The sequence below is a fragment of the Myotis lucifugus genome, unplaced genomic scaffold (genome assembly GCF_000147115.1).
Source record: "Myotis lucifugus unplaced genomic scaffold, Myoluc2.0 scaffold_213, whole genome shotgun sequence".
NCBI lineage: Eukaryota > Metazoa > Chordata > Mammalia > Chiroptera > Vespertilionidae > Myotis > Myotis lucifugus.
The window spans coordinates 1,440,203-1,512,291 of record NW_005871261.1 but is presented as its reverse complement, the minus strand read 5'-3'; the positions used below and the strand labels follow the sequence as shown (position 1 = coordinate 1,512,291).

The following is a 72,089-nucleotide window of genomic DNA, read 5'->3' as shown; positions in this document are numbered from 1 at the left end:
TGAGGGCTTCTCCACCTCCCCCTGCTCCTGAGTGGTGATCAGGGCAGCAGCCACCACTTGCACCCACTGCTGGCAAACTCACTATGACAGGGGGAACAGTAGGAAGAGAACAGCCCCAGTCGCTCCGCACCATCAGTGAGTTCAAGCAGGGCCAGTGCAGTCAGCACGTGGGAGCAGCAGCAGCGGGAGTGGGAATGCTGGAAGACTGGACTGGGGACCAGGCATGGGTGGGGAGGATGGGCCAAGACCCACCCCTGTGCCCACCTCAGCCTCACAGCCCACAGTTTCTTTCAAGGTGCATGAATTCATGCACTGGGCCCCTAGTGAGGATATAATATACAGCATAGGGAATATAGTCAATAATATTATAATGCTTTTGTACACTGACAGATGGTTACTAGACTTACCGTGGTGATCCCATCATAAGTTATATAAATATTGAATCACTATGTTGCACATCTAAAACTAAAATAATATTATGTGTCAACTATACTTAATGAAAAATAAATGTATACAAACAAGATACCTATCTTGAAAGTGAAAATTAGCTATTGTTAACAGTTGTATTTTTCTAACTTTCTGCTTCCTACGTTGCCTGATTTAATTTTAAGAATAAGCTTCAAATAAACTGTAATTTAGAAGCATCTGAATTACTTCCCCTGATCAAACTTAGTGCTAAAGTTCTCTTTCCCAACTCCCTCTTCTCATGAACTTGTCCTCTTCCAAGATAAGAGTGGCCCAGCCCATTAACAAAACACTGGCATAGCTCAGCTCTCTATATGCTTGTCTTCTCCACTCCCTGCCAGTCCAACATAACAGGAAAGCACAACCTGTTTATATCAAAACAGACTCATTCACTCACCACCCCAGTCATGAGCCAAAACCCTTGAAATGGAAGCGTTTCCTAGCTCTGAATAAGGGTTGTTCTATTAGTCATTTCAGTGTTTCAAGAGCAAGAGTCAGAAAAAGCAAGAGAGATTCAGAAATAATGTGACCTGGAGATAGTAGAGTCAGAGAGGAAAAGAGAAACTTCACCAAAGAAAAAATATTGCTAGCAAGTATACAAATAATTCCTTAAACACAGAGCGGCCCGGTAAATGTGTACATGGTGAATTAAAAGCTTTGGCTTGCACCAATCTGACCTGGTATAGCACTGGCACATTCTAGTTATATGACTTGAGACAAGATATTTCATTTTTCTGAGCCTTAGTATCTTCATTTGTAAAATATAGATAATAGTTACTATACAGAGCTTTTATGAAAAGTCCTTAACACACTGTTTGACACACAATAGAAGTTCAGTTAAAGGTATTCTTTAGCCAAAGCACTAGGCTTGCAACTTCCATGTTTCCTAAGATGCCCCAACTTTATATTTTGCATTTTCATAAATCTAAATCTTAAATGTTTATTAAATAACTAGAAATATATGAAAACAGTGCTGGCAAAAAGTGACAAAAGATTACGTTTTTCCAGAATAGTCCTAAGGAGAAGAGGATGAAGAATAGATGATACAAGAAAATGTATATTTTACTAAAATATGTAGAAGCCCGAAGAATCTAGAGGAGCTCTCTCTGTAGGATATTCCCCAATACAAACAAGAGGATCTATTATTCAGGTAGAAATGCTCAGCACATAGTTGGATAGATTGATCCAACACACAGAAAAGGTCTTAGTGCTTAGCTACACATAGCATTTTGGAGCCATTTACCAATATCTATCCAAAGAGAGGTCATCCAAGAAAGGTACATAAAATTAGACAAAAAGTCACAGGATAAGACACTGTAAATGCCAATGCTCAAAGGCAGGGCAAAAAGAATAAACAATGAAAGAGACAGAAAGAAAATGCTTCAGTGAAAAGGATTAAAGACTATTTGGTATTCATTGGCTATGATATTAGATCATTCATTCATTTGTTTATTCAGCTTAGATTTATATTGTGTTTACTATGTTGGGCATAATGCTAGGTAGGGATATGGTGAAGAACAAGACAACACAGACTCTACCAGCATGTAGCTTACTTGTCTAGGAAATACTTCAGATATAAACAAATAATAGAACAAATTCACTAAGAGACCTTTCAAATAATCAGTGGGGACAAAAACCAGACTGAATGGTATAAAAGACAATGAAGACAGTGGAAATGAACTCTTTCAACAAGCTTAGCCGTAAGGTAAGAAGAGAGGGGCTACAGGGTCAGTGTTGTGGAAAGATTTCAAGCATTACATGAAGGTAGGTGACTCCTAAAGATGATATTCAATTATTTTCTCATCGATTCCTAGGATTTTCAAAATCTAAATAATAGTAAGAGTCATGGTCTATTGGCTATGATGGAAGCAGCTGCCTGAGCAGATTGACTGTCCTTTTGTGTCTTCAGAGACTGTGGGCCTGGGCTCTGTCCCCATGGTCCCCTCCCAGCATATGTTCTCTTCAGCATTAGCCTCAGAACATACAGCAAGATCTTTAATTAATGCTCAATACACTCTACACGTTAGCAAATATCACTGTGTCCCCTACGAAACTCAAAGCATCTGGTAGACTTATGTCTCCCTCACAATCCTGCTTGTTTCCTTTATAGTCAAAAGGCACAAATCACATTCTCTTAACTTTGCCCAAAAATCATGGTAAGCCCTGTCTTCAAACACTCCTTGGCATTCAATCTCTTTATTAAGAACCATACAATTTATGAGAACCATAAAATTCATGGTTCTCAGCCTTAGTGTCTTTCATGACAAAAAATATATATATATGGGAATTTTTGTGCCATGCACAGAGGGATTAAAAAGTAAATGCTAGCTTTTAATATATATAAAAATCACAAATCAAATAAAAATGTATTATCACTATTCCATTAAGTTGGTTATCCCTTCAGCTTTACATTGTAATTTGAATTAAACATTTTTACACAAATCAAGTTCATGTATCTACCCTCCTAAGGCAAGATCCTTTCATGTGTCAATATGCATGCAGTTTGGCTTTGCCTGGCATTAAGCTACACTTCTTACATCTTACTTGACAAAATGTACTCTATGATCCTTCATCTCAGGAATCCATCTTCCAGATACCATTGTAACACTACGGGCAATCGACCTGTGGAAGTTTGCTGGAACTCTAGTCTACCATGATACACAGGTTAAATGTGCAATTTAAGCTCTGTTGTAAGCAAAAGATACTTGAGAGTTCAAAATAAGGAAAGAATTTTCCAAATCATAAATATAATTGCTTGTATATATTTTGCTTGAAAAGCAGAGACAAATAACTGAGGAAAATTTCTTAGCTTCCCACAGAACACAAGGGCCTGTAGCTGCCTGTACAACCCCTAAAGCATCTGGAGGTACTTAGCATAGTAGTTGATATTTTAGTTTTCCTAGGACAATGTCACTTTATGCCTATTGTCCAAGTATCTCAGTGTTCCAATGATAGCATCTCCTTTCTCTCTCAAACATGTCCTAATTTGAACAAAAAATTGTTTGATCATCTCAGGCAAAGAGCATCCCAAACCTTCTAACCAGCGAAAAGGCCTAAATTATTTTTCCAAATTTTTAGCCAGCTTGAAAAATCACATAACTATTGTTACAAAGACACCTTTCTCTAAAACATGAGTTAATGGAAGCCATCACCTTTGAGGGGAAAAAATGCACCTTTTTTCTATTGATTTTAATATTTTAGAAAAGTCCTGCGATTACCAAAGGCACTAAATCAGATATTGTGAGGTGAAACAAATGTGTCTGGCTTTAACCATCTTGTGGGTTCTGACCTGCCTGTACTAGACTCTAGCATTCATACTTATACCCCTCATTGGACAGATATTCCATTAAATCACATGCTAACCTGAGTGGAAAGTATGAATCCTGTCATTTGGTAAAATCTTGAGGCCATCTGATTTGTCATTTTGTGCATTAAATTTAGGGCTATCGACTTTAATTACATCTTATTAGCATCCTTTCTATTCCACTTCAGTCTTTCTTCATGCTTGCAGCCCTGAACCTTTAAAGAGCAGTTATTCCATGCAGTTACTTGCTTTTTACTTCATTCGTACAAATATTCAGAACTGTGAATAGCACTTTTTCTATCTTTTCTCAGACCCTACCCAGTGGTTTCTGGATACTGCCCTAATCTAGAATGCCTGCTATTTCTCATCACCCTTTGTTAACAGCCTTCTAAGTGATTTTTTTGAGACAATGAGATTCTGTTTTTAGCCAAGCTAATTTCACTAAAATTTGCAAGTAAAATTTCATGAGAGCTATATCAAATGTTTTATTAATTACCAGATATACATTCCACACTCTCCAGTAATTTCATGCCCTTTTTAATGTACTAGAGAACTTACTTTATTCAAGCCTTTCTTTAATATATATGTAAAATATTTCCTCTTCCCCTTTAACCTCCCTGCTGTTTTCTGATGGTAATAGATCATGCCATTTGATATGACCATAGAGCTGTGTTCTGCTTTTCTCTTTAAAGAATTCAAATGAAAGTGACCAGAATGGCCTAAAAATCATCTTGAGGTCAACTGAAGGAAATAGAAATACTTGGCCTGTCCAAAAATGATTAAGTACAAACATAAGATCTGCCTACAGGTATCTGAAATATTGTCAACCTGAAGCATTGAGAAGCATAACCAGGACCAAGAGATAAGATTTATAGTGGCAGAATGTACCTCAACATAATTTGTTCATTATTTCAGCAAACAGTTCATTGAGAGCCTTCTAAATATAAAGTGTTATTTTGGACCTGCGGAGGATGCAAAGAAGGATTAATTAAATGTCCTGCTCTCAGTCTTTTACAACCTAGTATTGGCACATTATGCATGAGAATAAATACAGCTGTGCAGCTCTGAAATGGACTGAGCCTCGGAGCGAGGAACAATTAGCTGGTCACTAGAGAGATACAGGTAAAAGCTGAAGGACCAGCTGTCAGATATATTGTAGGAAGGATTCCTGTATTGCGTAGATATTTACTTATTTATTCTCTGCCTTTTTTCAGAAAGGCCTCCTGATCTAGATTTTTCCTACTCCTAAGCTATTTCATAAGTGAGAGATATTAGCTTAGGGTCTTCCTTTATCAGTAAGCCAGCATTTCCCCCAGAATCACTTGGCCATTGAGGAACTAAGCAAAGAAATGAAACACTAGACACATAGGGCAGATTTTGGCAATATATATATATGATATACTTGTGGTTTTCTGCAGAAGTCCGAGACTATAGAACCCTGTTCCATGTACATTAGCTTGATGTTACTCAGATACCATATGGAATTATTGCCTACAAAGGAATGTTACTCAACATTAATGTAGGTACATATACTACTCAACATATATCGTAGCCTCATGTATTTGTCCAAGCAGGTACTTTAGAACAAACCATCAAATCTCAATATCTGGAATAAATAAAAGCATACAAAAGATTGTTACCAAAATCTGCCCTATGTGTCTAGTGTTTCATTTCCCAAGAAAGAGAAAAAATCAGCTAGACTCTCTCAGTTTATCATTTGGTATTTCAAGTGATTAAGACAGGGGGAATGTTAACAGAGCCATTAGAAAGCATGACTATCACATCCACAAGGGCTGAAGAGATGGGTAAAGTATTGATGTGGCTAAATAAGGCCTAGACCAAGAACCCTGGACTCATGGAGGGATGAAATTAAAGCACTAAGGTGGTCGCTCCTTCTGAACTTACCACACTGATATTCAGTTCCTCTGGATTTTCTCAGCTTTCTCCAAATACCAAATCTCACAAAAAGATGTGACAATGGTCCCGATGGGCTGTAAAAAAAAATTTGTCCCCCTTCATCTTTAATAGGGTAGGAAGCTTATATATACCCGGCCTAGCTGGGTTTTCAACACGAGATCATGGTATTTTTATTCTGAAGGGTTAGAATGATAAGCCAGGCAGGAGTGCCTTTGAGTCCAGTCAGCACACACACACACACACAGTCAATCCTGGACATGTTCTTTTCCTTACACTACTTACTACAAAGCTGTTAAGTCTCTGAAAAACTATATCAAATACCAAACAAAACCCTAAAAGATGGCACAATTGAAAAGGAATGCTGAAAGCAGCCAGTCAATGCCTGAAGCCCAAAATCTTTGTCAGCACAGTTGCTTTTTTCATCATCTCCTAGATCATAAGTTCTTTACGGGCTGTGAAAGGTGTCAGAAAGACAGCCTACTTCAAAAGTTAGGCAAAGTCTGTGATATCAGATTGCTTACTCTTCCCCAAGCCCCTTTAGGGGAGCCAACACACACACACACACACACACACACACACACACACACACACACACCCTTGAAGACCTAATACACAATCATTTACAGAGATTTAAAACAATGTCTAAAAGATATCTTCTCTCTAGGTAAAAAAAAACAACGAAAATATAATTTTAGGGAAAAAAACACCTCATTTTTTCTTCTGCTTTCTCCAATCTGCCATGGCATGGAAGAATCACCCTGAGGTCCTTATTTTTGACTGTTGAATCTTCACTTAAAGAAGACAATAAACATAATACTTGCTTTTCCCTTATCAGAGAAAAGAAAAGGGATGGTAGGAATAATTTTAAATTTCAGAAAACACTACAGTCATTATTATTTGGTTTGGGAATATATTATTTTGTTAGATCACAGCTAACCAGGACTTATTTTTCTGGTGTGATAAGTCTGGTTCCTAGGAGTCAATGAGAAACAAAATAAAATAGGAATCTCTTTGTCAAATGTTAAGAGAATTTGTTGATTTCCTGGTATCCTCTACTAATCCATGGGAGTTAACACTCCGGTGTGGGGTGAATTTCCCGCCAAAATATAAGATGGCTCTGTCTTTTGGTTTTGTTCCATCCACCAAAAGGGTGGATTACAAACAAATATTTGGTAATACGCAGTTACAATCGGCCCGAGTTTACACGTTTCCCGCACTCCACCGCAAATCTATATGAACCGAGTTAAAGACGGCTCCCGCGGAGTACGCGCAATTCACGCGAGCCGACTTAACTCGTTTCCCCCACTCCAAGTGTTAACTAATATATTGAACCAAGAGTGACTTAGAGAGAAAAGAAAAACTTTAAAAAAGATTTTATGAGTGGCATAACTTCTAAGGTACCTCATCACTGTTCCCTCCTCCCGATTTAAGGGCACTGCTCTATCTATATCCATAATGGAGATGGGCACACTGTAGTCTGCGAAAAATCTTATTGAAATAGATAGCAATCTTCACTCTTGACCCTAGAAAGTTGTTTCACTATCCTCCAATTTCTCAGTAGATCATAACAAGAACCCTTGTTATCCCCAGAATCTTCAAAAATCTTCAATTTGCATACCAACTAGGAGGAAGAATAAATTTTATTCAAAGGCAATATTTTTAATTCAATTACCTGATATGGAAAAACAAAACTAGAGATTAAGAGAAAGTTATCAGATCTGAAAGTTTTCAAATCCCTGGTTTTGTGGGAAAAGTATAGCTTTGAAGTTAAACAAAACAGGATTCTAATCTTACCCTTGCTAATTGTGTCTCTGAGCTCCAGTCCATCTTTTTTAAAGGGATAATATTATACACCTTGTAAGGAGTTGAAGGAGAAGATAATTAATTTAGCATTAATTTTAACATTTTTCTCCTTTCTACTATAAGCATTTAGAGCTATAAATCTCTCCTAGGAATTATGTCAGTTGCAACCCATAAATTTTGATATGCTGTGTGTTAATTTTCTTTCAGTTAAAAACATTTTCCAATTTTCCTTGTGATTGTTTCTTTGACCTATGATTTATTTAGAAGTGCGATTTTTATTTCCAAATATTTGGAGACTTTCCAGTTATTTTCTCATCAATTTTCAAGTTCAGTTGGTTGTGATTATCTAACATACTCTCAATTATTTTTAATTAATTTAAACTTGTTCTATGACTCAGAATTTGATCTTTCTTGGAGAATGTTCCATGTGAGCTTGAAACTAATGTGTATTCTTCAGTTGTCAGATACAGTGTTCTATAAATACCAATTAGGTTGAATGAGTTTACAGTGTTGTTCAAACCCTCTCTACCCTTCCTGCATGCACCACTTACTAAAAGGGGAATATTGAAATCTATAACCACAATTGTGAAATTATCTACTAATATTTCTCCTTTCCTTTCCATCAGTTTTGCTTCCTGTATTTTGAAACACTGTTATTAGGCTCATACATATTTTGAATTATTGTATCTTAATAAATTAACCATTTTATCATTACAGAATATTTCTGTGTCTCTTTCAATAATCTTTATCTGGTATTTGCATAGCATAACTTTCTTTCATCCTTTTAATTTTAACCTATTTATATCTTCATGTTTAATGTGGCCTTCTTGTATCGAGCATATACTTAGGTTTGATTTTGGGTCTTTTGGTGATTTTTTTAGATTTTTATTGATTTCAGAGAGGAAGGGAAAGGGAGAGAGAGAGAGACAGAAACATCAATGATGAGAGCGAATCAATGACTGGCTGCCTCCTGCATGCCCAGCACCTGGGACTGAGCAGGCAATCCAGGCATGTGCCCTGACCGGGAATCAAACCATGACCTCCTAGTTCCTAGGCTGATGCTCAACCACTGAGCCATACTGGCTAGACAGGTTTTGTTTGTTTTTTTTATCCAGTCTGAGACTATTTTTTAGATGAAATGATTTATTTCAATTTAAAATGATTTTTTATGATTGATTTTAAGTCTAATATCATAGAAATTTTTGGCTCTGCTTGTTGCTTATTCCTTAATTCTTTCATTTCCTGTTTATTTTAATTAATTAAGACTATTTAGCAATATACCTTAACTTGGAATGCTTTATCAGCCATAACCTGCTGTTGTTTAGAGATCTCTCTAAGATTTAAAATATATTTTAATGTATCAGATTCTATATTCAAATGGTATATCACTTCTGTTAACATCATAGCACTTCATCCTATATAATAAAAGGCTAATATGCAAATTGTCCCCTCCAGCGGGAGTTCGACCCACCAGGAGTTCAACCGCCCGCTATGATGTGCGCCAACCACCAAGGGGCAGTGTGAAACAATGCAGCCATTGGAAGGAAGGCCTGGCCAGCAGCCGGAAGGCCCCGATCGGCCGATTGCCGGCCAGGCCTGGGGACCCTCCCGTGCATGAATTTCATGTACTGGGCCTCTAGTTTATAATAAGTTATAAAGTATACTTCTATTTTCAACCCCACCCATTCTTCTATTATTTTTATGTTTTATTTTTGTGCATATTACAAGCATGTATAAGTATATTAAGTACATTTTTATCATTTTTATAGACAAATATAATTAAAATACTTTTAAAATAAGCAAAAAACATTAATTTACCTACTGACCCTTCCCATTGCACTTCTTTCCTTTATATAAACCCCAGTTTCTATTTTGTATCATTTCCCTTCAACCTGAAGATCGTCCTTTATCACTCCATGTAGTGCAGATCTACTGTTGGCAAATTCTTCTTTTTTTTCCTAAAAATGCCTTTTATATTAGCTTTCATTAGCCTTCATATTTGAAGAATATATTCCTCTACATAAAATTCTAGGTTATAATTTTTTTCAGTCCTTTAAGTGTGTCTTCTGGCTTGCACTTTTTCCTAATGAGTAGATGGAATCATTCTTATTACTATTGCTCTGTATGTAATATGCTATTTTGTCTGGTTGCTTTTAATATTTTCTCCATCAATTTTTAGCAGTTTGATCACAATGTTCATGTCTATGACTTATTTGAGTTCATCTTTCTTGCTTTTTCAATCTTCATAATTATGTGCTCTATACTTTTTTCAAATTCAAATTTTTCAACCCTGATATCTTCAAAGTTATTTTTTCTGCCCCCAAATCTCTTTCTCTCCTATTGTGACTCCAAATTATACAGACATAAGAGCACTTATATATGGTCAGGCATAGTCTGACAAATCACCGAAGCTCTGTGCATTTATTTCAGCATTTCTTCTTCGAACTTCAGTTTGTATATTTTGTCATTTTCTACTAATTTGCAGTTAAAAATCTGCTATTTATCCTATCTGGTATTTTTTTTCAAATTTTAAGAGAGGTTGTTTATTAGATAATATTGAATTGGTAATGTTCTTTCATGTGATAATAATGGTATTTTAGAAATATAGGGGAATGGCTTTATTCTGAGGTGATACAGGCCAAAGTATTACAGAGTGAAGTGCCATGTCTACAACGTTTTGTGAACAATGAATTAATTTTTAAAAAGAAAAGGAGACAAAATATTGAGACAGAGAGCATTCATTATACTCTTCTTTCAACTTTTTGTACACTTGAAATTTTTCAAAAATGAGGGGGTTGGAGAAAAGTAAGCTACCTGAGCTCTGATGTGAGCCAAACGTGAGGCCCATAGACAAGACAGCCTTGCGGTCTCGTGTGGCCTGGGAGCCTGCAGCGATGTGAGGCTGGCTGGTGGCTTGCAGAGCTTGAGGCTGTGTTGGGGCGGAGTCCACAGTGAGGCTCTGGTCTGGAGTCCCTGGGTGTGATATAGGCCACAGTGCCCCATACAGGTGCTGTGCACTCAGGGGCCAACCATCCCCTGGGCCATATTGGCAAGCTCAGGAACTCACACAAGACGCCATCCACATCTCCCTGCCCAATCACATAGGGCCATGTCATGGCGCGGATCATCCCGCTCTGCCCTCTCTAACTTCTGGGTGGGTCCCTGGAGGTGGGGCTGGACTGGAACAAACAGCGTTGGATCCCATGATGATCTCCATGAGGACAGCCAGAAAAGCAGGCCAGACCGAGGCTGGGCATGGAGGCAGGGGGGAGCAGAAGGTCCGTGTTTTTTGTGAGGCCTCCCCTGACCAGCTCCACTGAAATGAATTATATCAAGTTACATAGGAGTAGCTCATTTCCCTCACATCCCTGTAATCACGTTACATGTATATAATGATGCCACAGTCTCAATCCAGAGACTGAAATAAAAATGTCACTAGGGCCCTGACCGGTTTGGCTCAGTGGATAGAGCGTCGGCCTGCGGACTGAAGGGTCCCAGGTTCGATTTCTGTCAAGGGCATGTACCTTGGTTGCGGGCACATCCCCAGTGGGGGGTGTGCAGGAGGCAGCTGATCGATGCTTCTCTCTCATCGATGTTTCTGGCTCTCTGTTCCTCTCCCTTCCTCTCTGTAAAAAAATCAATCCAGAGACTGAAATAAAAATGTCACTAGAGATAGATAGTGATTAAGGAGTGAGCCCCTCACCCACAGAGAGGCTTCCAGCAGCAGAGCCCACCAGACTGGCCTGGCTCTTCCCCGCTGCAGCCTCCCCTCAGACCAACAGAATCCTGGGTGTAAATGGAGCAGAAAGCAGGGTCCCAGGCTCAGCCTGAGAATTCAGCAGGACCCAGAAAGGGACGACTGGATGGTGATGTGTTCGGGTTCCATGTGAGGCGCTCCTTTGATCAGATGGACACATGTCATGCTGCGGAGAGGCCCAGGGGGTCTGTGCATCTGAGGCTACAATGCTATGGAGAGGCCTATCTGGTATTTATTTCAAATATTATGTTCTGCATCTATATATCCTATTAGGATCCTTTTTAAAATCTTCATTTCTCTATTATAATTATTTTCCTAATTATTGATATACATATTTCCTTTATGTACTTAAATAAAATTTTAATAACCATTTAAAAGTCCTCATCTGATAATTCTATCAGACCTATAATTTGGGACAGGTTTCTATTAAAGGATTATTCTTCTGGCTATAGGAATATATTTTTCTGCTTTGCATCTCATATATTTTGCTTATATTACAAATATAATAGATGCTATATTCTTGTACATCTGGATTTTGTTGAATGCCTGAATAGAAATATTGGGTTTTATTCCAGAAGGCAGCGCATTTAATAGTAGTCTGCTTAATCCTTTTAAACCATTACTTTGTCAGAGTGATTCTAGAATATCATTTACTCTAAGGCTAAAGTAATCCTACTTCTGGAGCATGACCTTTCTAGGTTCTCTACTGAATGCCCGGGTATTCAACAGATCTATCTACTCTGGATAGACCATGAATATCTCCCAGCATGCACCAGCTCAGGTCACCTCACAACTCCCCTATAGTTGTTCTTTCTTCAGTAGTTGTTCTTTGCTGGGCCATGTGGAATATATAACGTTTGTCTCTCCAGTTCCCCTTACACTCCATAAATTACAATTTCCTCATTTGCCCCAAACTCTGCACTCTACTCAGCTCAATGATAACACTAGGTTCTATTTGGATTCTTCTGCATTGAGTCTAGAGAGTGGTTCCAGACAAAAATTTCCTGCCTTGCAGTAGTGGTACAGATGTCTCCTTGATGGCATTTAGAGTGGTCCTAGAATATCCTTTACTCCAGGGCTGAATTTATCCTACTTCTAGAGCATGATCTTTGTAGGTTCTCTACTGAATGGCATGGCTATCACATTCTCTATCATTCTATTCTAGATAAAATTTCCAAAGCCAGCTTAATACAACTCATTTACCTTCCACTGTGCTTTGTAAAAGCTCTAGCCAGATGTTCTTTACCAAATTTGGTCTTGTAAGCACTTTATATTGTAGAAAAGCCATTTTATCCTTTGTACATTGATAATTCTCATTATATTCTTCAGAAGACTGCAGTTGGTTTTGGGATAAGAAGATGAGCTGGAGACAAGCCTTCCAGTAGGTAATTAATCATTGTAATCAGCGCTTATAGCCATTCACAGAAGGTGAGAGAGTCAAGTAGAGAAAGAAGTGACTGTACCATCTTTTCAGGGTTATTACAAATCCTGCTAAGGTTATACTCATTAAAATTGCTATTAACTTTTCTTCCCCCATCAGGACAGTTAATTAATTCTTCCTCATATTTTAACATTAAGGCAATTAAGGGAGAGAATAAGAGTTAACATGGCCAAACATGGATTTCCTTAGGAAGTTGTTAGAAGAGCTTCCTAAAAGGCATATAAAAATGGAACTTGAGTACATTATAATGAGCTCCAGCTTAAAAGGCAAAAGCCAGTGGCCAATAAATATTTTATACCAGTGTCCTGGTGCACGGATTCATGCACACTGAAAGGAAATTAATTAGAAGAAACATTTTAATGTCGCTATTTGCGTCTTGCTAATGAAAAGAAAATAGGATTCTACCGAGTCTCCTATCTACCTACTCCAGGACTTCTGTGAGGATCAAATGAGATGAGGCATGGGAAAATGCTTCATAAACATTTGGTTAAACTGTAAAATGTTTGCACCTGGCTATAAAGCAAGTCGGGTTCCTGGGCTGAAGAAACTCCAAGGATGCTAGTCACTAGGAAGAGGAATCCGGGCATTGCTATGTGATGTCATTACCCGGAACCCACAGCCACCATTTCTGGGCTGGGCTGGGCTGGGCTGCGGACTGCATTTTGTGCCATGGGGTCTTGGTAGCATTGGCTGCGATTTGGTGGGGTGTCGCTCTGTGGTGGTGGCGGGGCCTGTGTCCCAGTTGGGGGAAGCCAAGTATTGGTTTGTCAGAGCCAGGTACATAGTGCCATTTATTTTTAAATGGTCAGTGAGCATCATGGCAGCTCCTGCGTTGAGTGTCTGCCCCCTGGTGGTCAGTGCACATCATAGCTATCAGTCAGATGGATGGACACTTAGCCTTTTATATATATAGATGTTTTTGTTGATTTCAGAGAGGAATGGAGAGGGAGAGAGAGATCAAAACATCAATGATGAGAGAGAAGCATTTATTGGCTGCCTTCTGCATGCCCCACACTGAGGATCGATCCCACAACCTGGGCATATGCTCAACCACTGAGACACTGGGAAGAACCTAAGCTCTTCAACACTATCTGCTTCTCTACGATTTATGAGCAATGAGTGTTAGAGGACACACGTGATTTTAAGCAGTATCCTAGGCACTGAGGTATCAGGAGTGTCTGGGTCTAAGAACACATAGTCAAATGTTGATCGTCAGATACTGCATGACATCATGGGAGAGCCCATGAGACCAAGAATGAGACTCCAGAAAACAAAAGTGAATATATTATGCCTTTCCCTGTCCAGGTCATGCCTCATCCTACTGCTATGATCAGATATGCGTTGGTATGGTGATGGAAGTGGCTGATCTAGAATGGACAGTGAATGATGTTGCAATGAGACCTCTTTGCATAACCTATTGCGAATATTTATTTTTTGGGCCTCATTTGAGATGTCCTGTTATCTAGTGCCAGAATCCAGAAACCATAAATTATGATGTTAAAAAAATTCTTAAATTAAACAAGCCAAATTGATCCATCTTTATTACATTGTTCTGGTGACTCCAATAAGCCCAGAACTACTGATGAGGATGAATAAAAGGTCTTCAGTACCAGTAAAACAAACAGCTGTGGGTAACTGGAGCTCCTCTTCTTCATGCATTTAATCGTATTAGTATTAGTTGCAAGTATGAAGGGTACTGTATACAAAAGTAAATACCTAGATAAAATCCTGAAGATTCAGATGCAATAGATGAAGCCCAGATATTTATATTTTTTAAGCTTCATTGTGATTTTGATATCCAGCTAAGGTAGAGAATTGCTTTAGATGAGTGAGGGGAATGCATTGGTGTGGGAAGTAGAGGGCTGTGGGTCACATGAAGAATTATCCAACCTGGTTTGGGAGTTGCAATGCAGGTGACTTTCTGGTAGATGTGGAATTCAAGCTGAGACTTGACGAAGGGGGAGAGTTAAGTAGCTAAGAGAAAACACAGGAAAGAGTGAAAACCTATAGGGCCCAAATAAGTATACCTGGCAGGAGCTAATTATGACTAGAGTTTTGAGTGAGGCATGAGCAGAGCTGAAATCATTAGCTAAAGGAGGTCCCCAGTGGGAAAGTTGAATAAAAGAAATCCCCAAACTTGTGCCTTGGCACACTTACAAGAACTCAGTTGACTTTTATTGATTCCAACCATAAGAATGAATAAGTTACGTACAAACTCCTGCTCTCCCTTACACTACTACCTATAGCCAGACACATACCTCAGAAAAATGAGGTCTGCCCAGCTGCTGTGTCTCATGGACTTGTTAATGAGAGCAGTCTGACTTTCTTTAAGAGACCAGAAGGTATGAAAAAACAACGTCTCTCACTTAACAAAATGTTGTTCTAAATAATTTCTATAAACTCATCCCACTTCCTCATTTACTTATTTAAATCCCTTCCATAATAATCATGTCTGTATGGGAAGCCATTTGTGGCAGAGATATGCATTTTAAAATTAAATCTTAATTATACAATACATGAATATATTTTCTGTATAAATAATTAAAACACTAGACATAAATTTTCTTTAACCTCTCAGCCTATCTTGATTTCTTCCTCAGGTGTAACCACTGTTAACAATTTACTGTGTGTTTTTTCAGACTCTTTGTATATGTAGTCAGAGAAAACATGAAGCATTCTTTTGTGGGTTTTTCTTTAAAAATATACAGAAATAGCAGCATATTGGACTGCTGATTTTTTTCACACAGTAATTTTTCTTGGAGATTGAGCAATACTTTGTGCAAAATAACTGCTGAATAAACAAATAAATCATGAATAAATGAATAAATAAATGATAATTTCAAAGATTAATGATTTCAGGCCCCTCGAGTAAAGCAGACTTAAGTGTGAATCTTGCCTTTACTACTTACAAAAACTTTAACGTTGGGTAAATCATAACATCTCTTAAGCCATTTCTTTACCGTTGAAGTGGAGTTATTACTTATCTCATAGGATTATTGTAGCAAAGTACCTAGAACAGTGTCTTTCCTAAGGGGAAAAAAATGTTGATTTTATTTCTGCCTCATCTTCATTCTCTCATAATGTATTTTTCTTTAATGTATTTTTTATTTCAGAGAGGAAGGGAGAGGGGAGAAAGAGATATAAACATCAATGATGAAAGAGAATCATTGATTGGCTGCCCCCTGCAAGCCCTCTACTGGGGATCAAGCCTGAAACCCCAGCATGAGCCCTTACCCATAATCGAACCCGGGCCGACGCTCTATCCACTGAGCCAAACCAGCTATCACCTCTCATAATGCTTGATAGAGCATTCTTCTCCTTCCAATTGGATAGGTGATTCATGATCTACCAGGAAAATCTTTCAAATGCCTCCTGGAAATGTCCACCTTGGTCTCCCAATCAGCGTGTCCAAACTCATAATGTTCTATCACAAATAGGTCTCTTCTGATGGAACCTGTGTCTACTCGCTAGGTCACATGGCCTCATTTTTGCACCTCAGCCGTTCATAACACATCCTGGCCTCCTCCAGCCAGCTCTGCAGTGCAGATCCTCATTAGATTTTTGAAAGTAGAGCCTTAACCTTGTAACTGACCAATCATTCTCCAGCATCTTATCTACTTACCCCAACTCTTGGTTAGCACTAATTGCCAATAACTGAAGAGAAGAGTCAGCATCATCAGCTTGGCGCTCAGGGCTTTTCACCATTTGGCCCCAGTGGTGCTTCCAAATTCCTTTTCCATTTCCCATATACCAATAGCTCCAACAAAACAACTGTTCTCTGTTGACTGTTTTCCTGTGATTTCCTGTCTCTTTCTTTGCTCATGATCTCCTACTGTCTCAAACGCTTTCTTCCACTCATCTCTGCGCATTTAATTCCACCAAGACAAAATAGAATATAGTGAATTTAAACACAGAGTTTAAAGCCAAACATATCTGAGTTCAAGGCCTAGTTCCATCCTCAATTACATATATGACATACCTTTTTAATGTCTCTTTTGCTCACATTACCAGAGATAGTAAGAAAAACTACTTCACAAGATTTGAATAAGAAATGGATACATACACACAGAGAGAGAATTAGACAACTGGTGCTAGGTAATCCTCAAGTGCCACTATCAATATTATTTAACATTGACTTCAGGTGCCATTGCTTCCATAGGGCCTTCCTGATCCTGCAAGATGTTATTTCAGAAAAGTAATCACATTTCCTCTGTGCCTCTTGTAAGGTATTTACAACTTTATATCTTACTGTGTAGTGACAGTTCCCCTGATTACAGTTTTTTAACTCAAAACACAATAGGATTTCCAAAGGATTTTCAAATCTATCTCATTTGTACAAGAAATCTCAGAGAAAGTAGTTTCAATGCAGAAAGCAGATGTTACTAAAACATTCTGATCTTTTATGGGGAAGACATATTTGAAATCAGAAGTGTATTAAAAACTCAAAACACAAGGCCACTGCACAGATATGATCTCCAGCCTTTTTGCAGATAAGAACTGGGTTCCTTTTTAAGCTCACCTATGACACTGAACACAAGACAGTCACAAAATTTATATGAATGAAGCCCTATTTACAGTAAAGATTGAAGTAAACAGCAATACCCTAACATTGAATGTTCAATCAGATGTTCTTTCCAATATTAACTGTATCTCTTTAAATCCTCTAACTGATCAGAAAATAACATTATGTGAGACAAAGTTCATAAATGGGGCAAAGGTTTATCTGACTGGGTAGACGGATAAATTTATCTTCACAAAGCTTCTCTAGCTATGTGTCTATGCAAACTGTGATAGGGTCCCAATGACACTTGAAATTCATGCTAACTTCACATTTAGCCCCAAAGCCATAACTATGTGGAGTAGTATTTTAAAGGAATGATTGGTAATGCCATTCATCATCAAAATAATCAGACTTTCCTTATGTGTCTAGGTAAGATTTAACTTTTGTACACTGAGGTTTTTTGGTTTAATTTTTTTAAAGAAAATTAGTCAAAGATCATAACAGCATTTTAAATATTACCTTGACTCTCTTCATTCTTTGTGCTTCCTGTTCATAAGCACTAAATGGGAAACAGTGCTCAGAATGTTCTACTGCAGAGAGAGATGTCCTGCAAGATTTCAGAACCTGGAACCACAGAGCAAGTCTGTCTCCTGGAACAGAGGAAAGAAAGCAGCAGTGAACATTTGTGGGGTAATAGGAACATTCTGGATCAGTTTGTGCCATGAGTTTATTAGAAAATAAGAATCATTAGTACTCAATGTTCATAGTAAATTACATATAATTTATAATTTATTTACAGCATGTAATTTATACATATATATATACACATGCATATAATCTATGTGTGCATGTATGATTTCCTTGGCTCCCCTACACTACTGTGTAATATGCTCTATTTTATATTATATTATACTACTATATTAATTCATATCTTTTCATATTCATAATATATTACAGTAATGCTACAATATATGTATTTATTAGTAGTACATGATTCATAATATCACATTTAACATTATGAGAGCAACGCCTATAAACTACTTTATATTGTTCTGAATAAATGCTTTAAAATCTAAATCCTGGGAAAAGGGATGGCCACCTTTAAAAACTAAGAACTAGATTTCAACAGAGCCTATAGAGGCTAATGAAAAAGTGTTAGTAAGTACCCTTATTTTGTCGAGTCCTTCCTCCCATGGGGAGGAAGCTTGGCAGAAACAGCAGGTCAGGTATTAAAAACAATTTCGCTGACTACAAAAACAATACAGCTATGCTAGGAAGTGCACTGTGTAAGTACACAATCATTTCATTCCATTTCTGACCCACAGAACAGAGTGATGGCAGTAGAGGACAAAACCAGTAGGACCTCTCTTGAGACTCAAATTTTTAAAAGACAACAATAATTCTGGGACGGTCCCTTCACTAGGACAATTAGAAATGGCAAAAGAATCACTAAAGGTACTTTTAAATTCCAGGAATGGCTGACCTGCAGATAAGCCCAAAGGCTAGATATCCACACTATAGCAAAAGAAATAATAACAGTTCAATATTTAAAGCAGAAAATGTATATATTGCGTGTTGAGAAAATGAAAGATGAGTGGAAAAGGTGCCAAACTGTACTGAAGCTTTTATATTTCCCTGGAATATTGCTCTAAATTGTGTATAAATGCATTGCCTGTTGGAGATTAGTTCATTGCTATGCTTCTTTAAAGATAATTGCATTTTCATACAAAAAGCATCATTTTTTGAGGTAAAAAGAACTAGAAAATTACCTAACCTTACACTCTCAGTTTGCAAATAAATAAAAGTAGACTTCCTGCATATTTCTGTTTTTTCCAATGTCACCCTGCTAGAGATGAGTTTGGAAGCACACGCTTTAGGTTACACACTATTTATCTTTGAGTGGCTTTCTGTACAGACCTAGGTCCCCAATCATCAGCTATGTGATCTTGAGCAGGTCCTCAGTTTCCTCACCAAAGGATGATAAGTGTATTTGCCTCGTAAGATTAAAGGAATCTTCATAAAATTTACATATATGCTCTACACAAAGATACCTAAAATATCTGGTATGTAATGTGTCCAACAAGGACTACTATAATTATTATTGTACTGAGTTCCAAAACTCCATCAAACCCAAAGGGGATGCCTACCACTTATATCAATGTTTCTCAGCCCAACTTCATATAAAAATATCCTAAAGAGCTCTTTTGAAATATCCTAAAGAACCCTTATCCCAAACATAATTTATAAAAAATTCTAGGGTAAGCATCCTGGGATTATATACTTTTTAAATAAATTATCTCAGAGAATTTTGGTGTGGTATAGTTAGTACTGGCTCACAGATCAGCATTTGGGAACTACTGGTCAGACTACATCCAGGAACATCTTTCTATTCAAAGATATCTAAATGCACACCCACATGGAAAGCCTAGCAGTCTAGAAAGAAATGAGAGTCATAAAAAATAGCCACACGAAGCAAAGGAAATAGTACATGTCATAGTTACCATCAAAACAACATAGGGAAATATCCAGAAATTCTGAATCATAAACTTTGCACCTGCAAACATCACTATTATTTTTTTAAATATATATATTTTATTGATTTCAGAGAGGAAGGAAAAGGGAGAGAGAGATAGAAACATCAATGATGAGAGAGAATCATTGATTGGCTGCTTCCTGCACGCCCCCTACTGGGATTCGAGCCTGCAAGCCAGGCATGTGCCCTTGGCCGGAATCAAACCTGGGACCCTACAGGTCCGCAGGCCAATGCTCTATCCATTGAGAAAAACCAGCTAGGGCCACTATTATTTTTATATAGCTCTAAATTTGCTCCCTAAAATCCTGCAAACATCAATGAGACATTCATCTCAGGGTTCTGGAATGGAACCTAGAATTAACCAGTATTTGGTTCTTGTCCTGATCATACAAACCAATATTCTCAGGAAATAAAGAAGAAATCTTGAATAATTTGTTAAGCAAACATAGATCAAGAGAGACTATAATGAATTCAATGACAAAATGCAGATTTTTATGAAAAACAACTAAAAAATTTTAGATGGCCATGTATTAAGTGACAAAGCAAGTCCAAGCTGTTACCAAAAAAAAAAAAAAATGGACACAACATAAACTAAATTTTATGAGATAATTTTAATTAAATGAAAAGTTAATGCCAAATGATAAATGTATAAAATAGTAAAGTAAAATTATTAAATATAAAACAATATACTTTAGAAATACCTCACATGCCAGAAATAAAAGTTGGAAAATATTAACATTGAATGGTAATGAAAATAATCTATATCAGAATCTGAAGAATACTGTTAGAATATTTAGAAAGCTCTTCATAGCTTTAAATCCTTGTATTTAAAAAAAGACATTAAACTTAATGAGTTTAAGATAGAAAAAGGAACTCAGTAACTGAAAAAATGAAATAATAAAGAAGAGTATAAGCTAACTAAATAAAAAATAAATACATAAAAGAAAAAATCAAGATCAAGAAAAAAAGGCACAAGTGAAATATATTAGGAATCTTTAAAAAAGATATTATTCTCTAACTGGCTTATTTCACTTCCAGTCAGAGAAAGATAAATATCACATGATCTCACTCATTTGTGGAATATAATGAACAATATATGCTGATGAACAAAAACCGATCCAGAGACAGAGAAGCATCGATCAGACCGTCAAACCTCAGAGGAAAGGTAGGGGAGGGTGGGGGTAAGGGGGAGAGATCAACCAAAGGACTTGTATGCATGCATATAAGCCTAACCAATGGACACAGACACCAGGGTGGGTGAGGACATGAGTGGGGGGGATTAGGGGGGCAATGGGGGAATAAGGACACATATGTAATACCTTAATCAATAAAGAAAAAACGAAAAAAGATATTATTGCAATCATGATATGACTAAAAAAATTTTAAAGAAACTATTGTGGCCCTAGCTGGTTTGGCTCAGTGGATAGAGTGTGGACTAAAGAGTCCCAGGTTTGATTCAGGTCAAAGGCACATACCCAGGTTGCTGGCTGAATCCCAGTAGAGGGTGTGCAGGATACAGCTGGTCAATGATTCTTTCTCATTATTGATGTTTCTATCTCTCCCTTCCTCTCTGAAATCAATAAAAATATATTTTTCAAAAAAAGAAGAAAAGAAACTATTGTGAAAAGTATTATGCCAGCAATTTTAAAAAATGTAGAGAAATGGTCTAAAACTGATTCAAAAAGCAATTAAAAACATGTATTTAATGACTGCATTAAAGATATGAAATCAATACCTACATGAATACACATACACACATTTTACCTACATGCATTTAGAGGTAAATTCTATCAAAATTCAAAGAATAGATCATTTTGAGGTAAATTCTATCAAAATTCAAAGAATAGATCAAATTTTTCCAGAGAGTAGAGGAAAAGGGGGAACTCCTTTCCCCCCTTTTATGAACAACTCATTTTATGAACTTAGTGTATAAAATACTGGTACCAAAATCTGGTAAGGTAAACATGAAAAAAAACATATTAGTGAGAAAAAAATTTACTTATGATACAATCTTAAACACTATTAGCAAACCAAATCAGCAATTTTTAAAAATCATGTGTAAGGTGAATTTAACCCAGGATGCTAAGCAATAGAAAATCTACTAACATATTTCTGTAGATTATAAACATTAAAGATGAAAACCCTTATAATACTCTAATAGACACATCACAAGAGCATTTGTCAAAAATTCAACCCTCACTCACAATTACACAAAGAAGTAAGTAAATAAAATATCTTCTCAAATTTGGAAGAGAAGGAAGTTCCCCTCTCATATAAAGGAGACCTTCCAAAAATGTCATAATGGTAAAACTTTAGTAGGAGATTTCTTTTTAACATCAAGAAACAAGATGGTACCCAATGTCACTGCTTCTATTTTGTTATTGTTGTTGTTAATCCTCACTGAGGATATTTTTTCCATTGATTTTTAGATGGCCATGATTAGAAGGGAGGAAGGGAGAGAGAGAGAGAGAGAGAGAGAGAGAGAGAGAGAGAGAAAGAGAGAGAGAGAGAGAGAGAGAGAGAGAGAAAGAGAGAGAGAGAGAGAGAGAGAGAGAGAGAGAGAGAGAGAGAGAGAGAGAGAGGTTTGGTTGCTTTCCACATGCACCCTGATCAGAGCTGAGATGGCACCTGCAACCCAGGTGCCCTTGACCCAGAGTCAAACTGGGGACCTTTCAGTGTGCAGCTGATGCTCTAATCCCTGAGAAACACTGGCCAGGGCTATCACTGCTTCTTTTAATCATTCTACTTGATGTTTCTGCTAGTACAATATAAAAAGAAATGTATCTCACTTCAGTTAACAACTCATTTTCCTGCTCAGCTCTATAGCAAAACTCTTTCAAAGAATTGTCTATAGTCTCAATTTCCAATTCCTCTTCTCACATTTTTTTCTATGTGGAAATAAATAAAAACCACCCAAAAGAGAACAAGCAAAGGCTATTTATTCAGAACTTGCTATAAGGAAGGAGTGAGCCACCATCATTTGTGTTTAGTAGAGATTCAAAGGCAGCCAGAGGAGCATGAAAGCTTTATAGAGAAAAGGGAATGTCTCAGGTATGTCATGATTGGAGGCTGTTATGTGGAAGCTATAGGCAGGCTAACTAGAAGCAAGGTATCCTGTATGATTAGTTAGGGTATATTTTTGGCTTTTTCTCTTTGGTCCTAAGTTGGAAGGTGGGGACAAATGTTAGGGAAGTTGTTAAGTCCCATTGGGGTTAACTGTTATAGGGGTTATTGTCTAGTTTCCTGGACTAGAGACAGTGGTCTGACTTTCTACAACTCTGGCTTGTAGAAAGTAGGCTGATGTCCTGGGCTGGTCAGTGTAGATAATGGGTTGGACTGGTTGTTGCAGATTGCAGGTCAGAATTCTATTTCTATATATGTCTGTTCATTGTCTAGTCTCTCACCTGAGAGCTCACCAATCATGCCTTCATTCCCACTACTCCCCTGAATTTTTGCTAAAACCCAGTAGTCAATTCTTACACTCATTTCATAATCTACCAACTACATTTGTCAATTGATCTGTCCCTATTCCTAGAAATGTTTTCTTCACTTGGCTTCCAGAACATCACACTTTCTTGATATCCCTCCTACTTACTATCTATTTTATTCACTTCTGTGTCTCCACTTCCTGAAAGACTTAAGGTTATGAGATGCTCAATACATGTTTGTTTGATTTTTTTTTAATTTACTGAGAATCTGAGAGAGCCCTCCAGCTAGTCCCCAACTCAATGTTTGAAAATGATGGCTATAAATCCTAAAGAGGTGTAATGTCTTGCTTTAATTTATGTAATAGGGAGAAACCAAGATGGCGGCATAGGTTAATGCTGGAGTTTGCTGCCTCGAACAACCACTTCAAAAATACAACTAAAAGACGAAATGGACATCATCCAGAACCACAGGAAGGCTGGCTGAGTGGAAGTTCTACAACTAGGAAGAAAGAGAAAAGCATACCGAGACTCAGAGGAGGCGCAGTGCTGAAGTAAAATACTGAGGTGCGGAGTGCATGCGGAGCGGGCTGGCGGCTGAGGGCGCGGTTGTCTGTTTCAATAGGGAGGGAGCCTCAGACTCTGAGCTCCAGATCCGGGCGAGTCTCTAGGGACCCAGACTCAAACGGGAGAAGCGAGACTATCTGGCTTCAGTCAGAACTCGAAGGCAGCTTTCTCTCCGAGGTTTGCAGCGGTTGCTGGGACAGAGAGGCAGAGCCTCTGGGGACTGGACTGAGAGCAGCCATAACTGCTCGCTCCGCCCGCCCTGTAGATCCCGTGGGATCTGTCCCGCCCAAGCCCTGCACAGAGGCATTTGCCGGATAGCCTCAGGCAAAGGCTAGATTAGCACCTCCCTAGAGGACAGTAGTTCTCCCACTGCAGACACAGCTGATTCGCACAGCCAGTTGGCCTGGAGGTCAAATCTCCCCTAGTATTACCTACAACAATCAAGGCTTAACTACAACAAGACTGCGCACAAAGACCACTAGGGGGCGCACCAAGAAAGCATAAAAAATGCGGAGACAAAGAAACAGGACACAGATGTCAGAATTGGAGGATATGGAGCTCAAAACCACACTTTTAAGGTCTTTCAATAATTTTCTAGAAACTGCCGATAAACTTAATGAGATCTACAAGAAATCTAATGAGACCCTCGATGTTATGATAAAGAACCAACTAGAAATTAAGCATACGCTGACTGAAATAAAGAATATTATACAGACACCCAACAGCAGACCAGAGGAGCGCAAGAATCAAGTCAAAGATTTGAAATGCGAAGAAGCAAAAAACACCCAACCGGAAAAGCAAAATGAAAAAAGAATCCGAAAATACGAAGATAGTGTAAGGAGCCTCTGGGACAGCTTCAAGCGTACCAACATCAGAATTATAGGGGTGCCAGAAGATGAGAGACAGCAAGATATTGAAAACCTATTTGAAGAAATAATGACAGAAAACTTCCCCCACTTGGTGAAAGAAATAGACTTACAGGTCCAGGAAGCGCAGAGAACCCCAAACAAAAGGAATCCAAAGAGGACCACACCAAGACACATGATAATTAAAATGCCAAGAGCAAAAAGAGAGAATCTTAAAAGCAGCAAGAGAAAGAAACTCAGTTACCTACAAGGGAATACCCATACGACTGTCAGCTTATTTCTCAACAGAAACCATGCAGGCCAGAAGGGAGTGGCCAGAAATATTCAAAGTGATGAATACCAAGAACCTACAACCAAGATTACTTTATCCAGCAAAGCTATCATTCAGAATTAAAGGTCAGATAAAGAGCTTCACAGATAAGGAAAAGCTAAAGGAGTTCATCACCACCAAACCAGTATTATATGAAATGCTGAAAGGTATCCTTTAAGAAGAGGAAGAAGAAGAAAAAGGTAAAGATACAAATTATGAACAACAAATATGCATCTATCAACAAGTGAATCTAAGAATCAAGTGAATAAATAATCTGATGAACAGAAGGAACTGGTGATTATAATAGAATCAGGGACATAGAAAGGGAATGGACTGACTATTCTTGGGGGGAAAGGGGTGTGGGAGATGTGGGAAGAGACTGGACAAAAATCGTGCACCTATGGATGAGGACAGTGGGTGGGGAGTGAGGGCAGAGGGTTGTGTGGGAACTGGGAAGAGGGGAGTTATGGGGGGGGGAAGAGGAACAAATGTAATAATCTGAACAATAAAGATTTAATTTTAAAAAAATTTATGTAATAGATTAAGAGAGAGAGAGAGAGAATATAACCCAGGTATCCTGACTCCCAATTCAATGCTCTTTCCAGCTATAACAGACTAACTCTGATGTTTTAACTTTAATTTTTCTCATCTTAAGGTCTGTTGAAATATATCTTATTGATGTGGTAACTTTAAGAATTGCATGAGTAACCATGCAAATCACCCTTCATTATAGGGGGAAAAAATACATTATCAACAACAAAAGATAACATCTAGATCTCTGAGTCTAAGCATTTTATTAATCATTATGACAGTGGGAAAATACATATCTTAGTTTATCATGTCTATTTAAATCCACACCTTTAAATATAGAAATTCTTTGAGGGAAGAGATCATGACTTACCCATCCCTGTATTCTTTGCACATAAACCTGTTCCTGACATGTAGTGGGTCCTCAATGAATGTCTTATGATAAGTAAATAATAAAATAATAAAATCTCTCTTAGATTGAAAGCTATTGTGATTAAATTTCCCTAATTAGAATGTAAAGTTTAACTGTGGGAACTAACTGTTTCTGAATTTAGGAAATCAGAAGTTGAGAATTGGATCCCTTCACTTGCTCTGGTCCCTTAGGCAACTTCACACAAATCCTTGTCCTACCCCTGGTCTTTGCTTTCACATTTAAAATAGTGGCCTAACTGAGCTTCTCAGGCATCATAATTCTATTCAAGCAGTGTTTTTCAATTCCTTGCAAATCCTTAAGTGAAAAGGAAAACATTCACCAAGAATCATTATTTCATAATGGCATAGAAGAGAGGGATTCTTCAAATCAGTTTGCAAAAACAGCCACTTCAGCGGCTTCCTATTGCTGCCCCAGTTTTCTAAATCAGCCAATAATAATTATTTCCTATAAATCAGACCTCCCTCAAGTTTTTTTCTTCTTTACAGTTGCAGCAAGCTGCTGCTTTCCCCTCGTTACATTTTATGTCTTTGTTTTGTTTGCAGAGTCCCCTTCCTTCCTACCATTGTAATTCTCACTGTGTCACAAGATGCTAAATTTATGGGTAGAAAAACGTTGGCTTCTAGCAGTTCTTAATAAAAAATGTATCCTAATTACAGAAAAAGGGAATAAAAAATAAAAACACTCCACTCTTTGCAAGGACTGATCTACTTGCACATTCTGAAAAACAACCTGTGAAGTGGCAAATTGCCCTGAAGGGAACTTGATTTCCCATTCCCTAGCCATTCAGAGATCTACATGCAGCAACACTCAGTAAGAGAACCCTTCTCTATGTGGAAGAGAAGTTATTCTATATATATGGTTAGCTCCCGTAGGAAAAAAAAATAAGAAGCATGATAGGGAAAGAGTCAAGCCCAGCTTCTCAAACACTGATGATCTCTTTAGACCTGAGCCCTAAGATACAGCCCTCTAACTTCAAGAGAAAGATTTAGGGATCAAAGAAGGAAAGCTAGTGACTGATTGCCCTAATGCATTATTTAAGTAGAGGGAATATATATAAAAGCCTAAGTGACATTCAACCATTTGACTGGTAGCTATGATGCGCACTGACCACCAGGGGACAGATGCTCAATGCACAGGCATGGGAACATGGAACAGACTGATGAATCTCAGAGGGAAGGGGGAAGAGGGGAGGGCAGGAAAAGACTAACCGAAGATCTTATATACATAGTAGAGGCCCGGGTCCCTCGGCCTGGACTGTGGAGATCAGGCCAAATCCATGAACCAGGCCTCCGACATCTTCCAAGGGGTCCCAGATTGTGAGAGGGCACAGGCCAGGCTGAGAGACCCCACCGATGCACAAATCCGTGCACCAGGCCTCTAGTGGCTATATAAACAGTTCTCTGAGAGGTTGAGTTATCAATTAAATATTTGTGAAACTCAATCACTGGTCCAATTAATCCTCTCATTTGCTATCACTGCATATTGGACATATTATATTATTTTGTTTATTGTTATATATATTCTCTACCCCAATAAGACTGGGAGAACTTCAAAAGTCCAGAAATTCATCAATTTTTATCATAGACACCAGCTTAAAGACAGATGTCAGAGATGTGTATTTGTTGGGTATATGACTTTGTAAGATGCTTTAACCAAGGCACTCATTAAGGACAACCAAGGGAAAGACAAAATTGATTTTAGTAACTTCACAATTTCAACACAGTAACTAGAATCACACCCAAATGTGGCTGCCTATGTCCTTCCCCATTTAAGCTACTCTGAGGGCTCCATCCAACTAGCCAATCAGAGCGTGTCAGGAAGACACTTAATGTGTTGTTTCAACTTACTAACAAGATCATATTTTGGGTTCCAAAACCCCCAACATCTAATCATGATACTGTTATGCTTATTTAACATAACTAAACAGATTATTTTAAAGTGTTTTTACTAGGCTTCCATGAAACCTGAAAAGGATCATCTAAGATGAAAGTGACAGTATGTAAATATCAAATAATCCTTTGAAGTAATTAAAAGAATTGTATAGACTGACTAGCAATAGTTCCATCAATAAATAAACAAGATATGAAATTGATCAGCAATAACTGATTGAACCTCCCAGGACCATCTGCTCCAATTTTATGTCAAACATCAAAATTGCATAAACTGGTGAGTATTCAATCTTTACAAATATCAGAGTCAATTTAAGGAAATTACCTAACACACCAAACACAGCTGAGCACATCATTAAACCATCAAAACAGTGACTTTTTACCAAAAAAGAACCATATACACTAGGATCTTGAATGAGTAGAATAATAATGGCCAGATGGAACAATAAACCCTGATGCCAGGCAGCATGATCCTTGGCACAGTGACTGTATGTCATGTGGAAAGTCAACAGGGGGTCATTGTGGAACCATCCAAATGAGGCTCAGGAAATTCATCCAGAACAAAGAGAAGAAGAAAGGCCTCAGATTCTAAGAAGATTACCAGGTGATATGGGTATAACAGAAACAGCAGGGATATTGAAGTGGGACAGAGTCAGGACTAACAATAAATCTATCATCTATTAGTCGTGGCATTAAATGGTGAGCTCTTTCATTTCTCCTAGAAAATGAGAGTCATAGCACCCACATCACGGAGTTGCCAGGGTTAATATTAGATTCTTCTAATCCTGGACAAGTCAGACCACACTTTCCTAGAGATCCAACATGTAAAACATCGTTGGTTGTTTTAGAAAACACAGTGAGAACCCCTCAATAGTGTCTATCACATCACAGGTTGTCATCGTTAATACTATCATTACTGCAAAACTACTAAATTCCTGTCTTCTAAGTTGCAATGTTCTGAATTTCAAAGTGGCTCCCTGTGACAGCAACAATGCTAACATGTTCAAATTGCTCTCCCTGGATGCACAAATGGAAGTTTCCAAGCCTCAGCTACAATTAGATGGAGGTCGGGGGACTGGGTTCCGGCCAATTAGATTCAGGCAGAAAGGACAAGCCAATTCTAGGCCTGCCCTTAAAATCCTTTGTGGAAGTGGTTTTACATCTTTCAGTCACTGATTTTTCCACCCTACCATGTCACAGTCTTTTTCCACCCTTAGCAATTTTTTTCAGATTTTATAACTTTATGGTTATTTTAAGTAATTATTGATTTTTATTAAATTTATTGAGGTTAAACTGGTTAATAAAACTCTATAGGTTTCTAGTTGTACAGTTCTATGATACATCATCTGTATATTGCATCGTGTGCCTTTGGATGGTGGGCACACAATGCAATATGCAGATGATGTTTCAGATATATCATAGAATTATATACTTTCTGGTTATTTTAATTGTTAAAATATAGTCCAGTCCAGGTTAAAACTTCAGCATTTGAAACTTTCCCCACCCCCTTCCCAGTGCAAGCTACTGTGGCTCTGGCTTCCCTGAATGGAGGAAGATCAGGGGAATGGCTGCACACACCCCACCCCCACCTCACTCTTCTGTGTAGACTCTGATGTTGAGGTGAGGGAGGAAGAGTGGGGATTAGAGGTCTTCTTCAATGGCTGTCCATCTGGCACTAGTCAGGATGAGTCCTGGCCTCATTCTGGTTCATTTCAATTTTGTTTGATGTTTGTAACCTCATTTGATGTGTAGGTCTTCACATCAGCATATATTCTTGGCGATGGTGTTCATTGTCTCTCTAGCTCTCTCACCTGTTCAATGGAGCAACTATGTCTCTCATAAACCTTGCCTGACATACAAGGCTCCTCTCTCTTCTTTAGGTTAGGTGTCTCTTAGCTAGCCCTTGTGGCCACCTGGGAAGTCTTTGGCTACTGGTTCTTCTCTAACATCTGAACTCCCCTCTGGGGAGCCCCAGAAACTGTTAGATCTGAATGCTCTCATGGCAAAAAATGAAGGAATGTGATGGATATTGCCCCATATTCTTCTCAACACACCCCACTGTAGTCCTTTCAAGCCTGTAGATCTGTGCTACACCAATGGTCTCCCACCTCCAAATCTCCATAGCAAAATCAGGTATCAATCCTTATGTCTACTAACACCCATGCCCGCTCTCCCAAGAATTCACCCTATGTGTTTTGGAGTCAGCACAGGTGGGCCAGCTGAATTGGTATCTCAGCAAGTATTTCACCAAGGAATCAGATGGCTCTTCTTTTAAGTACTCGTGATTCTTATGGGTGATTCTCTGGGAACTGCTGCACTTGGCTCCTCTGCACTCCCAAGGGATAGGGGATAAAGCTTCTCTAAGAACACATCTCTCACCACAAGGCCAACCATTTCATGGCTCTAGCCCTCACACCAGTCTCCTTTTTCAGATTCAGGCAGAGGTGTGCAGAGGCAGTGGAAGAGGGACTGTTTCTCCCAACTCTCAAAAAATGTTCAGAGAGATGTCTGGCCCAACAATAGGCAGTTCCTATGGCTCTGTTCAGAAGGTGGAGCACTTGAATATTATTGTTCTCAGCTTCAGACTTAGTCAAATTCTAGTACAACAGCAAGAAAGTGACTCAAGATTGAATTAGCCTCAATACTAAGTCACGTGCAGCATTCTTGAAGCCAGATTTCCAAGACAAGGGCAATATTCCACCTGAAGTATTTTACCATAAAGATCTCTTTCCCCTAATTTTGGAGAACTTTATCTGATCTTATGTCTGTCTCTTTAAACTAGACTATGAGTTATTTAAAGGCATGGATCATGTGTCCTCAGAAACCAGCAAATCCTCAATACTCAGTAGCTACTCAGTAAACCCTGAATGAATGAATGAATGAATGAATGAATGAATTTCTTGATTTCTTTATCTCTGACTTAGCCCAGGTTATCTACAAAAGCAGAATCTGAGGCAAAGACTAAAGGACTTGTATTTGACCAAGGAGGTAAAGGACCATAGTGGAGCAGGTCAGGAAATAAGGGGAAGTAAGACAAGGACAGATGTGCTACCATGCCAGCCATCAAAAGACCCTGCCCAGATCTCGGCAGGCATGTTCCCACAGCAAGCAGGATTTCTCCAGAAGGTTAGCAAGGAGAAAGTGTACCTTAAAACAGTCCACCTGAGAGAGAAAAAGAGGGGCAATTTATCTTCCCAGCTGCCATTCCCATTGGCTAGCTCTCCAGGTTGTGTCATCTGACCCTTGGCGATCACCCAGGAAATCTGGTTCTACGCCCCATGGTGTGGCATTTTATCTGTCCAGAACTGAAGGTGTGACTCATTCAGTGTACACCTTGGAGGCTGAAGGCTTCTGGTCAGATTACCTGCCCGGGGTGCTTAGCAAGAATGCCAGGTGAGATTGGAGCTGAAGCACAGCCTGGGAGGCAGTCCACAGTTTCAGAAAGGAGGGCATCCATAAAAAGTTCAAGGTTGTCCTAACTGGTTTGGCTCAGTGGATAGAGCGTCGGCCTGTGGACTGAAAGGTCCCAGGTTCGATTCCGGTCAAGGGCATGTACCTAGGTTGCATGCACATCCCCAGTAGGGGGTGTGCAGGAGGCAGCTGGTCGATGTTTCTCTCTCATCAATGTTTCTAACTCTCTATCCCTCTCCCTTCCTCTCTGTAAAAAATCAATAAAATATATATATTTTTAAAAAGTTCAAGGTTTACATGTAATGTGTGCACAGGCTACCTCTTCTCTTTGAATTCACTAGAAAGAAAACAACTGATCTATTTTATGACTTGGAGATATTCAGAGATTGTACTTCTCTGCAATTTGAGGATAGAGGACTTTGAATTTGACTTCATGCTACACAACTGCACACTATTTCATGTTGTTTCTAATGTGAGCATAATTTTTGCCTTTTCCCAGCAGGAAATTAAGAAATTAAGCTTGCTAGTTGCCCATTCTGATTCTTGGAAGATTTGTACTCATAAATTGAATTGCCATATATATGAGAAGAAGGGAGAGGAAGAGAGATAGAATCATCAATGATGAAAGAGAGTCATGATTGGCTGCATCCTGCACAACCCACACTGGGGATTGAGCCCGAAACCTAAGCTGTGCCCTGACAAGGAATCGAACCGTGACTTCCTAGTTCATAGGTCTATGCTCAACTACTGAGCCACACCGGCCAGGCAGAATTGAATTGCTTTTGATAAACTAAAGTGACAATGAACTTGTGCCTATTCCTGGGCAAGCCAGAGCACACTCTGTCATTCTTTGCTGCAGATTCCCTGTCTGTTGAGTCCTTTGAGGAGATTCTCTCATGCATGTTTCACATATAATGTGAGGGCTGGGTGGTGCCAAAGACCTTTTGCACTATAGTTCAGAGGAGAGGCATAATAATACATAAACCAAAGCTGGTCTGGGCAGAAGGGAGAGGGTAATATTAACAACATGTAGAGCCTGGGTGATTTTTTCATTCGTCTTTGGCTGATGGAAGAAGGTCTGCGACTAAGTGAAGGATGAGCCCACAGTAATGAAGCTGTCTGCAGCGATGAGAGCTGCTTGGCCATGGCACACAGCTCAGAATTACTGCAAGTGCCTGGGTGTCAGAAGCCATCAATTGTCCCAGACTCACCTGCTGGGCTCACAGCCATGGACCATGGGGCTACGGTAAAATATCATCATTCTCCCAGATGAGAACCACACTTACCTCTTCATCATTGGTTTCCCTTCCCCCTCCCCAAACAGTCCCATTGATCAAGTCCAGTTATTTCCCTGGGTACAGAGTCATGGGGCATAGAGTAGCATCATCACTCTTACCACAGTTCACATCCACCAAGGAGTGATTTCCTTCTCTTTCACATGAATTACTGTACAACAGCCCAGATCTTTGCCTTTATGTGGCCTGCATACAGAGTGAGGGGTGAATGAAATCCAGCAAGTTCAGTTCTAAGCTCAACAGCTCTCTCCATCATTCCTGCCACTTGGTCAAAAGTCCTTCCGATCCATCCACATCCACAGAGCAGTCTCCATCTAAGCCATGAAGCATACACAGAAAGAGTACCCCATCTTTGAACCGGAGGCCACCTTAGAGCTCTGAGTTCAATCATCTATGCATATCAAGTATCCCATGGGATCACAGTCATCCTGTTCTCAGTTTAAACTCTTCCAGTGAAATGAGCTAAGGACTACCCCAAAGCTGTCACTTCATTGATGGAAATGCCTAATTTCTACAAATTTCCTATAGTGACCCAGCATCTGCTTCCTTATAACTTTCAGCCATTGGGTTACAAAAACATAAGCTGAATTATCCTTTGATATAACAGTTATTCAAATGTAAGAAAGTCCAACCATTGCTTCCCTCATAAAAATATTTCCTCTGTGGCCTAGCCCCAATCCCTTCCCAAGTCTCATAAAAATGCAGATTCCACAAATATTTTCTTCTAAATTCTCCAGAAATATATTTTTCAAATATTAAGTGGGAAACTGTACCCAATAGTTTAGCCAAGATCTCATCAGTGAGGCATACAGTGGAACCCTTGCTTTGTGTATCTCTTCCTTTTATTTCTATACATAATACCCCAAAATTGCATTAAATATATAATATAGTAAAAGCTGCCTTATAGTTTGCTACATAATAAGCTCATCAATTAAAGCTCTGGCGAGATCTTTAACAAATACTTTATTTTAAGCTCTATTTCCCCTAATTTATAATACAGTTGACTTTTTAACCTAATATAGTATTTTACATTTATATTATTATATTTGGTTCATCATTTCAACTAGTACTCTCTCTTTACTCAACTATGACTCTCATCCAGTGTACTGACTTTCCCTTCCAGCTTTCTTTTTTTTCCCCTTCCAGCTTTCTATTGCTTCAAAATGTAATTAATGAGTTATATCCTCATTCTAGTCATTAGAAGAAAGAGAAAAGTAGAGGACTGAGCCTTGAAGTACCCCATAAAGAGATACTAATACACTAGCCAATATTCTTTGTGTATATATTTAATTTTTTATGAACCCAGTTAACTCCACATGTTAATCATGTTCAATTCAACCCATTAAATACTTGACTAGTCTCTACCATGTGCCAGGAAATACAGACATAATAGAATCTGTCCTCTGCCTTCAGGAGGCTCACAGTCTAATGGGAAAATAAGCATGTATTCAGTACATGTTAACAACTATATTTCAACATGTTAACTTTATTTTAACACATAATCTGTAATGAGAAAAAGCTGTTAGTGAAGAACTTGGTAAATGAATTAACTTTTTTATTCTGTTTGGATACTTCAATTCATAGAATAAACTTTTAAGTGGAAATGTGACTCCTGATAAAAGCAGTGCCATGAGGAAATGAAAACAACTTTGACTGGAAGAAGGTATGGGGGAGAGGGTAGGCAAGAGAGTGGGGAAATTGAGTTCCGTCTGGAATGTCAAATACACTGATACATAGAACCCCATGTTTATCTTGAATTACAATATCAAAAGAGGAGTTTGAACAAATTTGTAATCCTCAATTTGCCCATCAGCCAAGAAGATATGAACAGACTGAATAAGACAAAGATGACCTAATATATAAACAGTATCTCCTTCAAAAACTGGCCCAGCCCACTCATCTAGTGTTAGCTCCTACCAATGTCCATGCTAAGTTACTACAAAAATGCCCAATGGTACCATCTTCTCTCACACCTCTGTACCCTCACACAGGCTGTTCCTCTCTGGATACTTTTGTCCACATTTTAACCTGGTAAAATCTTACTCACCTTTTAAGACCAGGCTCAACTACTGTTTCCTATATTACCAAACTCTCTTTTCTGTGCTTTCATTGGTCTTTGTACAAACATCTCCTGTAGCATTCACCATATATCATTACATAGACCTAACTATCCATTGCAGGCCTCTGGGTTCAATAGCTACAGTCAAGTGACACAATCAAAGATAATTCTGTCTAGATATTTGGCTTAAAAACCTCACAGTAAAAGACATTGAAAAAGCAGCCAAATCTTTACACAGGACTTCTGAGAATTTAGCATCCTTTATAGAAACTCTGTGAACCCCCTAGAAGAGAAAAGGAAAATTGACATTTGTTCATCTGTTAGGTACATTCAAGTATAAACATAGGGCTATTCATTTTTGTATTCTCAGCACTGAACCTTGTGTTTTATATATACTAAATACATGTTCAATGAGTGTGAGCTGGATGAACCTCTGGAAATAAAGTTAAGGGTCATGGTATTCCTAGGAACTGTACTCTCTCAGCCTTCCCAAATAAGCAAATATGAAGTAAACTGACTATTGACATGCCTTGGGTCATCCTAATAATAAAAGCCTAATATGTAAATTGTCCCCTTGGGCAGTCATTCAACTAGGAGTTCAACTTCTTGCTATGACATGTGCTGACCACCAGGGGGAGGCACAGAACATGGTGGGCGTTGGTGATGCAGCCCTGGCAGCAGGTGGCAGTGGAGGCGCTGTCAGTCCTGATGGGTCCCTGACATAGCGGGACCACAGTGGGATGGTGGAACAGGTGAGGGGGCAGTGCCAGGCCAAGGTGGGGTGCCAGGTGGGGCTGTGAGGCTGAGGGTGTGAGCTGGGACTGCAAGGCTGGGGGCGTGAGCTGGGGCCCCGATCTCTGCAGGTCACCCTGGAGCCCCACACGTGCACAAATTTGTGCACTGGGTCTCTAGTTGTTTAATAACTGGAAATATCTTGCTAAAGTCTGGTAAAATAGAATACCATTCAGAAATCACATGCCATTTCCCAGAAGCAAACTGGTACTCACTGAGCAGTGAATTTTTTAGACCCACTCTTGTAAAGATAAGACTCCCTAGTTCTCAAAAGTAATAAGTCATTGTTCTCATAACTTTTGAAATAGAATTCAATCTATTAAAGCTGAACCACGCATTGGAGTAAGTAGATATATGTATTTCCCAGCAATGTCATTATATTGTCCCTTAAAGTAGATGACCAAGACAGAGCTTGAGTTTTTATGCAGGCAGCGGGAAATAGTGAAATTGGTAGATATCTTTATCTTCAGTGATAATAATAATGATCATCATCATGTCCCACATTCCATCTCACAGAATGGCAAATGGATTTCTGGGGACCTCTCTAAAGAATTAGAGATTGAAGCGGAGGAAAATGAAATATGATGCTATCTGAATGATAGTCGGAAATATATTACTTAGGACAAAAGCATTAGTAATGAGACCAATTTCCCAGACTCTTATTTTTCTCTTGCAGGTTGATCCTGCACTCTGGTCTCAGGAAATCTTTGAGTTTTATTTATGAGAATTCATGCTTTAATGTCCCCAATCTTTGAGTTACTCCACAATCACTCCCTGCCTCACCTGCATCGTAAGAAAGAGGAGAAACAAATATGCTCTGTGCTAGGACTTGAATGTCTCCACTTGAAAGGAACAGTTCAATTGTTTACTGTCTTTCCCCTTCAGAACACAGGCTCCTGTGGTTTCTAAACCCTCAACTATGACTTGAATAACACTATTTACTAAAAATGTTCAAGGTCTTTCCAAGGGGGATGCTACAGTGCTCGTGCTAACTTCCTTTTGACTCCAAACATTAGTTGTTTTCTCTACAACTTACTCTTATTCACAGTTTTCTCCCAGCAGCTTTAACAGGAATCCCCAGTTCTAGCTCAGTGCTGCTAGCTCACAAATAAACAATTTAATATTTTAATAGTACCTTTAACTTTTATAAAGCTATTGGTTATGTATGTGGAAAAGGCTTAACACTCTGGGGACTGTCATGTAATTGGGGTGAGCAGCAATCTTTGTCCACCTTATAAGGCAGAAGTCTGTAGTCACCTTGTACTAGCCTAGTGCCCCTTTTTTCTTTGTTTCCCATCATACTGTTGGCACTCTAATATATTTCAGCTATTTCATATTAAGCTCCAATTTTTATGTTAGTTAGATAATCTTATCTAATTGGGGGGGCCATCCCTACATTTGTTATGTAGGCCTATTTATTGATACTAGGTATGGGGGAAGTTCTTATAATTTTAAAGCCAAGAATCCAGATGGAAGCTTTCAAATGTTAATTGATCCCCGTATATCAACATCCAAGAATCACCCAATGAGAACATCAAGAGAAACACTTTCAGAACATGAATAAAGATTGAATTTGCCAAACTTTGATTAGAACTGTGTGTGAGTTATTATGGGGATCAGAGAGACTGAGCTGCACAAGAGATAACAACATGCAAAGGAAGTTGAACCTATATCTACACTTACATTCACAATGCCAACAAGTATCTGGAATTCTAACGGAGATTCTGAAAGTCACGTGTGGCCTTCCAGGTTTCCACATTGCCTGCAGAAGCCTAGGAAGGTCCGGTCTCAGCACCTGGGAGCCAGTACCGAGGGAGGTCACAGAGGTCGTTCCTGTCACAGCTGGCAGTTGCATCTGGTTCTTTTGACCCCAGTTCTCCTTCTGCTCCATCTTTCTGCTTTGTAGCTTCTCTGAGTTTCTGTTTCCACATCTACTAAGTGAGAGGTTGGAGTGGATACTATCTAAGATGGCCCATCCCTCAAATTCTTTGATTTCTTTTCCTTCTGGTAGCATCCCATCCTAGCCCCGACTCTTCCCTTATCACTGCAAACACTAAGCATTCCTTTCTCCCACAACAATCTCACTCTCTTCCAAACAAAGAAAATGAATTAAAGGGAAACCAAAATTTCCTACTCCAGACTTGACAGCTTAAAACTGAAAGTCTCCGTGAGAAATCCCATGTACCAGTCTTCTTGTGGACAAGAGATCGTTAGGTATGTTTACTTGGGGCCAGACAAGCCTCCCTTTAAAGTTTAATTACCGCGGAATTAGACAGCTTCTTCTATATATTGAACACTTGAGTTAACATGGCATTTGTTTTGCCGCCATTCAAACTCAATTTATTTTTCTACCCTTCTCTTTCCTTCCCCAGTGCCACTCTGGTGACATCGCGTACTACTTGAAAAATCCATATATTCCTCAAGCAAGATCAGAAAGCTGGTGGGGGACTCCTGGTCACCAGTGGGTCAAGTGTGTGTTGCTTCAGAGAATCACTAATGGCACCAGGGAAAAGAGAAAAGAATAAGTAATAACTTAGCCATCGATTTCAGAGGGGGAAAAAAAGAAATTCAAACCAGAATAATCAGGCACTAAAGGTGCATCACAAGTAAGCGGCAGCAACTTTCAGGAACATTTGCAACAGGGAGAGTTTACTGGACCCATAGGAGAAGCACTCCAAGATGGGTGATGGTTTCTAGGTCGAGGTGAAGGGCATGCCACTTACTCCTAACCCAGAGCCCAGGCTGGTTTGCACACTTCCACCGGCTTAGTCCAATTGCAACTAACACAACCCTAGCCCTCTTCCCATTTGCTTTACTCGTCAGAAATTAAACATACTATAAGTGCTGTCCCAACACTTCCAGGAGATCCCATGTGCCTTCATCACCCCTTTCCCCACAGCACGTGTGTCTGTATCCCTTTACCATCTTTGGCCCTACGCACCCATCACAGAAGTTTCCAACCCCCTCAAACAGTCCCTATTAGCATTTGCTGATTTGTGTTTGTATTCAGAATGACCAGCCTCCAGGATTCCAAAACACACACACACACACACACACACACACACACACACACACACAATAATTAATTAGTAAAAGTTAATGGCATGCACTCCCCATTAAAATACCAACGGCATATTGCACAGACCTAGAATGAACACTCCAAAAATTCATCTGGAATAAAAAAAGACCCCGATAGCTGCAGCAATCCTGAGAAAGAAGAACAAAGTTGGAGGGATCTCAACACCAGATATCAAGCTGTATTACAAAGCCACTGTTCTCAAAACTGCCTGGTACTGGCACAAGAACAGACATATAGACCAATTGAATAGAATAGAGAACCCAGAAATGGATCCAAGCCACTACGCTCAATTAATATTTGACAAAGGAGGCAAGAACATACAATGGAGTCAAGACAGTCTCTTCAATAAATGGTGTTGGGAAAATTGGACAGATACATGCAAAAAAATGAAACTAGACCACCAACGTCCACCATACACAAAAATAAACTCGAAATGGATAAAGGACATAAACATAGGATGGGAAACCATAAAAATATTAGAGGAATCCACAGACAGCAAAATCTCAGACATATGCTGAAGCAATATCTTCACCAATACAGCTCCTAGGGCAATAGTAACTAAAGAGAAAGTAAACAAATGGAACTACATCAAAATAAAAAGCTTCTGTACAGCAAAAGAAACCATCAACAAAACAAGAAAGCCCACTGCATGGGAGAACATATTTGCCAATGTTATCACCGATAAGGGTTTAATCTCCACCATTTACAGGGAACTCATACAACTAAACAAAAGGAAGATAAACAACCCAATAAAAAAAATGGGCAACGGACCTAAATACTTTTCAAAAGAGGACATACAGAAGGCCGAAAGACATATGAAAACATGCTCAAAGTCACTAATCATCTGAGAGATGCAAATCAAAATGACAATGAGATATCATCTCACACCTGTCAGAATGGCTATCATCAACAAATCAACAAATGACAAGTGCTGGCGAGGATGTGGAGAAAAAGGAACACTCGCGCACTGTTGGTGGGAATGCAGACTGGTGCAGCCACTGTGGAGAACAGTATGAAGTTTCCACAAAAAAATAAAAATGAAACTCCCATTTGACCCAGTGATCCGACTTCTAGGAATATATCCCAAGAAACTAGAAACACCAATCAGAAAGGACATATGCATCCCTATGTTCATAGCAGCACAATTTACCAGCTAAGATTTGGAAACAGCTTAAGTGCCCATCAGCAGATGAATGGATTAAAAAACTGTGGTACATATACACAATGGAATACTACGCTGCTATAAAAAAGAAGGAATTCTTACCATTTTCACAGCATGGATGGAACTGGAGAGCATTATGCTAAGAGAAATAAACCAGTCGGAGAAAGATAAATATCACATGATCTCACTCATTTGTGGAGTTAATGAACAACATAAGTGTTGAACAAAAACAGATCCAGAGACAGAGAAGCATCGATCAGACAGTCAAACCGCAGAGGGAAGGTAGGTGAGGGTGGGGATAAGGGGGAGAGATCAACCAAAGGACTTGTATGCATGCATATAAGCCTAACCAATGGACACAGACACCAGGGGGTTGAAGGCATGAGTGTGGGGTTGGGGAAGCAATGGGGGATAAGGACACATACGTAATACCTTAATCAATAAAGAGAAAAGAAAAAGAAATAAAATGCTGTACAAAAAAAAGTTAATGGCATGAATTTTGTCTTGGTAATTAATGACATTTCTTGAGAAGAGTATCAATAGGAATAAATCTGCTCCACAGTTCCATTCTGAGGAGCTAATTAAATTAATTTGGAGGAACCAGGGCCCCAGGGGTGGCATTCTCAGTGTAAAAATACCCACAGATGCTGGCAAAGGAGATGCTTGCCAAGGACAAGGCACAGCAGCGCGGAGATGCACCTCTCAGTTCTACAAGAAGGGACCTGCTGTGAGGAGTGCAGTTAGCTGACAGCCCCCACTGCAAGCAATGCACCATGTTCTTTCTGAACACAGTGGGGTTCTAGAACCTGGCAATTTCTGCCCAGTACAGGATTCCTCTAACAAATAATTATTGGGTTAAATGAGACTTTCTCAGTTACAGTAAGTCTCAGGGTCTTGCAAGCCAATCCCCCTTGCTTTCCTCACTCCATTTACACGGGTCAGACCCACATCATAATCTGAAGACTTTCTCTGCCTACTCCTATTCCCTCTCCTCTTTTATCTTTTGTGGGCTTGACCCCCCCAAAAAATCTTCTGCAGTTTAATTTAATCTCTGTATCTGCCTCTTGTAGGCCCCAAATTGGCATACAAGGAGATGGTGACCCTCACAGGTAAAGAGAGAACTAGAAAGGCTGTAAGGGGACCGACTCATTTACCATTTTAGCCTCAGTGCTAAGTGGAATGAGTATGACATTCATGGGCCACAGGCTCCAGTGTGAGGTAATGGGTGGATGCCACCTTGGCATCCATGGAGACATGAGTTTTCATATGGTCCCAGTCATCAAGCCACTCAAGTCACCAAGTCATCCATGTAGCCTCCAGATCCACCAGTTCCTTCCAAGCCCCCTTGAGAAAAGTGTAAAAAAGTTGTTGATATTTTCCCACTATATCCTGTGGCACAGAAAAGCTAATATAGCAATGCCAGGCACTTTCTGTCTAGATCCACTGCATCATGGTTCATTGCACTCCATTGACCTTCAGAATTCTGGGCATGGAGACTTTCCGTAAGATATGCCCCACTTTAAGGTTTATATATTTTTAAAGTTAATCAATAAAGCAAACAAAAATACATGTATTATTCTGTCTGCTATCAAATTCCCAAACCTGTCTGATATGGATGCTGCTGACTCCTTGCTCCAATGGGACATCCCAGAAAGGTCTGTCATAGATGTTTAACCTAACGCTGCCCTCCTCTACCCCATTACCCTTTCCTGTAGACTTACCTGCTATTTGAAATTTTCTTAATTATTTGTTTACTTATTCACTGTTTCTTTCTTACTCTAGAAAGTGCACTTCAGGAGAGCCAAGATGTTGACTGTATTGTTCTCTCCTATATCCTTAGATGCTAAAATCATGCCAGGCATATACTTCAATGAATGATGGAAATGCCCCTGTTTCCATGGAGCATATAGTCTATCCAGGAAGGCAAAAATTGAGTAAATGGTTGCAGAATGTTTTATAATCTCTTTTTGGGAAATTCAAGCCCCAACTCAAAGAGCTATCACTTTGCCTGTAGCCTTTTTCCCTTATTCACTATTTCACGTAGCTGAGCAAAGGTCCCTAGGTAAACAACCATGTACTTTTACCCCAGAGGAAATTACTTTTGGTGCTAAACCAATATTCTAAAAACTTTTTGGTCAGTTATCTTTATCAGTAATCAATTTTTAACAACTCTTCCAATATGCGTTTATTTACAGCAGTCCCCTCTTATCATCAGAGGACACTTTTCAAGACACCATCCTCACCTCCCCCTACCCCGCCCTCCCGCTGTGGATGCCTGAAACCGAGAATAGTACCAAACTCTAAATATACTATATTTTTCCTATATATGTATATAACTATAATAGAGTTTAACTTATAAATTAGGCACAGGAAGAGATTAACAATAACTAATAACAAAATAGAACAATTATAATACACTGTAAAAAAACTTATGTGAATATGGTCTCTCTCAACATATCATATTGTGCTGTACTCATCCTTCTTCTTGTGATATGAGATGGCATAATGCCTACATGATGAGATGAAGTGAGATGGATACACTGGGCAGGATAGAGTTGAATGGTTCGGGATTTCATCACACTACTGAGTCCCACACAATTTAAAACTTGTGAGTTGTTTATTTCTAAAATTTTTCATTTAATATTTTCAGATTATGGTTGACCACAGGTAACTGAAACCATGAAAAACAAAACCACACATAAGGAGGGACTACTGCATTTATAAATTATATGTGTGTACCACAGCACTAATGCATTATGTGCATTTTATTTATTTTTTAATATATTTTTATTGATTTTTTACAGAGAGGAAGGGAGAGGGATAGAGAGTTAGAAACATTGATGAGAGAGAAACATCAATCAGCTGCCTCCTGTACAACCCCCACTGGGGATGTGCCTGCAACTAAGGTACATGCCCTTGACTGGAATCGAACCTGGGACCCTTCAGTCCATAGGCTGATGCTTTATCCATGGAGCCAAACCGGTCAGAGCTGCATTTTAAAATATAAACAAAAATTGAAATATAAACTGATGAGATAAAAATAGAAGTGTAAATTATGTTATTTGCTTTTTCTCCCCTGCAGATCATCTTATGCACCCCTTAGGATATGTACAGAATATTTTAAAGACCACTACACAAAGGAATTTTTAACTGGAGGTAAGAGGTTGCTAAGGGTTAGTAGAGGGAGAGGTGCTAAGTACAAGGGGGCAGCACAAGCATTCTCTGTGGTTTTGAAATTATGCTAAACCCTATTTGTGATATGGTAACAAGAATTTACCCACAGAACTGCACATACCAAAAACAATAAATATTACTGGGTGTAATTCTTTTTAAAGTTTGAGAAAACAAACAAAAATAGTCTAGCAAGTAGTTAGACACTGAAAATGTATTTTTCTGACCAATGAAATATCCTGTAAAACCCATCTTTTCATCCTTGCTCTGCTTTTCCTTCCAGAGATCAGAAGCACATGACAGTAGATTAAATTATGTACCTTTATAGCCACCTCATGGGTCCTTGAACCCTGGAGCCGACTGCGGCAGATGGCTGCAACATCTCCCTCTCTGCATGCTCCTCTGCCATGTGACCTCGCCATCCCTTCATTGGGAGGTAGAATCTGGTCTGACCTTAATGGCTCACTTACAATGAATAACGTATGTGAACTCACAGGCTAGGTCGGAAAAAGACATACAGCTCCTGCCCAAGTCTCTTAAAACTTTTCCTCTAAGAACCCAGCCCCTATTCTGAGAAAAGCCCGAGACGCAAAGAGAGCCACCCAGACTGGCTTTCTCTCTAATTGACAGTCCCAGCCTACAAAGTCCAATTTTATGTGTCTACTTGACTGGATCAAAGGGTGTCCAGATATCTGATTAAACAGTATTTCTGGGTGTTTCCAGAAGAAATTGCCATTTGAACTGATGGACTGAGTAAAGCAGATGGCCCTCCTCAAGGTGGGATAGGTACCATCCCACCCAGTAGGACCTGAATGGAATAAAATGGTGGGGGAAGGTTGAATTCGCTCTCTGCCTGACCGTGTGAGCTGGGATACCGACCATCTCCAGGCCTCAGCACTCCTGGTTCTCCAGCCTTCAAGTACAGACTGGCATCTACCTCATTGGCTCCCCAGTTCTCAGGCCTTTAAGTTACACCTCTGGCTTTCCTAGGTCTCCATCCTGCAGATGGCAGATTGTGGAACTTCTCAGCTTCCATAATTGCATGAGCTAATTTCTTACATTAAATCTTTTAGATAGATAAATAAATATAAGGGCAAAGGGACAGAATACTGGCAGAATATAGATGTATAAGAAGTAAAAATAAAAACAGATGAGTTGTTATTATTCTGTATTTCTAGGTGAGAAGAGTATATATATATGTATGTATGTATATAGTCATACACCACCACATATCATATTAACATTTCAGTCGATGACAGACCTCAACTATTACAGCAGTCCTATAAGATTATAATGGAGCCCTAGCTGATTTTCCTCAGTGGATAGAGCATTGGCCTGAGGACTGATGGGTCCCAGGTTTGAGTACTATCAAGGGCATGTACCTACCTCAGTTTCGAGCTCAATCCCCTGGTCAGGACACGTGCAAGAGGCAACCAATCAATGTTTTTCTCTGTCTCTCCCCTTCCTTTCCACTCTCTCTAAAAATCAATGGGAAAATATCCTCAAATGAGGATTAACACAAAAAAATAATGGATGTTGAAAATTCCTATTGTCTAATGACTTGTAGCCATTGTAATGTCATAGTGCAATGCATTAGTCACATGTCGTGATGATGCTATTGCAAACAAACCTATTGTGTTACAGTATCTGAATCCTAGATGCGCACAAGTATAGATTAACTACCAACATGCCTATTTTAAAAACAGAGCATATAGTCATTCTACAGAGGCCTCTTCAGGCCTCAGGTTCTGGGAATGTAAAAAGAGACAATTAGAACTAACTTGCTCTCCTTTGGACACTAACAGCATATCACTCTAATTTCTCTCCCCACTGAGTCCTTGTTGATGCTGCAATGGTTGAGTCTGTCTATCTTCAGGCCTCTAAAGAGGAAACCAAGGTCCTGACACCATGTAGTCATTAATGAGCTCATGTTGCTAGGAATCAGCTAAGAGGGTTACTTACAGACCTGACTTCAGAGGGGTGCTATCATTCTGTCTTCCCAAGAGAGTACTCATGTGATTTTAATGATAAAAGATCATCTGAGTTTTTTATTTTAGACGAGTCCAAAATGGAAAGCAATGAAAGTCACCAGATGAGAGATAGTAATAAGTTTGCTAATATTGATCATAACCTTAGATGATTATAAAAGGAGACTAAACCAACTAAAATCCTTTGACAAAGAGAAGATGATAAATGTCTGAGTATGTTATCATGTATCAGTTGTCTAGTTTCTGGAGAGTAGTGACATTTCCTGATATGGGAAGAGTGGATGGAGGTGGTAAGAATCAGTATTCCTATTTTGGCCATATTTTTTAGGTACTCATTAGACATCCCAGTGAAGACTTCAGAATAGTTGCTAAATATATACTAACCCACAAAACAATGTCTGGGCTTTAGTGGTTATCAGAAGAAGGATGGTATTCAGAGTCATAAGCCAAGATAAAAGTGTTATTGAAGAAGAGAAGAGCTTCTCCCACATTTAGAGGTCTGGTTTAAAAAGCAGAAGTCAGCAAAACAGGCTGATAAGGAGTAATGATCAGGTGATAGAACATTTAGATAAATCTTTCACTACAATAGCCTGGAAAAACAGTGTCCAGTCAAAGAAAAAGTCCTGAACGTCCAAGGCTGCTGAGAGACAAAGGTCATCATTGACTTGGGCAAGATGTCAGTCTGTGGGGACCTGGATAAGAACCATTTGAATGGAGTGGAAACAAAAGTTCTTTGGAGTTAGGGAGAGAGCATAAAGTGGAAAAGTAAAGAGAACTTGCACAACTAGTTCAGGAAGTTTATCTGTGAGGGAGAACAGACAAATGAGTTGGTACTTGTGAAACTTATGAAAAATGAGGGGTCAACAGAAGATGTTTTAAAGCTATGTTAAGACATACTTGAATGCCAGTGGACATAATCCAGGAGAGTGGAGGAATTGTAGGTTGCTAGAGAAGATGGAGATCATCACAGGAGCAACAAATATCCTTAATCTATGAGTGGAGGGTGAACAGAAGCACAGGTAGAGGGATTGGCCTTGGACAAGGGCAGGGACACTTCTTGTATTAGAAGGAAAGGCAAAATTTGTCTTTTCTTTGAAGGAAAGATGCAAGAGGTCAATGGAGTTGGTGTTGGGTAGCTGAATTAATTTTTATTTGATTGCATCATTTTTTTCTCTATGAAGCCTGAAGTGAAGGCATCAGTGGTAGAGGAGGGGTGCTAGAGATCTGGAGACAGCAGAGGAGTTAGAAAATATTCTTGCTGTCTAAGAAAATATATTAAAATTAGCTGGCAAAAAAATAAAATTAGCTGGTAGTGTTGAGTGTCCACTTAAGATTTGTTGTCATAAAATTTAAGTGAATGCATAAGCACTGTGTGCAATTCTTAAAATATTTTGCTGGTTGCAGACGCTGCGAATGGGAGGTTTTTTTTCCCAAACCCAGCAAGTTCTAACTTCCTTATATTTTCTCTAAATTGTTTGAACACTAAAAAGTTTCTTCTTCAGCTCATCTTGAGCTTCCCTTTCCTTTATGATAGGCAGCTCAAAGGAATCACTTGGCATTTTCCACATTCAGCCGAATATCTCCTTACCAAATCCATGAATCCTTTAGATATACATTCTGTCTTTCGGGTGACCAAGGCAACAGTTTGGCCAGTTGTTCCACCAGTATATAATATCAGTCTCATTGTCTGCAGCCTCCAGCAGCAATTTCCCACCACTCTTCCAATCTCCACTCCAGTCTTGTGGATGGCCTTTGGGTCCCTGCTGCCACCCATTTCCAAAGCCAGTGCTCCATGTTTTACATTTTTTGTTAGAGCAGCAGGCTTTTGCTGGGTATCAATTTTTGTTTTAATGATCTATTACTATAAAACAAACGATTCCTTAAAACTTAGTGACTTCCAGGGAGTGGGGGAGGTAGAAGAGGGTAACAGAGGGATAAATGGTGATGGAAGGAGACTTGAATTGGAGTGGTGAACACAATAATATATACAGATGATGTATAATAGAATTGTGTACCTGAAACCTCTAAAATTTCATTAACCAATGTTACCCCCAATAAATTCAATAAAAAAATAAAAAATAAAAACAAAACAGTGACTTACAGCTCTCTTATTATTTTTCACAATTCTGTGAGTCAGGAAGTCAATCAAGGCATGCAAGGCTCACTCATCTCTGCTTGGCATGATATATGCCAGGACTTGTATATTCTAGGTGGTCGCTTGCCCCAAATGTGTACCCCTGGACTAGGATGACTCAAACATCCAGGGAAGGGCTGCAACAGCTTGACGAGGGTCATATATCTGAGTCATATTTCTGACTGTCAGCTGGGCTCCTTAGCTCTCCCCCATGTATGCTCAGACTCTCTCTGTGGCCTCTCCATATGATCTCTGCAGAACTGTTGCTCAAGGCTCCCAAGTGTATAAAAGTAAAAGCTGCCTAAACTTCTTAAGGCTTGAGCTTGAACTGGCACAGTGTCACTTCTCCCACATTTTATTAAGTAAAACGGGTCACAGGGTCATCCAGATTTAAGGGGAGGGATCTATATAAGTACATGAATACTGTGGGGCATAATTTATCAGGGCCATCAAACTAACTGTTTATCCCAAAAACTGTCTTCACAAAGAGAGTGGAGCCTATTTTCTTCAACTTCATGCCTTGTTTCTTCAACTTCAATAATTGTATGTTCTTTAGCAATAAAAGGACCACCTCAACCTTATAGTTATTCTCTAACCATATTTGGCTTTATTTTTCTTTAAATCTCTTCAGTACAGTCAAGGAACATTCCGGTACCACTTATCTTACTCTACATTATAACACAGCCACTTGCATTCATGTCTTGATCTCATTAACCAAATCAAAAGCATCTCAGGAAGAGGAAAGTTTCATCTTCAACTCTTTAGCCCTCTACTCCTGTTTCCTGAAAGCAGTAGTGGTTCTATTAATGTCCCTATAATTGGCCTTAAAGAAACTTGAAGACTATAAATGTCATAAGATCTGTTGAAGGAATAGGCACCAGAAACAAAGATGATAGTTATTAAAGAGTTCCAGTGTTTTAACTTACTTGTTCAATCATCATCATAGCTACTACATATGTAATACTTTCTCCTCACAAGGCACAGTAAGTAAAGTATTACTAACCCTTCCAGGAATATTGACGCTAAAGAGTAGCATCTCCATTTTATAGATGCAGACATTGAATCTCGGGGAGGTTATCATACTTGCCACTGTAAAATGCGGATACTTATGATTAAAACCCAGGCTTGTCGCGTTGAAAAGCCCATACTCCATATTATTTTCACCTCCTCACACTATTACAAGTTGCCAGGAAAAAAAGAAAAAAACTCTCCGCTTAGGGCCAACTTCATGGGCACATGACCCTCCTATAGGGTCCCACTCATAGGAGGGCTTGTGCTTGGTTTAATGTTCTACTGTCACTGCTGTAAGATTCTTAATAATCTGTAAACAAGAGATTTTACATTTTCATTTTGCACAAGGCCCCACACATTATGCAGCTGGTCCTTCTCTGCTCATATGTAAAACATTTTGGCAGGTTGCATGCACCCTTTCATATACTTGGTTTCTGTTTCACAAATGTGGGGGCTGCTGCATTTGCACACAGAATGGGTGCATGGTGTGAGTTTTTCTATTTAAACATCTATCCCCCCAATATTCTCCCTCAAAGTAATATGTCAAGACATTCATTCTTTTAGGTTAACAAAAGACCCCCCACATACACATACACACACACAAATAGTTGTATACATCCTATGATCTCACTTCATCTTGAATACCCCTTTTATTTCTCTCCCTGAGCCAAGTAGGTTCCAAAAACACTCTTTTCATTCCCCTTAACGCTGCTACAAGGACATCTTTTAATAGAAACTCTAAATCTATATTTGGAAGGAGATAAATTATTGGTGATTATTCCTCACACAAAGGACTACTCACCATGGGTTCCTTTAAATGTACAGAGAACTCATTCCTTGTTTATGAGCCATTCACCACTTGAACACTATGGTGCAGAAAAACAAACCAGATGATTGGTTATCCAAGGCTGAAGACAGGGAGGTATAGAGCCTAAGTCACTGACATGGGACAGCAGGCATCATGAAAAGTGGGCTGGCGTGAGGACACCAGTGAGGAGAGAATCCATCATACCTGCATAAGTTGGAGCATAATCTTCAAGATGGATTTGGGATCCCAAAAAAAGGTGAATGCTAAAGCCTACACAGGCATAGCAGTGGGGTGTTATACCCAGAAGGAAATATTTAGAATATTTAGTGAATTATTTATTGATATGAAATATTAGCTTCACTGAGTAAACAGTGGCAACTTCAGCCTGAGATAACTGTAATATGAACAGCCAGATCTCCACATAACACCACCCGAGTCTTCTTGGCCTGCTCCTGCTCAGGTAGGATTCATCATCTGGTATTAGGCTGGTGGAGCACCTCAATAATGGGAGAAGCTCTGAACTCTAGGGTGACAGTATTTGTCTTCAGTGGCTTTTAGAGTTGGCTCTTGATTCAAAAGTCTAAGAGGCAACTTGGTCCAGGGTCATCAGTTTTGAATGATAAATGGCATGGTTTTGTTCTCCCAAACCCAGTCTCCTGTGACATAAAGTTCAGTACCTATGTGAGAGAGAACACACTAGGGGAGGAATGGTCCCCAGTGCCCATACAGAAACCAAACTAGAATCCTACCCATCCCTAAGATTTACTTAAGTCAGAGGGAATAAGGATGTCATCTACATATTGCAAATTCTATATTTGCTTCAACTCTTCTGTAGATTTCCCATTGCGCTGAAATAAAACCCATGCTCATGATCATGCCCTGTTTTACCTGTCATGGCCTCTCTAGTCTCATCCTTCCCCATTCTCCCCATCACGCACTCTAGCTACAGTAATCTTCTTGCTGTTTCTTGAATAGATCAAGCTTGTACCCACCATGTGGCATTTGTGTGCTGTTCCAGCTTCCTGGTCCCCTCAACCTCAGACCCAAATGTTTGCTTGACTGACTATTTCTTGTCATTTGAAGCTCAGATCAAATTTCTCTTTTAAAGGGAGTGTTCTCTGGAAAGATATTGCTTATTTATTTTAAATTAATTATTGTCTGACTCCCCCCCCCTTCCCCCATCAAAAATCTAAGCTCCATGAGAACAGAAATCTTGCCTGTCTTTTTCGCTGCCAAATCTCCATTTCCTAGAATAGTGCCCTGGCACACAGAATGCAACTAGTAAATGTTTGGTGAATGAATAAATACGTGAGTACAGTATTGATATGTAGTTGCAGCCTGTAGTCTGGATGCTGGAAATTCATGCACAAAGTGGAGGCATGGCATTGAGAAAGCTGAGTTGGGGTGAGATGGAATGGAGAGAAAAGAAGGATGCAGAGAAATAGAAGAAAAAATACACCTCTAGCAAAGACAAAATGAAGGAATTTCAGGTCACCCGGTGCACAGTCAGAAGACCCTGAACTGGAAAGGCTTATCCACCGGATCCCCATTAGAATTTAGTGGATTCTACCAGCTGAGCCCTACATAGCAGCGGAGTAGATGCACAAATAGGCACATGGGTGGGCATTACAACATAATACCGGCCAGGAAACAAGAACACAGGAACAGAATGCTTTGTCTTACAATGAATAATACAAAAATATGCAGGAAAAAAAGCACCTTTTACAAGATCACATACAAAAGTACGTACATTAAAAACATTAGAATGGTTGTCTGTGAGGAGGAAAGAAATAAGAATGGGGGAAAAGATAAAAAGATGTGGATAAATTAAATGACAATGAAAGAGGCCTCATGTAGACCAATAACAATGATGTTCCCTAAAATGAGGATCATGCTTCATTCAAACTTCTGTACCTGAAGTATGAAAGAAAATTGAATTTTTATCTTCTGATTCAAGTCACTTTGTGCAGGGAGCTAACATTCAGGCAGAGAACTTTGAACTTGTTGAGGTGCCCAAGTGTTTCTGAAATTTTCCTGATTAAGAGCGAATTTTGATTTCTTCAGCATCTCAACTTAAAGATGGGATAAACATTAAAGCTGCTAATTTGCAAGGTGGGAGTATGGACCTAAGGGTTCAATGGCTGAGAGGGTTATGGCCTATTATCACAGAGAATCCTAATAAGCCAAAGGAAAGAGAATGGAAAAGGAGGGATGCTGGAAAACTGGGGGCTCCATCATCATCCAATAGAGTCACTTTAATCATGATGAAGGTCATGGAAATGACAAAAAATAGAATTACCTAAAAGCCTGTTATTTGCCAGGCTCAAGGTCTAAGATTTATGACATTCATTCACTCATTCATTCAACTAATATTTACAAAACACATGTTAAGTGCCGGGCTTTCTTTAAGCCACTGGGGACACAGAAGTGAACAAACAGTTTGGCTCATTTTCATGGCTCCATAAATAACAAAACACAAACCAAGTTAATTAAATATTTTAAAAACAGAGATAATTGCTATGCAAAAAAAGTTAAATTGGGTAATGTGAGAGAAGGTGACTAGATGATTTCTTAAGTTTGGGTGGCTAGAGAGGCACAAAGATTAAATACTAGCTTCTGGTATTTGTTTAGATTCATATCCCAGCTTTGTCACTTCTTCGTTGTGACCTTGGGCAAGTTATCAAAACTTCCAGTGCCTTATTTTCCTCATTTTGTAAAATGGGGGTAATAATTAAGGTTGACCTCATAAGGTTGATATGAAGATTAAACAAGTTAGTACACATACAATGCTAAAGAATAGTTTGCACATGATAAGTACTTAATAAATGTTAATGATGATGATGATGGTAACAGTACTGGTGCTGATGGTGATGGTGATGGTGATAGCGGTGGTGGTAAATTAAGCTGAGAAATAAAGTGGCATGCAAAAATTTATGACAATAGCACTCTACACAGAGGGAACAACAGGTGCAAAGACTTGATAAACTGGAAGAAGTTTGGCTTGGTGGAGAAAGAAAGAAAAAACTAGGGAATTCAGATCATGATGGGCAAGGGTAGAGTGGTAGGTAATGATGTCAAAAAGGTAACAGTGGCCAGATAACAGGATAAGGATTAATCTAGGATAAGGAGTTTGGGTTTTATTCTAAATTCTGTGAGAAACTATTGCAGAGTTACCAGCAAGAAAGTAACATGACTCTTACAATTACCTTATGAGAAGGGTATTGTCTCCATTTCACCAACCAAGCTGGTATCAGAAGCTTCCTGTGTTCAAAAAATTAACTGATGTCACACAGCCATTGACTGGTGGAGCCAAAATTTGAACGCAACTCTACTGGGCTCTAGTCCTTTGCCACCAAGAATCATACTTTATACCAAGAGGATTCCTGAGAAGTTCTCTTCCTGCTACAACTAGCTTCCCAGTAATGAAAACAACACTCTGCAAACATTTGTCTAAAATCAGCACAGTAGGCACTTAACTTCCTATGCTTTGCTCTCCTTGAGTGTTTACAGAGGAACACCAGACTCAGCAGGCTTTCTCTGAGGACGCCAGGCTTCCAACAGCATCACATGCGCCTTGATAAAACTGACTGCTTACAAACTGCCACCCGGCTCCTGGGACCTGGCAGCCCTTCCTTTCTCGTTGGCATGTTTTATTATTTGGGGGAGAATATCTCCATTTCTGTTTTCTCCCACCAACTTCAAAGGGGAAGACAGGAAGAAAAGGAACAAGAAGTAGAGGAGGCTAGATTAAGTGAGCCTCTCCTGGGTCCCCAGTCTACACCGGGCATTCAGAAGAATGCATTGTTCTGTTTTTATGTTGTTTTGTTTTAGTTTGCTTTAGCACTCTGAAGAACTTTCATCAGAGACTCCAAAGCAAAGGCTGAGGACTGGCACTAGCTCCTGCGGATCTTCAAAGTTACTGAGCAGCAGTACATTTCTACTCTTTGCACTCTTCAGTATACCTGTAAATCCATTTCAACTTTCCAGCAATACATGAATACAATTAAATTCATAAAACAGTTATTAATAATAATAATAGTGAGCATTTTTATGCGTCAGCCACTGTGCTAAATAAGAGTTTGGCATGCATTACCTCACTTAATATAGCATCCTACGAAGTGCAAGGAAACGAAATCAAGTGCTGAGGAGATATGGGTGGGGTCCAAAGTATCTGCTGGATGCTGAATCCTGAGCTATCTAACTTCAAAATGCATATGCTGAACCACTTGTGACATTGAGAAACTGTGTTCCTCTCCGTATGCTAGGTACTGTAGGGTATTCAAAGATGAATTTGAGTCTTTCCCTTCAGTGAATCGCAGTCACAGAGTTATAGACTATTAACGTTGAAAGAGATCCAGATGATCTAGCATAATGTAGACATAGTGAACATATGTCCCTCCTCTGTACCTCTCTCTAAGCTCACATCACTAATCAATCACAGTCTATGTGACTGAGTAGAAGACTTCTTAACAACGTCTACTGGTCAACTGCTACCATTACTTTAGTAATTCACTTCCCAATAAATATTTATCTGAAATATACTATGGTCTAGGCCAGTGGTTCTCAACCTTCCTAATGCTGTGACCCTTTAATACAATTCCTCATGTTGTGGTGACCCCCAACCATAAAATTATTTTTGTTGCTACTTCATAACTGTAATTTTGCTACTGTTATGAATCATAATGTAAATATCTGATATGCAGGATGTATTTTCATTGTTACAAATTGAACATAATTAAAGCATAGTGATTAATCACAAAAACAATATGTAATTATATATGTGTTTTCCGATGGTCTTAGGCGACCCCTGTGAAAGGGTCATTCAACCCCCAAAGGGGTCACAACGCACAGGTTGAGAACCGCTGGTCTAGGCACTAGGAATGTAGAGGTGAGGAAGACTCTGGCTTCTGAATTTTTTCCAAATCACATTCTTATTGGGAATTTTCTGATTGTCCTCACACCCCACTTTCACTGTCATGTTATATCTCACTTGACAAGTATCTTTTATTGAGAAACCGTTTCATAAGTCGCTTGCTTTTTTTTCTCTATAGAGCAAAAGATTGCATCCACATTACAGATTGAAGCTATGAGCCGTTTAAGAACTTTACTATAATTAATCCAAAAAGCACCTGTTTGGCTAGGAACTTGTGGAATGCCTCCAACTGTGGTTAAAGCAGACTACCCTATTTTATTGATGGTGTGGTTGGTCATATTACTTGCTTTAGACAATAGAACATTAGCAGACATGATGGACACAGCACGGTTTTGCCTTGCCCTATAGGGTGCCTGTGATTTGTCATGAGAGACACCTGCCTGGGAGACCTGCTGGTCCAAGGAAAATGAAGAAATGTGTGAAGCTGACCTGAACCCAACACACTACTTGGAGCCAAGCCCAGCCAATTCCCAGCTGAGCCCAGCACAGTTACAACCCACCTGCAGAACTGTGGACAAGAAAATAAGCATTTGTTGTTGTAAACTACTCAGATTTTGAGATTATTTGTTGTATAGTCAAAACTGAACAATACATAACTCCCCTTTCCTAGAACTCTTTATATTTTATTCATTTCCATTTTTAGGCAGGAGCTATTACTTTTTCTTGGGGACTGTACTTCACCAAGAAACAAAGCTCCATCTCTCCCTTTTTTTTTCATATGGAATGCTTCACGAACTTGCGTGTCATCCTTGCGCAGGGGCCATGCTAATCTTCTCTGTATCGTTCCAAAGCTCCATCTCTTTATAAGAGCTGGCATGCATGAGACTACCATCAGTTTACAAAAAAAAAAAAGTCAGTCTAAGAGGTGGACACTGTCCTGTCCATGAGGTGCACTCACTTCCTAGTAATACACACATTTTTCCAACATAAATAATTCAAATCAGAAGTTTAAAATCATAAATTGCCACTGAATTTTAGGTCAGGCAACTTATTTTATCCATCAGAGTTAACCAGACAAAGAATAATCACTATAGGTATTTAAACTGGGAAGAACTTTACTATAGGAAAATAGAGACTTGCAAAACTATCGGAAGGCTGCAGGAACAAAGGGCAAGAAGGCTGTTTTCAGGAAACCCAGAAGTGCAGAGATCCTAGGGAAGTTACTACCAGTAGCCTCAGCTATCTACTGTGCCAAAGCTGGTGATTCTCAAGAGGATGTTGAAAGGCTGTGGACAAAACATCACCCCTGCCGTCTCCATTGCCCACACATCTGCCCAGCAGAGAAAAGGGGGCTTCTCTTCTATTCTACCTTATAAATCTCACAGGAGGGCCTCGCACTGATGGACTCTTAACTAGAATCCTGGAGATGAGGAAGTCTAATTTCCAGGCTTACACCTCTGCAGACAGGGGAGAACTTAGAAGGACTGGGATGAGACTTAGCGTCAACAAACAATCTCTCTCTACTGTACCAAGGCCTAGACACTCAGGGTTAAACAAAACAGATATAGTCCCTACTCCCTGGAGTACACAGTCCAGGGACAATTTTGCTTAAAATCAATTGAAATCTGGTGAATATGAAGGATAATTACAATGTGATGTGTAATACACAAAGCATTAAGAAACAAACAGTACATGATTCTTACCCATCTAAGATGTCTTTCTCGGTGACATTCACACACACACGCACGCACACTTTGGAAAAACACTGTACATCTGACATACAGAAACCATCATATAGCCCTAAGGAAAACAATGAAGAATGAGAAAAGTAAATAGAATTCTAAAGTATTTGGGGTCCGTTACCACAAAAGTCCTTCTCATTACGATTAGTTGCCCTTAACCTAAAATTTATTCTAGGGAACAACATCAAGGCCTCAGCTTGTATTTTTTGAAAGTGTGAGCTTCCTAGGGTATACTACAGGCATCCGTGAATAAGCCAACTTCTGAGATTTTAGTTTAAAGACACCTGCTTTCTGAAATGTATTAGTGCAACCTGGGTGTTCCATGCTAACCCACTATGTGAATACTTTAAATTAAGCTTTTTTTATTTTTCCTTTTGGTATGGAGGGTTTCCCCACATTCCTTTATGAGTTACTTTGAAGCTTTATACCTTCAAGAAGTCCTGAGGTGCAGTATGTTAATAAAAGCATTTCTAAATGGACAGTGGGTGGGTAGGCAGTGAATTAATTGGAAACTGAACAGTACTATGCTTTAAGAAAACCCCTGCTGTTTCTACATTTGTGATTTCCCTTACACGCAGTATTCTTATGAACTAAGTAAAAAAGGCAGATATTACAGAGCCATAATACTCCAGCTTCATTTAACACCCTTTTCCAACTAACTCCCAGAAGTGTAGCAGCCACTCTTGCTGAAGTGGAAGACAGGCTTCCATTTTCCAGGGAGTTTACATAAGGATGTGGTTTAAAATATATTCTTATTGATTTCAGAAAGGAAGGGAGAGGGAGAAAAAGATAGAAACTTCAATGATGAGAGAGAACCATTGATCAGCTGCCTCCTGCATGCCCCACACTGGGGATCAAGCCCACAGCCTGGGCATGTGCCCTGACTGGGAATCAAACTGTGACCTCCTGATTCATAGGTCGACACTCAATCACTGAGCCACACTAGCTGGACAAGGATGTGATTTAAAAGATGTCCAAATAAATTTCCTTGGACTCTCATAACTTTTGCTATGACAAAAACTCAACTCAGATTGGCTTAAGCAAAAGAGGAAATTTATAGTCTCCTATTACAAAAAAAGCCCAAAGATTTCTAGCTTCAGGCATGCCTGGATCTAGGACTCACACAGTGTCAGCAGAAATCTATCTTTCAGTTCTGCTTCCTCCTGTGTTGGTTTAATATAAAGTAGACTCTTCTTAAGCAAGGGCAAGCCAGCAGCTCTGACAGTTCCTGTTCAAGGCCTAGGGATGGTACTCAGTAGACTAAGCTGGATCTCTGACCCAACACTGTCTAAGGGAGTGGAGTAGAATATTATAGGCAACTGAATACTGAGTCTGAAGTTCAATCAAAAGGTTGGAGCTGGAAATATACATTTCAAAACTATTAACATAAAGATGATGTTTAAAACCATAGAGCTGAAATACCTAAAGAGTAGAGGTAGATGGTATATAATTCTATTAGAGGCCCAGTGTATGACATTTGTGCACTGGGGGGGAGGGGTCCCTTAGCCCGGCCTGCACCCTCTTGTAGTCCAGGACCCCTTGGGGGATATCTGCCTACCAGCTTAGGCCTGATCCCTTGTTGGGCCTAAGCCGGCAGTCAGACATCGCTCTCGCAGTCTGGGGCTCTTGCAGTTCGGGACCCCTCACCACTCGCCTGCAGCGGAGGAAGGAGAGGCTCCCACCACTGCCTCTGCGCTCACCAGCCATGAGCCTGGCTTCTGGCTGAGTGGTGCTCCCCCTGTGGGAGCTCATTGACCACCAGAGGGCAGCTCCTGTGTCAAGCATCTGCCCCCTGGTGGTCAGTGCACATCATAGCCACCAGTCATTTAGCTGTTCAGTTGATTTGCACATTGGCCTTTTATTATATAGGATAGTAGCAAATGTTGTACATCCAAACATATTTTATATGATGATTGGCAGCCACACTGCATCTGTAACCTAAATCCTAGGTTTTGCCTCTGCCAACCACCCTAATAGAGCAATGAACATTTGTGGCATGCTACAGCCATATAACATGTCTAGCAATTGAGTGAAAGGTTTACTGGAGTTTTCACTATTACCCCTTTTGAAAGAACAAAACAAACAAACAGGTATATTACCAAAAGATGAGGCTATATGGATCAATGTGTCAGAACATTCCAATTTCTTCAACTTCAAAAAGGAGTAATTTAGGTCCTTCCCAGAAACCAAAAAGAGAGAGAGAGAAATCTACAAAGCATCCTGTGGCCTAGGAACCCTTGTATATTCTATCGCTAGCCATCTCCTCTTTATTTCTAAGTGTTTGAAGCATCTGCTCTCCCTGCTGAGAGGTGAGATGTCCAGTGTGCAAGTCTGATTGGTGAGGTAGAGGATACCTGCTAGCAGAGAGAACGAGCCAGGGCTGGAGTCCTGGAACCACCTTGTTCCAACATCTGGAGTTGGTAATTACACCTCTCCCAAGTGGACAGTTGTTTACATCAGTTTAATGATCAGAAGTCTATCTCTGGGAAAAACATTGTGCATTTCCAATAAACATTATAAATATTATATGGCATCTCTGAGCATATCATTTCAGGGTAATGACACTGACTTTCATTTTATCATCAAAATGGGTGCAGGTGGGAAGGTCAAGTCGGGGCGCAATAAAAAGAAACAGCACTGGGAAGTCAAGAATTCTCCTAGATTCTAGTCCCAAATCTGCCATGACTTAGCATGGACATGGAACATATTCTTAATTGAATTGTAGTGAATATTAAGGGGAAGAGGGAGACATTTACAAGCTATCTAGTTCCCTGCTCTCTATTTGAAGACACAGAAAGCAAGGCTCAGCCCTTTCGGGGTTCTCTTAAAGGGATCAGCCTCGTACCAAGCACATGTATCCCAGTCTGCTCTCTGTGATGAAATTTAAAAAAACATTGTCTCTTCAGATGTACCTGCAAGGCCAGGGACTGGGTGGGTAAGTCGGTTGTATTGTAAAGTGATGTGTTTGCAAACTCATACACCCGCAGGTCTAAAAGTGCATGCCTAAGTGCAATTTATCAGAAATAAAGGTGATCATTTGTCTGACTCACTTGGATCCACACTCAGAGAAAAGAAAGGGGTGACGTTTATACATTCCCCTCAACCACCAACAATTGTTCAGGCATGATAAACTTAACAGTCTTTTCAAAATGCAAGCATTTTACCTGAAAGAACTGATATTAACACATGAATACCGATATACTCAGAACAGAGAGCTGCCCCTGCAGAAAAAAAAAAAAATAGAGTCCTGGAAAAAGGGGCACAATCCATACTAAGTTTAACAGATAGGTAAGAGAGTAAGAGAGATCTAAAACAAGAGAGTTAAAGGGGATCCAAGAGGTGGCAGTGTAAGTGGAGGTTACACTCACTTCCTCCCAGGACCAACCTGGAATTACAACTAACATATAGAGCAATCAATCTGAAGACTAGCTGAAGAGAAGACTTATAACCAATGATTTACAGAAGAAGCCACATCAAGACTGGTCATCTTTCTGAACAGACTGAGGGTTCGAGACAGGAGCTGCCACCGTGTGAGCAGGCTTCCCAGAAAGTTTAAGGAGACTGAGCATGGTGCCAATTCACAGCTCCTCAAACATGCTGCTGATGGCTGGTTGCCTTTGATCCAGAGAAATGGCAGCATTTTGCCAGGATCTAAAAGCCAGTCTACGCTGACCTTTCTTACAATCAAGTCTGCTGTGGACTTTATAAAAAGAGTGCCTGCAGAGTAAGGCTCTGAAAAAATGTAGAAAGCAAATCCCAAGGCTGGTGGCAGCCATTTGGACAGACAGCAGAAGTGATACACCAGCCCAAAGGCACCCACCAGACAGCAGCCCTTTGACAAACTCAACTCCAAATAGAAATTGGAAGAGGGAGATGGAAATGGCATCTTCTCTTGAGGATAGAAGGTACTAAGTACAATAGCAGATGGAATATGGCCTTACACTAATCCAGGCTCCATAATTAAATTCCAGCACCAAGGCAGAAAAGGGAGATGGTATTCAAAAATAGCAGGTGCCTCCTAGAGATTTGTGCCAGCGAGCCTTTTGTAATCCATTGGGCTTATAGCCTAGAGGACGAAAAGGCTGGTGAAGCCAAGTACCCAGCTAGCTGTGCAGAGGAGACCAGAATGAGCTGCTGTGGCTACTATATCCCCTGGGGAACTACTGGTTCCTAAGTAGACGTAATTACCTCTGGGCTCCTTCAGCTGTACATGGAGTTTGCTGATGAGGGGGTAGCCACAGATACGCAGAGTTCTGGCAGCAACAATAACTGCCCACCTGCCTAAATCAACACACCTCCTGGCTATTGTGTCTCTCAAAGCTGCACCAGAGAGATGGTTTCAAAGACAATGGTCATGAATGTGTCCTAGCCAATTCTCCAGCACTGTGTACAGTGGCAGCACTGTGTAGTGATAGAGAACTAGGCTCTGGAGTCAGATGGGCCTCAATGGTCATCCAGCTCTACAACTGACTCATAGGTGATCTTAGGGAAGTTACTAAGTCTCTCTAAACCAGCCGTGGGCAAACTACGGCCCGCGGGCCGAATCCGGCCCGTTTGAAATGAATAAAACTAAAAAAAAAAAGACCGTACCCTTTTATGTAATGATGTTTACTTTGAATTTATATTAGTCCAGTTTAAGAACCCATTGTGGCCCTCGAGGCAAAAAGTTTGCCCACCCCTGCGTAAACTAGGGTTTCATTCGTCTGTGAATAGAGTTTATAACATTTTTTTTACATCAGAGCAATATAGTAAAGGATAAGTGATACACTAACAAGGCAATTAGCTCACAACATGGCATATGGTGAATAAACGTTAGTCACTTTTAAGATAATAATGATTAAGTGGATAGGATGATATGTGGCTACCAGGAGCAAACACTGAAGGCTATCATGCATCCAAACTCACAGAAAAGGAAAGAAGGGGCAGTATCTCTCAGAGCTGCTTTATGGCTTTTACTCTTTGGCCTCAAGTTTCAGGGATGCTTGCCCCTTTCATCTGGTCTTGGCAAGCAAGGAGGTGGACAAAAACCACATGACAGTCACACCGTGCGAGCTGAAACTCTCCAACAGGAACTCAGCAGCAGAATGGGCACACAGACCCCCTCCTCACAGCATCCCACAGACATGCTAGCATCAGGCACAGCTGGACACATCATCATTTGTGTTCTAGGAAATGAACCCCTTCCCTGCTGCTTTCTCTTTTTATAGGGTTTTCAAGGAAGCAGCCTGCCTGCCAAGTCTAAAAAGAAAAGGTGTGAGTTGAGGCACCAGCTGCTCAGGGGAGTTGCACACGGTACTGAAAACCCCAACTGACAACACCTGGAGAACTTGTGTAAAGTAGGGGCACGGCCACTTCCTTCAGTGGAAGGGGGGCCACCCTCCCAGATGCCTCATTTGCAGGCAACCTTGTGAGAACCATCTGGCTCATCCAGTGAACAATCCTCTCTGTATCCCCATGGTCTTTCTTTAGGTAATTAAACATGGATTTACCAAACACCTCTTCTGGTCTGCAGAGAGATGCAGTCCATCATCACAGTTAGAAGTTTGTTGAACTTTGGAATTTAGTATCATAGATTCAAACTACAGCTTCACCACCAGTTAACTATGTGACTGTGGGCAATTCAAGATAGCCTCCCTATGCCTCATTTTCCATAGCTTCAAAAGGAGGATAAAAATGTTACCTACAATCATAGAATTATTTGGAGGATTAAATGAAAAAATGTGGGAGAAGCACTGAACACAAGACCTGGTATATGATAGTATAAATGCACCGTCAATGAGCTGTGCTGGACTCTACACTAAATTTTTATTTTATTTTTATATATATTTTTATTGATTTCAGAGAGGATGGGAGAGGGAGAGTTAGAAACATCAATGATGAAAGAGTATTACTGATCGACTGCCTCCTACACGCCCCCTCCTGGGGATCAAGCCTGCAACCCAGACATGTGCCCCGACCAGGTATCAAACTGTGACCTCCTGGTTCATAGGCCAATAGTCAACCACTGAACACCAGCGGGGCTCTACACTGGGCTCTAGGCTAGGTTTCTTTGACTCAAGTTGGTACTTGGGGTATTACAACATACCTATATGAAAAAAATATCTCCTCATTTCCTTCCAAACCACAAAATATGTACAGTTGGAACTGAATATCTGAAGATAAAAGATCCATCTCAAATTTTCCTCTCCAACCCCTAGACCTTGGTCAGAGTTTAGAACTGCTGTTATAAAGATTCCCATTATGTGAGTACTGTAATTTCTCTGGTTCCCATCTATATTCCATCCTATGGAATTCCATCCTACATTCCCTACCCTAGTTCTGATCTTCCTGTTTTGCCAGTGCATCTCACCTAAGCTATTTCTGCAGGTACCTTTTATTCAGTCATTCATTCTTTTAACAGATATTGACCCCTCCAACTCTAATAGACCTACTACCATTCTAGGCCTGGAAATACAATAACGCACAAGATAAATAGAATCGCTCCCCTCAGAAAGTCTATAATCTAGGAAGGCAGGCAGGCATTTAAACAAGTAAAATCAGTCCATGGTTAAGAGTAATGGTAGCTCAGAGCAGGTACCAATAACCTGGTCCCGGGAGAGTGGATAAGGTGGATGGAGGAAATCTTCCGAGTGAAAGTGACATTTGAGAAAGCTCGGGAATTACCCAGGGAAAGAAAAATAGAGAGTGTTTTAAGCAAAGATAACCCAGCTATCCCTCTTGACCTCCCCTTCAAGCCCAGCTCAGGTTCCAGCAGCCCAGTCATAACCAGTTGTCACCGCCATGAATCCTCCCTACCCACTAGAAAACCCTGAAATGGTAGCGTTGACATCATGTTGAAATTTCTGCACCTCTCTAGCCCCGACGCCTCTCCAGCACAACCTCAACGTACTCAGAGAAAAAGGGAGAAAGAAAAATGTGCTACGTTCAGAAAAGCTCAAAAGCTCTCCTCCTGTGAATCGTGGAGGACACTTGCGGATCAGACCTCTGGCTCCTTCCTCCCTTTCAAGACAGGAGCCCCAGACTTCCTTCAGACCCGAACAGAGAAGGACCCCGCTGACAAGGTCAAGCCATTTCTTCGCCTGTCAAAAAAAATGGACTTTCTCAGTTTCCACTGTGGATAAAAATGTAATATTTCTGTTTGCAATTTCAATTTCACAGCTGACTGGCATCTGCAGAGACAGAGAATTCTAATAAAATTGCAGAAGCATTTAATACAGTGACTGGCAGATGGGGAAAGGGCGGGCAGCAGCTCCATTTTTCTGACTATGTTAACAAAACATGGCGTGTACTTTCCTAATGCAGCCACTCTGTTTTTATTTACGATTTAAATTCGATGACTGAAAACAGAGATTAGGACTTTGGGGGGCAATGCTGTTTACCACCTGAATGGCTTAATCATGTATGGATCCATTTTCCCCCTTTCCAATCAGACAAATTAGCAATCCAGGTTCTGCACTTAATAAAATTACATAGGGCAATTTTGAAAAACTGTCTGAGTGCAACATTGCGTCAATAAATTATTTATGCACACTTGATTTGGAAATTAAGCAACAGTGGAGTATTCTTTAACCGTAATAGAAAGCCCTTTAAATACAAAGTAGGGCCAGTGGAACATTATTAAAACTAAAAGCCATTACTGATAGGACAGGATGAGGCCTTTGAGTACCAAATGCAGGGGCAGTGGCAACTCGGCTGGTTAAGAAGAAACACGTCGGCACGCGCTCACTTAAGGGATAGCCAGTCTGTCCACACTTCCTACATGGTCCCTGGGAAGGAAAGGCTAAAGATAATCATAACGCCAGTCACTGCAGCAATTTGCTTACAGCCTTGCTCTCTGACTGGCCACGTTTCTTGGGCCTCCGTTTCAAATCATAAACTAGAAAGTGTTGGACTGGTTCCCAAACACTGGTCCTTGGACTAGAGGCCCATTGGGTGTATAAGTAGCACACGCAGAGATTTGTTGTTGCTCCTTTTAATTCAGACTCCTGGGATTCCTACTCTCCACCCACCAGAGTCCCATTCAGTGGGGCTGGGGTAGGGTTCAGGAATCAATTTTTCAAAGATCCCAAGGGCCCGGGTTTGTCCACACATACAAGAAGAAAGGCACAGACTTGCATCTGACTAAAAATGGCAAATGCATAAGTATATTTTTTTACTAACCGACTTCAGAGCTATATCTAGATGTTCTGAGATAAGATGTAGCTCCAGGCATTTGTTAGGGTCAGTTTACTTAAGCTGAGTTTGGGAATTAATCCCTTTTGTCTTCAGACCGAGTTGTGCGGCTACATGGAGCCTGCGTGAGCCATGGGCGGGCTAAGCTGAGCTGAGAAGAGAGACTGAGTTAAAAGTCAAGTGTGGGAGCAAGAGAGCCAGGACAGAGAGCAGTCCACCGGGGTCAGAGCTGCTTTTCTCAGGGCCAAGACAAGCACTGAGAGAAAGGAAATGTTCTTTGAGGAAAGTGGTTCTTTTCCTACATCAAAACATAGGCTTCTCCAGCCGAAACCGGTTTGGCTCAGTGGATAGAGCGTCGGCCTGTGGACTGGGGGGTCCCAGGTTCGATTTCGGTCAAGGGCATGTACCTAGGTTGTGGGCACATCCCCAGTGGGAGATGTGCAGGAGGCAGCTGATCGATGTTTCTCTCTCATCGATGTTTCTAACTCTCTATCTCTCTCTCCCTCCCTCTCTGGAAAAAAATCAATAAAATATATTTTTTTAAAAAAACAAAAAACACATAGGCTTCTCCTACAAATGTTGAGGCAACTCCTACCAGGAGATCCTCAAATTGCACTCTGCCAATTAAATATTGTTTAGTCTTTAAGAAACCTTAAAGTGCAATTACTTTCAAAGGTAAGAAATAACATCTTAAGGTATGTAATTTATCATCTAAACTCAAGAGAAGTACTCTAAAAGAAAGAGCTTCAGATTGAGAGAGAGAGACAGAGAGAGAGAGAGAGAGAGAGAGAGAGAGAGAGAGAGAGAGAGAGAGAGAATGAACTATGGAGGACTGAATGGTAAGAGAAGCACCAAGTTCCACCTCACAATATTTCCTGACAACAACCTTGCCAATCCATAAAATAAGAAAAATGTCAAGCTGTGCCTTCCCACTTCCCAGAAGGCTTGCAAGGTCACAGTTGATGTTGCATAATGGGTCCCGGTACTATGGAGAAACTAGCTGCGTAGGTCCACTATGATCACCTCTCGCCTGGGGCAGTTTGAATGACAAGTTCAGCTGATGATTGGCAGGAGGGCATTTAAGAGTACAATTGCTGTCATTTTGTTACCTGACCCTCTGCCAGTTGAGTCTTCCCAGCCTTTTCCCAGTCTCATTCGTTGCCATGGATGCATCTCCTTATCTAAGTGACATTTCAGTCAACATCTGCCCTATCACCACCCCTAGAGAGGAATGTGAGTTTTCCAAGGAGAACTCTGGAAACATCTCAGCCTGTTGCTTTATTATTATTATCACCATCATCATTATCATCCTTTTATCATGTAATTTTCGGCTCATACCTCTACCTCTCCTGTTAAAGATTCATATAATAAGATCAACAGGTAACCTAAATAGAACCTGGGGAAAATTTCCAACTTGGCACCTCCAGCTTATGAACATCAGTGCAGAGCACACGTACGTGGCCAATTCTTCAAAATGATGGCTATTCTGCATGTCTTGCTCGTTCAGCGGGACAGTAAACATGAACTGAGTACCTGCTCATGCCAGGCACTGTGCTAGACCAGTTAGACTACCACATTTAAGGCTCTGGCCCCAGACGAGGCTGAATTATTCAGTACACAGGCAAGGAAATGGGAGTTCAAGGTGGTGAAGTATGATGGAAACTACCACGTGCTAAAGCCCTTAACATGGGCCAGGCCTTTTCTAAGAGCTTTACATGCATCGACTCATTTAATCCTCACAAGAACTCACGAAACAGGTGTAATTATTACCCCCTTCCAGGATGCCCACACTGAGGCCCGGAGAGGTCAGCTTTGCAGTTTCACACAGCTAGTCAACACCACAGCCAAGAATCAGACCCAGGCAATTTGGCTCCAGAGTCTGTGCACTTAATCACTACTCTGTTTCACTCTGAATGGCCTAAGGTCATGGAAATAACAGTTAATGGAGATGGATTCGGACTCATCCAGACTCCAGGTAGGGTACTGAACCTATATAAGTTTCCACACATTTCGCCTGAAGGCACTCGCTTTCCATTCAGATCAGAATCTAAATTCTATTCACAGCAACCACCTGGACTCTAAGAATCATCTAAGCTAAGCACTTACATCACATCACAGATGCTTATTAATCAACTGACACCTGAGTTAAGGCTGCATACTGAGTCCTTTCTAAGCTTATATTTAAGAAGATATGTGCATTATAAAACCTCAGCCCAGTAAACTGTTTTCCAGACAGGGGTGCTTAGGACTTAAATAATCAGCCAACGTTAGCTAGTAGGAGGGTGTCACAAGATAGGGGAACAGAAGAGAAGGAAAGAGAAAGAACAGGGAGGAAATAGAAAAGGGGAAGAAAGAGAAAGACATTTATTAAGTGCCTACTATGTTCCAGGAATTCTGCTAGACAGTCTGCATTTGTTATTGCACTTTGCCCTCATAATCACCTAAGAGGGATGTAATAAGATCCCCAAGATTATTTTACCAGCATGCAGAGCAAATAAAAATTAAACTAGTACTTATCCAACTTCAAAGCCCAAGCTCTTTCCATTATCCTCGTGCTGCCTCCTCTAAATTAAGCTCTTTGATTTCAATTCCAACGAGCAAAAAAAAAAATATCTGCTCAATCTCTTTTGTCTCCATTTCTCCATTTATAAAACAGGGATCACAGTAGTTTTTCCTCAGAGCTGTTCTAAAGATTAAATGAGGGAGCATCTGTAAAGCACCTATAACTGTACTTGGGCTCGCAGTAAACACCCAGTTATCATGCTGTTACTGATGATGCCGTGATGATAAAAAGAAGGAAGACACTCCAGGCACTGTACTAGTGCCCTGTTAAGAAATTATGCCAGCCTGAACAAACATCCCAAAGACCAGTATAGCCTACAGCGCTCCTTGAGCCCCTCAAAGACCAGCAGGAGACATTCTAAAGCAATGCTTCCTAAACAGTTAACAGGCACACAAATCACCGGGGTATCTTGTTAAAATGCAAATTCTCACTCAGTAGGTCTGAGTGGGACCTGAGATTCTACATTTCTAACAAATGCCCAGGTGAGACTCTAGCCTAGAGACCACACTTGGAGTAGCCAGGACCTACAGAACTGCTTCCCCCATTTCCTACTCTCTCAATTTCCCCTCTCAAGTGCCTGAGATAATGAAAACAAGCCAGAGAAAATAAATCATCCTCAACACCCAAACGTCAAATAAATTAAAGTCTCAAGCACGGAGACTATAAAAGCTATTGAAAGCAGCTTCTTGTGGCTCCTGGGACGGAAAATCCTTCCTGCACATTCTCCTGGCAGCCAGATAATCACAAGAGGAGCAAATGCCTCCATTTTCTTCTCCCTCCTTCTGAATCAAAAGGAATGAGGATAAATCTGTTGTGCGGCTCTAGGTCCAATGGGAAGGTCACGTCCTTCTGCGATCCATTGAACTCCCAGAGTTATCCGAAGGAAAGGGAAGACTAGTTAACTGATGTTTGTTGAATCTGTGTCCTCTTTCTCCTCTCACTGTGTTCCTTCTAACTGACTTCCGCCAGCTGATTTTTCCCCACCAGCAACATTCCAAATTTAATTTGCACTGTTATGAAGACAGATGCTACAAAGTTCATTTGTTATTAAGTGACCACAGGAAATGGCAGGGATTCTGATAAGTAATTGGAATTATATCACAAAACAGCCAGCCAGACCCTCTTCACTTGTGCCCCTCAGGATCCTGGGGTAATATCAATTAAGACAAATCAAGACAAAGAAAGTTGGGTTGGAAGAAATATGATTTCTTCCAAGAAATATGACTGGCCCCATAGTGAGATTCGGGCCATAGGAGTCAAGAAATGTTTCCGTCTGACTCTGAGAAAAGCTTTCATAAATATTTTATGAACTCTGAAATTACAATAACTCACCAAGTGGTTCTTTCCACTTCGGCTGCTTCCCAAACACCACACCAGGACTACCTACATCCAAAAAGAGGGGTGAGCGGTGGAGAGAGCCGGTGCAAGGAGCTTATTCCTTTCATCCGTGACCTAGGCGGTCACAAATCCCATCTTGCCCTGGCACTGTTAGGATTTTATGATCCTTGCCCACCCAGGTACAACGAAGAAGCCAAGCTATTCTAGGAACCAAAGGCTGGATTTTGCCCACTTCTTACACGTCTAGCCTCATTCGCAGGAAGTGCTCTGGAGAAGGTGCACTGGCCAAGAACACAGACTCTTCAATCCGCTTGGGGGCTCTGACACTGACTATCAATGTGATCTCAGATTAATCACAGCTTCTCTTATTTATTTATTCATGAGCTGTGGTTAATGAAAGTACCAACCTCTAAGGTTGCTGTGACAATGAACTAAGAGAACGCATACCAAGCGCTGAGCACAATGCCTGGCACGTGTAAAAACTATTACTCTCCTGCCTTGCAGAGCTCCCTGCTGTACATGAAAGAGGAAGCAAAATTTGCAAGATTTTGTCCCCTGTAACGATACTGCTGGTTCACTTTTATTATTAAGTCACTGAATGATTAATCATGTCCTTCAACACCTAAAGTGTTCCTTCGCTCTCTGGGCCTCAGCAACCTGACCTGTAAAATGAATGGATTATATTAAATTGCTTATGGAGGTCGTCTCAGTTCCAAGAGGAACTGTCGAGTTATTATGGAGCAATGCTCCAGGTTGCAAGCAAATCCCCCCAAGAGCGCCTCCTGAAAGCGGGGATGGGAGCTGAGCCCACATTAGGGCTGCCTGGACTCACACTTTCCCTCCTGAGATCCACTTTGCACCCCTAAAGCAAAAATGTCTGGAGAGAGAAAAGATGAACAGCAAGTCAGATGGTGGAAAACACACACAATTTCCCCTCACGCAGAAATTCGGGAAAGGCTTCATCAGCTCCCACGTGCCCACCCACCTCACCTTAACTGACAACACGCCTGTTCTACTTGCACCTCATGCTTTACCAAGGTCAGATAAGGAAGGTTTGAGGCATGCAGGAGAAAGGCACAAAAAGAAAAGAAAAGAAAAGGAAACCATTTAGAGAAAAGAAAGACCCCTAAAACTGTTTCCTCCACATCCAAGAAAAGGGATTTGTCAATATTATGGAAATTGATATACTTGATAAGATAGCAGCCCCTCCCCACCTTTAGGGGAAATAAAGATCCATATAAATAACTAAATATATGACTCATGCTATCTAGTGGAGACTACCTCTCAACAAAAGTGCATTCATAAAATACCAAATGAGCAATGTATCTATGGGCATAGGACCAATATAATCCATGTACTCAAACCATGAAATAAAAAATTATCAAATTGATAAGGCTGCCTGTATTCGCTCAGAGCTTACTTTGCTGTAGGAAAAGCCCTGTGTTCCCTAGAATGGTCAGTTGTCAACCTGTCTTCCACTTCAACCTCTTTCACAGGTACCTCACACCTATAAAATTTATGTCCTTGCACGATTCACCAAGGACAAGCGGATATTGTTTCTTTTTCTCTCTCACCCATAAATCACAATGCAGTATAAGTGAGGAAAAGGGATATTACAATATGGATTATCTGGAGTATGCTCTGAATTATTTTTTAAGTAAACCATTTACAAATTTGGAACTTTGTTACACATAATATACTTTTCACGCAGCCATTCAACAAATATATATTCAGTACCTGCCAAGGGCTGAACTGAAAACAGCAACAGGTCCTCTGTTCTCTGCTTGGGAGACAGATAATTATGCAAGCATTTAGATAGGGGGAAGGTAGATTAACAAATAACACATGTAACGTAGTCTCATTTCAGAAAAACTACACAAACCAAAACATCAACATATATATTCATATAAAATATACCTAAAAAGTTCTGGTAAGATATCCTCTAAATCTGTGGTAAGAAAACATTTTTTGTAAAGGACAAGATAGTAAATAGTTTCAGCTTTGTGAGACATACAATTGCCATCACAACTATCAACTCTGTGGTCATGGTGTAAAGGTCCTAGGGTTGCAGTTTGCCAACCCCTGCTCTAAATTATTAAAAGTAGACTCCTTCAGAGAAATGAGACTGGGGGAGAGGTGGAAGATTTCAAAGAGAACTTTCCCTTTTACTCCACATACTTCCATTTTGTCTGAGTATTTTGTCCGGCACCAAATCCTCCATCCCTTGCACAGTGCCTGACACGTGGAAGCTAGGATTGATTTAACAAATCAGTAAGTGGACGAGTTCAATGTTTTAAGGATAAAATTGTAACTTATATAATACACATCCTATATAATAAAAGCCTAATATGCTAAGTGTCCAGTTGTTCGGTTGTCTCGTCGGCCGTTCAACCAATCAAAGCGTAATATGCTAATGATATGCTAAGGCCACTCAACCGCTCACTATGACGTGCACTAACCACCAGGAGGCAGACAGTCGACTGGTTGACCAGTTGCTATAATGTGCACTGACCACCAGGGGGTAGATGCTCTGACCAATAGGTTAGTTTGCTGCTGGAACCCAGCCAATTGGGACTGAGCGAGATGGGCCGGACAGGCCCTGGAGCCCTCCCGTGGTCCCTCCCCAGTTGGCCAACGTCCCGCATCCCTCCCTGGCCCCAATCATGCACTGGTGAGGTCTCTGGGCCTGGCCTGTGCCCTCTCACAATCTGGGACCCCTCAGGGGATGTTGGAGAGCCGGTTCGGCCCAATGGCTGATGACTAGTCTCAATGACACACACTAACCACCAGGGTCAGATGCTCAACGCAGGAACTGCCCCCTAGTGGTCAGTGAGCTCCCACAGGGGGAGCGCCGCTCAGCCAGAAGCCGGGCTCATGGCTGGTGAGCGCAGTGGTGGTGGCGGGAGCAGGCCTAAGCTGTCAGACATCCCCCAAGGGACTCCCAGACTGCGAGAGGGCACAGACCGGGTTGAGGGACACCCCCACCCCCGTGCCGAGTGCATGAATTTCGTGCACTGGGCCTCTAGTTAAGTACAATGGATATGGTGATAGAGGAAGTTCAAGACAATCTGGGGCACATAAAAGGGGCACCAATGCCAAACTGAGAGTGCCAAGAACTGGTTCCCAATAAACTAGGATCCAAGCTCATTAAGACCCGCCATTGCATATGGTGATATCAAGACAGGCAATAGCTACGCCTCACATACACACACACATACACACAGCCAGACTACTCAACCAGTATCTGAGCAGGAAATCCATCAGCTCAATGAGAGGCTCAGAATTGTCTGCATTCAAGCTGTGTCTCAGCAAGGCAGCTCCTCTATTCTGCAAACCATCCTCCCTGGCCCCACGCTAGGACACACCGGGACAAATGCCAGAGGAAGAGTCTGGCTCCCCATTGAGTGTAAGGCCATCCAGACTCAATCATGGAAGGGGCCAAATGAAGAGACCCTCAGCCTTCCTGCAGAACTGGGGACTTGAGAACAGTGAGAAATTACAGGTATGAGCTCTTCCCTACCAGCCTATGTCTGTGGACAATTACTACTCCATGGCAAACAAAGTGTCAGTCACGTCTCTTAAGAGAGCAGCCTGCGAACAAAGAGAAGACAAAACTTCCTCTGTTTCCTAGACGCCCACACCACGCAAGGCTCCTGAACCCACTGTCACTCAAACAATCGCCTACAAAGGAGATTAAATCCTGCCTCTCTGGCTTTCAGCCGCCTTCAAAAGAAATGACAAATGAAACTCAGCTTTGCTATTGAAGTTTATTTTTAAAAGATCAAAATAGGTTAGTTTATTAAATAAAAATAGACAACAGTATTCCAGATGTAGCATGTTCTTTGTTATTAAAGAGATACAGAGTTAATCAAAATCTGCACCTTCGCATGCAAAAGTCCTCTTTGACCCCCTTGTTCGTTCTCATTATCTTTCCCTAGCTCGGGAAGAAAAAAATAAGTCACTTTTTTAAGGACTTATATGTGGATCTTTGGCTCCACTAGCTGGTAGTTAATTTAAATATAAGTGATAAATGAAAGGGAAATGGTGGTGGGGAAAAGTGGCTAAGGACAGATCACGGAGAGGCGTAGGTTAAATCCACATGCTTAGGAAAAACCGTGTGTATTGGGAGTTTATAAGTCCCCTGACCTAATCCTCAGTGAGTCTTTAAAAAGCCCGTCACCCTCCAATGTTGGGGAGAAGAGTTTTTCCCAAAAACAAAATGTCCCCAGCCCTTGCTTTTCTCAGTGCCCTCTCCCAACTGTTTCCTATAATGTTTAAGGGCTTTCCATGTCATCCAACAGCCTCTAGGCCAGCGGTTCTCAACCTGTGGGTTGCGACCCCTTTGGGGGTCAAACGACCCTTTCACAGGGGTCACCTGAGACCATCGGAAAACACATATATAATTACATATTGTTTTTGTGATTAATCACTATGCTTTAATTATGTTCAATTTGTAACAATGAAATTGGGGGTCACAACATGAGGAACTGTATTAAAGGGTCGAGGCATTAGGAAGGTTGAGAACCACTGCCCTAGGCCCTCCTGCCACCCATGTGCTTATTTGTCTGTTGGCATCGCATCCAGAGAACAGCTCCTGGCAGGCAGGGCCCATTCTGAGTCCTCTAGTGACAGCTAAACTGATCCAGAACTAATCCCCTTAAGAATGTTTTGGGAGTCTCAAGAGCTGCATCTGAGAAGAAAGACTGTGGAAATTTGTGTCAGACTCTGAGCTGTCATCCTCCTTGATCCTGA

The 72,089-nt window shown here is 40.3% G+C and overlaps 1 pseudogene; it reads right to left on the bottom strand.

The window, feature by feature from the left end:
• Positions 1-54,294: 54,294 nt before the first annotated feature.
• LOC111827748 lies at positions 54,295-54,392 on the bottom strand (annotated as a pseudogene).
• Between the last annotated feature and the right edge of the window lie 17,697 nt (positions 54,393-72,089).